General features: G+C 45.4%; 2 protein-coding genes across 5 annotated transcripts; one reads left to right on the top strand and one right to left on the bottom strand.

Moving 5' to 3' along the window:
* Positions 1 to 5,863: 5,863 nt before the first annotated feature.
* On the bottom strand, positions 5,864 to 29,432 carry ZNF774 (zinc finger protein 774). Of its 4 annotated transcripts, none has more exons than XR_010131072.1 (5): positions 29,164 to 29,432; positions 26,804 to 26,926; positions 22,625 to 22,731; positions 19,264 to 21,861; positions 5,864 to 6,458 (listed from the first exon to the last, which is right to left on the bottom strand). XR_010131072.1 is itself a non-coding variant. In XM_019010487.3 (4 exons), exons 2-4 carry the CDS (start codon positions 26,905 to 26,907, stop codon positions 20,621 to 20,623), a joined length of 1,452 nt encoding a protein of 483 aa, XP_018866032.2. In that variant the 5' UTR covers positions 26,908 to 26,926; positions 29,164 to 29,432; the 3' UTR covers positions 19,040 to 20,620. The 4 variants fall into 4 exon arrangements, 1 of the variants encoding a protein (XP_018866032.2); XR_010131073.1 differs by lacking the exon at positions 5,864 to 6,458 and adding an exon at positions 12,621 to 13,137; XR_010131074.1 differs by lacking the exon at positions 5,864 to 6,458 and having other exon boundaries at positions 19,040 to 19,359; positions 20,396 to 21,861.
* A 2,951-nt stretch (positions 29,433 to 32,383) lies between these two features.
* LOC101126737 (gamma-aminobutyric acid receptor-associated protein-like 3) lies at positions 32,384 to 32,857 on the top strand. Its single transcript, XM_063698745.1, has one exon. The coding sequence runs from the start codon at positions 32,384 to 32,386 to the stop codon at positions 32,855 to 32,857; it is 474 nt and encodes a 157-aa protein (XP_063554815.1).
* The last annotated feature ends 28,091 nt before the right edge of the window (positions 32,858 to 60,948 follow it).

The following is a 60,948-nucleotide window of genomic DNA, read 5'->3' as shown; positions in this document are numbered from 1 at the left end:
ATAATGAGGTAAATGGTCATTTTGGGAGTCAAAATAGGTTAATGACCACAAAGAATTTACAAGCCAGGAAGAGTCAAGCAATATTAACAGGATATCTTGAGATAAGCACCATAATAGAAGTTTCCCTTGCTTGGAATACCTTTTAGGCTATTATCTGCCTGGGAAACTCCTACTCAACTTCCCAGACCCAATTCAAATGTCACTACTCCCCAGGCAAAATTAATCACTTCCTCATTTATTGTATTTCCCAGTAGTACTTTAGAAACCAGGTATCTTCAAAAATAAGTCTTACTGTCTAGTAAGTACAACATTTTCAAGAAATAAGTCCCAATTTTTTTTATATTTAAATGCCTCTGAAATCAGGATAGGTCTTATAATCAGTGTTAAAAGAAACTAGCCAGCTACCAGGAGAAAAGTAGATGGAGAAGTAACATAATTGTTATTGTTTGTTTGTTATTGATATAGTTTGGATATTTGTCCCCATCCAAATCTCATGTTGAACTATAATCCCCAGTGTTGGAGATGGGGCCTGGTGGGAAGTGATTTGATCATGGGGGCGGTTTTCTCTTGAATGGTTTAGCACCATCCCCTTGGTGCTGTTCTTGTGATAGTGAGTGAGTTTTCATGAGATCTGGTCATTTAAAAGTGTGTGGCACTCTGTCTCTCACTCTTGATTTCACCATGTGATGCGCCTCCTCCCCATTCACCTTCCACCATGAATGGAAGCTTCCTGAGGCCTCCCCAGAAGCAGATGCCACTATGCTTCCTGTACAGTCTTCAGAACCGTGAGCCAATTAAATTTCTTTTCTTATAAATTACCCAGTCTCAGCCAGGCACAGTGGCTCACACCTATAATCCCAGCATTTTGGGAGGCAGAGGTGGGTGGATTACTTGAGGTCAGGAGTTCAAGACCAGCCTGATCAACACAATGAAACCCCATCTCTACTAAAAAAAGAAAAAAAAATAGCGAGGTGTGATGGTGTGTGCCTATAATCCCAGCTACTCGGGAGGCTGAGGCAGGAGGATCACTTGAACCCAGGAAGTGGAAGTTGCAGTGAGCCAAGATTGCACCACTGCACTCCAGCCTGGGTAACAGAGCAAGACTCTGTCTCAGAAAAAAGAAAAGGAATTACCCAGTCTCAGGTATTTCTTTCTAGCAATGCAAAAATGGACTAACACAGAAAATTGGTACCAAGGAGTAGGACACTGCCATAAAGATACCTGAAAATGTGGAACCGACTTTGCAACTGGGTAACAAGTATAGGTTGGAAGAGTTTGGAGGGCTCAGAAGAAGACAGGAAGGTGAGGGAAAGTTTGGAACTTCTTAGAGATTGGTTAAATGGTTTCAACCAAAATGCTGATAGTGATATGGACAATGAAGGCCAGGCTGACAAGGTCTCAGATGGAAATGAGAAACTTCTTGAGAACTAAAACAAAGGTCACATTTGTTGTGTCTTAGCAAAGAGCTTGGCTGTGTTCTGTCCACGCCCTAGCGATCTGTGGAACTTTTAACTAAAGAGTGATGATCTAAGTGTCTGACAGAAGAATTTTTGTTTTTTTTTTTGAGACTGAGTCTCGCTCTGTCACCCAGGCTGGAGTGCAGTGGCACATCTTGGCTCACTGCAGCCTCTGCCTCCCGGGTTCAAGCAATTCTCATGCCTCAGCCTCCTGAGTAGCTGGGATTACAGGCACCCACCACCATGCCCAGCTAATTTTTGTATTTTTAATAGAGATGAGATTTCACCATGTTGACCAGGCTGGTCTCGAACTCCTGACCTCAGGTGATCCGCCCACCTCAGCCTCCCAAAGTGCTGGGATTACAGGCGTAAGCCACCACTCCTGGCCAGCAGAAGAAATTTCTCAGCAGCAAAGCATTGAAGTTGTGGCATGGCTGCTTCTGACAGCCTAACTTAAATGTGGGAGCAAAGAAATGACTTAAAGTTGGAATTTATATTTAAACAGGAAGCACAGCATAAAAGTTTGAAAAATTTGCAGCCTGGCTATGTGGCAAAGAAAGAAAAAGCTTTTTCAGGAGAGGAATTCAAGCAGGCTGTGGAGCCACCACTTGCTAGACAAATTTGCTTGACTAAAAAGGACCCAAGAACTAATTCCAAAGACAATGGGAAAAAGACCTCAAAGGCATTTTAGAGACCTTCATGGCAGCCTCTCCCATTATATGCCCAGTGGCCTAGGAGGGAAGAATGGTTTCCTGGACCAAGCCCAGGGCCCTGCTGCCCTGCACAGCCTTGGGACACAGCTTCCCACATCCAGGCTGCTCCACCTCTACCCACAGCTCAAAGGGGCCCAAGTACAGCTTGGGCTGCAGTTCCAGATGGTGGAAGCCGAAAGCCTTGGTGGCTTCCATGTAGTGTTAAGCCTGCGGTGTACAGAGCACAAGACTTGAGGCTTGCCACCCTCCACCTTGATTTCAGAGGATGTATGGACAAGTCTGGGTGTCCAGGCAGAAGACTGCTGCAGGGGTGGAGCCCTCACAGAGAGCCTCTACTAGGTCAATGCCAAGGGGAATTGTAAGGTTGGCACACTGATATGGTTTGGCTGTGTCCCCACACAAATCTCACCTTGACTTGTAACAATCTCCACGTGTCAAGGGTGGGGCCAGGTGGATATAATTAAATCGTGGCAGTGGTTTCCCTCATACTATTCTAGTGGTAGTGAATAAGTTCCCTGAGATCTGATGGTTTTATAAATGGGAGTTGCACTGCACAAGCTCTCTTGTCTGTTGCCATATAAAATTTGACTTTGCCCCTCATTTGCCTTCTGCCATGGTTGTAAGCCCCACGCCAGGGTGGAACTGTGAGTCAATTAAACCCCTTTCCTTTATAAATTACTTAGTTTTGGGTATGTCTTTATTAGCAGTGTGAGAACAGATTAATACACATTCCCCACACAGAGTTCCCAATGGGCACACTGCCTAGTGGAGCTGTGAGAAGAAGGCCACCATCCTCCAGATCCAAGAATGGTAGATCCAACAGCAGCTTGCACCCTGTGCCTGGCAAAGCCACAGGCACTCAACTCGAGCCCATGAGAGCAGTCATGGGTGATGAATCCTGCAAAGCCACAGGGGCAGAGCTGCTCCATGCCTTGGGAGCCCACCCACTGCATCAGTATGCCCAGCATATGGGACATGGAGTCAAAGATTATGTTAGAGCTTTAAGATTTAATGACTGCCCTTCCAGCTTTCAAACTTGCATGGGGCCTGTAGCCCCTTTCTTGTTGGCTGATTTCTCCATTTTGAAATGGGAATGTTTATCCAATGCTTGTAGTATAACTGTCAGGCCTCACAGGATAGCTTTTCAGGAAATTGTAACCATGCTGAGTAGGCAGAATTCTGAGATGACTGCCCAAGATTCCCAATCTTTGGCTATTCAATCAAACACTAATCTAGGCACTATTTTGAAGGGATTTTGCAGATGCAATTAAGGCACTAAACAGTTGATCTTAAGATGGGGAAATTATCCTGGTCATCACATGAGCCATTTATAAGCAGAGAGATTCCTTTAGCTGGTAAAAGAAGTCAGAGACTCAAAGCATGGGATGGTTCAATGGGCCATTGCTGGTATTGAATATGGAGGGGTCCACGTGGAAAGGACTTGAGAGCAGCCTCGAGAAGCTAAGAGTGGCCCCTGACTGATAGTCAACAAGGAAACAGGGACCTCATACCTATAACTGCAAGGAACTTGATTCTACCTATAGCCTAAATGAGCTTGGAAGCAGATTCTCCTCACAGTCTCAAGATAAGTCCTTAATCTAGTGGATATTTTAATCTTGACCTTGTAAGACTCTGAGCAAAGAACCCAGTCAAGCTTGCCTGTACTTCAATAGAAAAGTAATACATACACTTAAGGAAACTTGAGTGTGTGGGGAGGGGGTTGGGGTGGCTTATAAGTAATGTTGCCAAACATGCTAATGGTAAAATTTTGTATAAAAAGGCCTATGAGCTAGCTGGACACCCTGCTTCTCTCTGATAGGACTAACTCCATATAGTTCATGAGTCTTTTGAGCAGATGTAGCCCGTAATAAATCAGATACTCCATTTGGTCTATGTAATTACTGATCTTCTTTGTTTCTCTATACTTTGAACACCTTGGGCAAAGAGATAGAACACCTTGTTCTAGAGATAGAACAAAGGGTCAGTAAATTTCAGAATACCATCAAGTGGCTGTCTGTCAAGTACCAGTTTTCATCTTTGTAAAACTTCAAGTGTTACCTATCACTGCTTAACTCCTTAACCAACTCATTTGAGAGAAACCTGTTTCATCTTGTCCTGAAGATATTCAGATATTCCGGATCTTGTGTTTAAGCACAGCTCCTGTCAGATATTCTAACTTCAGCCATTTCTTCAACTCTTGGTTTTTCAGATGGAGGAAAAGTTTTGAACTACCTGTTGGTAGTTGCAGCTATTTACCAACTGCTTACCATGTTCCAGAAAATGCTAGGTGCTTTATTTATATTGTGTCATTTAATCTTCACAATAACCCTATGAGGAAATATAATTATCCTCATTTTACAAATGAGAAAACAGGCACAAAGAGGTTAGATATTTTGCTTAAGGCTATAAGATTCAGAGTTAGGATCAAGCCTCCATCTCTCTGATTCTAAAATCTCTGTCAAATCATCATTCAACACTGTGTCCTAGTTTTGGACAGCGTATCAATGAGAAGGTGTTCATTCACTTCTTAAATATGCCTAATTGCCTCTGAAAACCTTTCAACAAACATTTGTGAACACCCATATCCTAGTCTAGGAACAATATATAAAAACAGAGACCCGGAAGTTGTGGGAGGAAGCCAGGAAGTCAGCCCAGAATGGAGTTGGGGCATTGGTTTCCGGGCTGGGGTTAGAATAGGCCACAAGGTTCTACTGCAGTCTCAAGGCCTAAGACAAAGGACAAATCTAAGGACTCATCAAGAGACAGAAATAGCTCATAGGAATCATGAGCTCATTGGAGAGTCAGACCAAAGTATGGGGAAAGAGCGGTAAACGAGGCATGGAACACCAGACCCCATCACAGGGTTAGAACCTGAGACAAGCCTGCATGGCAGGGTTCCCCACGGCAAACCGCTGAAACATCTACAGGGATGACAATGGGTTACTAGTAACAACAGCTAACTCATAATGAGTGCCCCTTAGGTCCAGTTGTAAGTATTTGATCTCATTTGACCTTCACAACAATCCTATGAGGTAGGAACTACTAGAATTTTCAATTTAAGGATAAGGAAACTGAAATCAGAAAGGTTAACAATGTTCCAAAAATTACACAACTAGTTAGTGACATACTCAGGATTCAAACTGCATTGGACCCAAAGCCCACATATGTGAATGCTATTCTCCACTAATGCACATGAGGACCTAGAGGGCTGAGTTGAAAGATTTGTGAGGCCACATCCACCAAAGAATGTGATGGACATAGACTTGACAAAGCACTCTCAAGAAGCTTTCAGACATCAAGACAGAGATCTAGGAGCACAGATAAGAGAACAGTTGATGGGTCGGGTGCAGTGGCTCAGGCCTGTAATCCTAACACTTTGGGAGGCTGAGGAGGGCAGATCATGAGGTGAAGAGATGGAGACAATCCTGGTTAACACGGTGAAAGCCGTCTCTATTAAAAATACACAAATTAGCCGCGCCAGGTAGCAGGTGCCTGTAGTCCCAGCTACTCGGGAGGCTGAGGCGGGAGAATGGCGTGAACCCAGGAGGCAGAGCTTGCAGTGAGCCGAGATCACGCCACTGCACTCCAGCCTGAGCAACAGAGTGAGACTCCGTCTCAAAAAAAAAAAAAAAAAGACTTTGCAGGGCAGACCTATGGAAAGGGTGAGAAAGGGCACAAGTTGCAGTAACAGTGTAAACAAAGCCAGAAAAATTGCAAAGGTGTGTGCGTGTGTGATCATGCCCTGATTCTTGTATAGTTAACTTCACCCCAGGCTTCTCAAACAGCACAGCCACATGATGTTTCAAAAAGTCCAAGTGGAACCTCTTCGGAAAGATGCCCCACCATTGGCAGAGGCTGTGATCTTTTTCCTCAGGTACCAGGGGTTGCTACATGGGGAATGGGTGGACACTGGGCTGTAAATACTGTGTCTGGAATTTATTCCTTTTGGTGGGTGCTTGGTCTCGCTGACTTCAAGAATGAAACCACGGACCTTCACGGTGAGCGTTACAGCTCTTAAAGATGGTGTGTCCGGAGTTTCTTCCTTCAGATGTTCAGATGTGTCCGGAGTTTCTTCCTTCCATTGGGTTCGTGGTCTCGCTGACTTCAGGAGTGAAGACGCAGAGCTTTGCAGTGAGACAGCTCTTAAAGGTGGCTCATCTGGAGTTGTTTGTTCCTCCCGGTGGGTTCGTGGTCTTGCTGACTTCAGGAATGCAGTCGCAGACCCTCGCATTGAGTGTTACAGCTCATAAAGGTAGTGCGGACCCAGAGTGAGCAGCAGCAAGATTTACTGTGAAGAGCGAAAGAACAAAGCTTCCACAGCATGGAAGGGCACCTGAGTGGGTTGCCTGCTGCTGGCTTCGCTGGCCAGCTTTTATTGCCTTATTTGGCCCCACCCACATCCTGCTGATTGGTCCATTTTACAGAGTGCTGATTGGTGTGTTTACAATTCTTTAGCTAGACACAGAGTGCTGATTGGTGCGTTTTTACAGTGTGCTGATTGGTGCATTTACAATACTTTAGCTAGACACAGAGTGCTGATTGGCGCGTTTTTAATCCTCTAGCTAGACAGAAAAGTTCTCCAAGTCCCCACCCAACCTAGAAGCCCAGCTGGCTTCACCTCTCAATACCTTCTTTCTTTATCATTCATTTTCTTTATGACTGATATTTGGGTGGTAGAAAGCTCACATCCTTTATGGAAAGTCACCTTCCTATAAGCTCCTCTGGAAGTAGAGTACAGAAAAATCTAACTAGGCCTCTCATGAGATTATAAGCAATGAGTGACATTTCTACTATAACTTATAATGCCAGTGCAGGGCAAGGTAGAAACTGCAAGACTTCCGTCACTATTCAGTTATGTAAAGACTAACACGTGGGCACAGTGGCTCACGCCTGTAATCCTAGCACTTTGGGAGGCCATGGCAGGAAGATTGCTTGAGCCCAGCAGTTGGATACCAGCCTGTGCAACATGGTGAGACCCCATCTCTACAAAAAATAAAAAAAATTAGCTGGGCGTAGTGATGCATGCCTGTGGCCCCAGCTACTGGGGAGGCTGAGGTGGGAGGATCACTTGAGCTGGGGAGGTCGAGGCTGCAGGGAGCTATGATTGCACCACTGCGTTCCAGCCTGGGAGACAGAGCAAGAACTTGTCTCAAAAAAAAAAAAAAAAAAAAAAAAGAGCTAGACAAGGTGGCTCACTCCTGTAATCTCAGCACTTTGAGAGGCCAAGGCAGGTGGAACCCCTCAGGTCAGGAGGTCCAGACCAGTCTAGGCAACATGGTGAAATTCCGTCTCTACTAAAAATACAAAAATTAGCCAGGCATGGTGGCATGCATCTGTAGTCCCAGCTATTTGGGAAGCTGAGGCAGGAGAATTGCTTGAACCCGGGAGGCGGAGCTTGCAGCGAGCCAAGATCACACCACTGCACTCCAGCCTGGGCAACAGAGCAAGACTCTGTCTCAAAAAAATAAAAAAAAAAATTAAAAAAAAAGACTAACACAGGAAGAAACGGGAGAGACATATAGCTATGGAGCAATGTTCCTCCCTAAGACTCCAGTCAGTTCATTGACACGTCCAGTTTGAATTTTTTTTATTTTAAAAAAAGAAAGGCCAGGTTCTACCACCTTCCTTAAAATACAGAAACAAGCTCTCTCAACCACAAGTATCAATCACATTATCCAGTTTCGTGGAATCACTGGCAATGCCCCCATGTATCAGAATGTCTTCTGCGGCTGAATTTACATGTGAAGGTTAATTAAACAAAGCTTTATTTCAGTATCATGGCTTGTATGCATTTACTCATTCATGTACCAACTGGCATAAGTGATACCTCCTCCAGGGAGCCTTCCTTGACTCTCAAGATAGCCCTTCTCTGGCTGACACATACTTCTTGTATTGAAACTATGTGTCTGGGCCGGGCATGGTGGCTCACACCTGTAATCCCAGCACTTTGGGAGGCCGAGGCAGGTGGATCAACTGAGGTCAGGAGTTTGAGACCAGCCTGGCCAACATGGCAAAAGCCCGTCTCTACTAAAAATACAAAAATTAGGTGGGTGTGGTGGCGCATGACTGTAATCCCAGCTACTGGGGAGTCAGAGGCAGGAGAATCGCTTGAACCCAGGAGATGGAGGTTGTGGTGAGCTGAGATCACCTCACTGCATTCCGGCCTGAAGGACAGAGTGAGACTCTGTCTCAAAAAAAAAAAAAGAAGAAAGAAAGAAACTGTGTGTCTGTATGTCTGTTTCCCACAACCACTCTGTGCTCCTCAAGAGAATTGTCATGTTTATACCTGTATCCCCAGCACCCTCAACTAGGCCTGGATATAAGAGGTAATGAGTGCTTACTGAATTAAATTGAATAAATTAGAGAGATACAATGTGGGGTTCAACGTGTGTCCATATATTCTGTTTGTAACATGCCTCTGACTCTGGAGAGGGAAGACAGGCTATGCTGGCACCTAGACTCAGGCTTAGGTACTAACATTTAGATGCTTCAGGTTTCCTTCAGTTGAGCCCAAGTCACCTGGATAAGGAAATTTATGTATTTTTAGTACATAAGTGACAGATTCAGGGCAAACTCAGTAATAAAAGCAAGCTTCTGGCTTCAAGATCCCAAGAGATTTTCTCTTAAAGAGTTTGGGCTGGACGTGGTGGCTCAAGCCTGTAATCCCAGCACTTTGTGAGGCCGAGGCAGGCGGATCACGAGGTCAGGAGTTCAAAACCAGCCTGGCCAACATGGTGAAACCCCACCTCTACTAAAAATACAAAAATTAAAAATTAGACCGGGTGTGGTGGCTCAGACCCGGCGCGGTGGCTCACGCCTGTAATCCCAGCACTTTGGGAGGCTGAGGCGGGCGGATCATCTGAGGTCAGGAGTTCGAGACCAGCCTGGCCAACATGGTGAAACCCCGTCTCTTCTAAAAATACAAAAATTAGCTGGGCATGGTGGCAGTTGCCTGTAATCCCAGCTACTCGGGAGGCTGAGGCAGGAGAATTGCCTGAATACAGGAGGCGGAGGTTGCAGTGAGCCAAGATCATGCCACTGCATACCAGCCTGGGCAACAGAGCAAGACTCCATCTCAAAAAAAAAAAAAGAATTTTATAGGCAACTAAAATGGGTGGGACCAACCTGCCATCCCAGCTACAGAGAGAAAAGCCAAACATTAGTGGACTGGGACCTTACTGTGGATGAAGAATCTAGTATCTGGGGCGGAAAGCAAGGTCCTCCCAGGATAAGAGCAAGAAAGGAAGGTTGATGCTAGAGCCCGTGGAAGGGTCTTAAATTCTACATTAAAGGAGATTCCACTTTCATCTGTAGACAATAGGAAATGATTTAAGATTTTATAAGCAGGGGAGGAGTAGGATTTGATTCAACAAAGATTTATGAAATGTTTACTTTTGTACTAGTATGAACAAGGGCATAAAGTTGAGTTAAACATAGTCACTGCCCTTTAGACAAGTACACAAGTGACTGTAATGCAAGATGAAATAAGAAGTGAGTGAAACCCAAGATGTAGAAAGAAAGGATTATAGAAGTCCAAAGGAAATCCTATCTGCTTGATAGAGGAGATCTGGAAATACTTTATGGAGAGGGAGGTGTTTTAATGGGGCCTTGAAGAATAGGTACTTTATAAACAAAATTCCCTGAAGAGGCAACATGAACAACAATAAACTTGTAAAAGTTGTGTAACTGCTGGGCATGGTGGCACATGCCTGTAATCCCGGCACTTTGGGAGGCCCAGGCAGGAGGATCACCTGAGGTCGGGAGTTCGAGACCAGTCTGCCCAACATGGCGAAACCCCATCTCAACTAAATACAAAAAATTAGCCAGGTATGGTGGCGCATGCCTGTAATCCTAGCTACTCGGGAGACTGAGGCAGGAGAATTGCTTGAACCCAGGAGGTGGAGGTTGAGGTGAGACAAGATCGTGCCACTGCATGCCAGCCTGGGAGACAGAGTGAGACTCTGTCTAAAAAAAAAAAAAAAAAGTTGGGTAACTTCCCCACTAATCAGGGAGATACTTTTTAACTTAATTTAATTTATTTATTTGAAACAGGATCTGGCTCTGTCATCCAGGCTGGAGTGCAGTGGCATGATCATAGCTCACTGCAGCCTTGACCTCCAGTGCTCAGGTGATCCTCCCACCTCAGCCTCCTGAGTAGCTGGAACTACAGACATCAGCCACCATGGCCAGATAATTTTTAATTTTTTTTTTTTAGAGATGGGGTCTCACTATGCTGTCCAGGCTGGTCTTGAACTCCTGAGCTCAAGAAATCCTCCTGCCTCAGCCTCCCAAAATGTTGGGATTACAGGTGTGACCTACTATGCCCAACTAAGATGCATATTAACACCACAATGATATATCATTTCATGCTCAAAAACATTTTATAAATAAAAATTTTACATATATAGATATGTATATATACATATATTTGCTTTTTTCTATATATATACATAGATACATATATGTATAATACATGTATATTTATATAATACATATGTTTCCAATTAACTGCTATACTGAAGTTTGTATTAGTAAATCCTTTGATTTTCATTAGTTTGTATGAGTATCATTATTGCTTAAGCAATATATTTAGTTTTGCCTGTTTTTTACCTTTATGGTATTTTTTTTTTCCCCCGAGATGGAGTCTCACTCTGTCGCCCAGGCTGGAGTGAGTGGCACAATCTTGGCTCACTGCAACCTCCACCTCCCAGGTTCAGGGGATTTTTCTGCTTCAGCCTCCTGAGTAGCTGGGACTACACGCATGAGCCACCACACCCGGCTAATTTTTGTATTTTTAGTAGAGACATGGTTTCACCATGTTGGCCAAGCTGATCTCAAACTCCTGACCTCGTGATCTGCCCACCTCGGCCTCCCAAAGTGCTGGGATTACAGGCGTGAGCCACCGCACCTTCCCTGATCTTTACTGTATTTTTGCTCTTACTAAATATATATGTATGTATATAGAGAGAGACAGGAAATAAAGCAAGTATATATAAAGGCATAGGAGTGAGAAATGCCAGACTCTTTTCCTAAGCTGTATAGTGCGTACGTGGTTGTTCTTTACACTAATTTTTGTATATTTTAATATTGATTTTTTTTAAAAAAGAGTAGATCATAGTTCAGCAGGAGGAATTGAAGCAAGAAGCTATTCTAGAGAGAAGAAGTTGTACTGGAGAGAGCAGGCTGTGTTCAGGAAACAAAGTGTCATCATTCTGCTTGGCAGAATAAAATACATTTTTTCTTTGTCATAAGAGCAGCAACTTGCATTTGTGCACTTTATAAAATACTTTCATGTGCTCCCACCAGTTAATTGTCAACTTGAAGAACAAGTATTCCATTTGATAGATGAGGAAACAGGCTCAGAAAGAATAAGCGATATATTTGTGAATATTTTTGGCAGAGAAAAAGCTTAAAAGGATATACAACAAACGGTAGTGGTTATCTCTGGGAAGTGGAATTTACTCTGTTTGCTTAATTGTATTTTCTGATATTTCTATAAATGAACCTGAAGTAAAAAATAATAAAGCAGAGAGGGGGAAGGAAGACAACAGGAAAACAATGATTTCCTCAAAATCAAATGTTCACGTTTTCAGATTCCCAATCCTGCTCTGAGTTACACTAATGAAAACAACAGAAGAAATACAAGAAAGATTCTAACACAGAAAAAAATGTTCAACCTCACTGGTAAGCAAAGAAATGCAAATTAAGACAATATGTAAGAATCATGTCTATTAAATTAGCAAAACTTTTTTAAAGATGAGGGTGTGATGAGACTAGTAGCCATTTACTGTTCGGAACACTGTAAATTGATACAATCACTTTAAAAATGATTCCACAGCGGCCAGGCGTGGTGGCTCACACCTGTAATCCTAGCCCTTTGGGAGGCCGAAGTGGGCGGATCACTTGTGGTCAGGAGTTTGAAACCAGCTTGGCCATCATGGTGAAACCCCATCTCTACTAAAAATACAAAAAATTAGCTGGGCATGGTGGTGCGCACCTGTAATCCCAGCTACTTGAGAGGCTGAGGCAGAAGAATTGCTTGAACCTGGGAGGCGGAGGTTGCAGTGAGCCGAGATCATGCCACTGCACTCCAGCTTGAGTGATAGAGCAAGACCTGTCTCAAAAAAAAAAAAAAAAAAAAAAAAAAGATTCTGCAGCAAGTAAGGGAGGTGTAAAATTGTTCTCACCCTGTGAAAATAATCTAAAATGTGGAAACTTTTTTTCTGGGGAACAACAAAATGTTCACATGAGCCTCTTTAATGCAGCAGGGCATCCCCCATTCAGACACCAGGTCCAAGACTGGCTGTTTATAGAAAGATGGCCTATACTCTTCTGGACATTTATCTGCTCTAATTTATATACATAAAGGAGCAGAGGGTGTTTTGGGGTTGGTTGGCGGGGCGGGGGGTTTGCTGAAGGAAATATAAGAAAAATGTGTGTGTGTGCGTGTGTGTGCATGTGTTTGACTGGGAATGAAGGAACTGATCTAGTGTCTGTTCAGGGCCCAGGCACTCAGATTACTCTTTTTCCCCATCAGTGTAACTCAATGAGATTTGAGTGAAAAAGATCAATCTCTGGAGAAGTGTTCTGTTTTCTTATTTGCTTTGTTTTATTTTTCTTGTGAAATACATTGTAAATGAAAAGCATATAAGTAATGCATATTAACAATTTAAATAATTATTTTACAAAGAAAACCTGTGTACTCGGCAGCCAACTTAAGAAACAGAAACTTTGATGGCACAGGTGGGTGGATTACTTAAGACCAGGAGTTCGAGACCAGCCTGGCCAACATGGTGAAACTCCATCTCTACTAAAATTACAAAAATTAGCTGGGTGTGGTGGTGCATGCTTGTAATCCCAGCTACTTGGGAGGCTGAGGCAGAAGAATCAGTTGAACCCAGGAGGCGGAGCTTGCAGTGATCTGAGATCCTGCCACTGCACTCCTGCCTTGGCAACAGAATGAGACACTGTCTCAAAACAAAACAAAAAAAGAAATAGAAACTTTGCATCTTTCTCTCCCATTCCAATTAATTACTATACTGAAGTTTGTATTAGTAAATCCTTTGATTTTCATTAGTTTGTGTATCCTTATTGCTTAAGCAATATATTGTTTAGTTTTGCCTCTTTTTTACCTTTACTGTATTTTTACTCTTACTAAATATATATTTCTATGTCTTGCTTTTTACACTCAATATTGTTTGAAGCTTGTCTGTGTTGATGCATGTAACTGTAGTCTGCCCATTTTCCTTGATGGATAGCATTCCGATATGTAAATTACCAACTTGCTCAGAGGTGCAGCCATTAAATCCTCATTTTGAGCAATCACCCCAAGTAAGACTGATGCAGGTGGACTTTTGCTCACACTTCGGGAATTACTGTCTTAGAGGACACAGTCCGAGCTCTTACCTCCCAGTTTCCCAAGTCTCTACATCAGCCTTTTAATTTTAGTAGAACTGTTTGTTTTCCTTTTCCAAAAATATTTTCTCATCATTCTTCACCTAGATAATTCTTATGCTTTAAGTCTCTCCATTAAGCTATAAACTCCTCCAAACATTATCATTATTATCATTGTTGTCACTGACATTTATGGAGCAGATACAGTGTACCAGGTAATTAGTACAAAGAGTTTTACATGGATCATCTCATTAATGCTCGTCCAAACCCATGAAGAAGGTGCTGGGATTAGCATCATTTTACAGATAAGGAAGTAAGGGTCAGAGAGATTAAGTAACTTGCCCAAAGTTAAACAGCTCTGGAATGTGGATCTCTTTAACTATCTTACTTGTCTTTGAACCTCTAGGATCTAGGGTAGGACTTTGGTGTGTGGAAGGCACTTGATTAATGTCTGTTGAGCTGCACTGAAAGGAAAAGCCAAGGAGACCAGATGGAAAACAATCCGTTTAGTTCAGATGATGGCAGTGGGGATGGAAAAGAGGAGCTGGAAATAAGACTTGGCATGCCAGACTATTACATAGCTGAATCTGGGGTGTGAGGTTAGGGCAGGGAATGAGGAAGGGACAAGGCATTTCCATTTTTTCACTTTGAGCACTTCTGTATTTTCTGGAAATGTTTACAACAAGCACGTGGTGCTTTTATAATTTTTTTTAAAGAAGAGAAAGTGTAGAGGCAGCAACTACGTGACTAGGCACCAGCAAAATATAGAAAAAAAAAAAGGACAAAAAGAAATCCAAGCTGACCAGGAGGCTTCTGGCAAGGCAATGTAGGAGAATGGGGAATTGAAGGCAGAAAGAGAAATGCCTGGGGGAATGCTTCTGGGGGAGATACTGACTGTAATTTGGAGAGTCTGCGTTTGGGAAGCAGCAGGTCATCCTGGGGAGGTCTCCACCAAGCAGCTCGACTTGTAGGTCTGAAATTCAGGAGAGAGGCTGAGCCAGACCCATGCTCTGAGAAATGATGGTTGAAGTCATAAGCTTAATGTGCAGAGCAAAAAAGAAAGAAGAAAGAAGACCTCAACCAAAGTGTTGACAGGGTCAGGCATATCTGAGTGGAAGAAGAAGAGGAGCCAGGCCGGGCGCAGTGGCTCATGCCTAGAATCCCAGCACTTTGGGAGGCCCAGGCAGGCAGATCACCTGAGGCAGGAGTTCAAGACCAGACTGGTGAAACCCCCATCTCTGCCAAAAGTAAAAAAATTAGCTGGGCCTGTAGTCCCAGCTACTCTGGAGGCTGAGGCACCAGAATCCCTTGAACCTGGGAGGTGGAGGTTGCAGTGAGCTGGTGAGCTGAGATCCTGCCACTGCACTCCAGCCTAGGCAACAAAGCAAGACTTTGTCTCAAAAACAAAACAAAACAAAACAAAACAAAACAAAACAAAAAAATCCAGAGGAGCCAAGGAAGGTACTTGAAGAGGAGCAGCCAGAAATGTAGGAGAATCATCTCACAACCTCATAGTCACCAATGGAAAAGATAATTTTTTTAAAAAGTCATATGGGCCTGGTGCAGTAGCTCACACCTGTAATCCCAGCACTTTGGGAGGCCAAGGTGGGAGAGTTGCTTGAGGTCAGGAGTTCAAGACCAGCCTGGGCAACATAGGGGAACCCTGTCTCTAGCAAAATTATTATTATTATTATTATTGGAGATTGAGTTTCGCTCTTGTCACCTAGGCTGGAGTGCAATGACACAATCTCAGCTCACTGCAACCTCCGCCTCCCAGGTTCAAGTGATTCTCCTGCCTCAGCCTCCCGAGTAGCTGGGATTACAGGCGCCCACCACCACGCCCGGCTAATTTTTGTACTTTTACTAGAGACGGGGTTTCACCATATTAGCCATGCTGGTCTCAAACTCCTGACCTCAGGTGATCCACTCGCCTTGGCCTCCCAAAGTGCTGGGATTACAAGCATGAGCCACCACACCTGGCCTCTACCAAAAATTTTAAAAGGCCGGGCTTGGTGGCGTGTGCCTGTAGTCCTAGCTGTTACTCAGGAGACAGGAGGATTGCTTGAGTCTGGGAGGTTGAGGCTGCAGTGAGCCATGATCGCACCACTGCACTCCAGCCTCAGCAAAAGAATGAGACCCCATCTCTAAAAAATAATAAACATACGTAAATGGCATCAAACAGTAAAGAGTTGTTGAATCAGAAGAAGACTAACAAGAGGCCTTCAGATGTGGAAATTAAGTCTTTTTTTTTTTTTTTAAGAGACAAGTTCTAGCTCTGTCACACAATCTGGAGTACGGTGGTATGATCACAGCTCACTGCAGCCTTGAACTCCTGGGCTCAGGCAATCCGCAATCCTCCCACCTCAGCCTCCCAAGTACTTGGGATGACAGGTGCACATCACCATGCCTGGCTAATTTGTTAAAACTATTTTTTGTAGAGACAGGGTCTGGCTATGTTGCCCAGGCTGGTCTTGAACCTCTGGGCTCAAGCAGTCCTCTGGCTTCGGCCTCCCAAAGTGCTGGCATTACAGGTGTGAGCCACCACACTCAGCCCTAAAAGACCTTTGAGGGTCCAGTTGTAGAAGCATGCTAGCGTAAGTGGCCCTATTAAAAAGGCCTAGGCATGATAACCCTGAGAATATCTACATGTGAGTGGAAGTTTGACAAAAGGGGAAGAGAAGGAAGCGATGATAGGTCTAGGAGGAATTATTTCGAGGTAAAAGAAGGGTTAGGGATCTTATCTTTTTGTTGTGGTGCCTGCCCTGGTGCTTGGTGATAACGACTCGCTGGAGACCTACTGTGTGCTGGGCAGTGTGCTAAGCCCTTTACATCATGGATTGTCTCAAAGCCTTTAGTTTTTTTCTCCGTAATATGACCTACACACAGCGGCCAAACTGACCTTCTCAAGTGTGGATCGCGCCTCTCCTCTCCTATAAAACCACTAGCTACACCCTTTTCTCCAGAGAGTAAGATCCAAACCCTTTAGTTTGGCAGCTAAGAACCTTCTTGGTGTGACCTTCACTCACCTGTCCAGTTTTGTCTCACTCTGCTGCTTTTCCAGCACAATGAGATCCTTGCCCATGAGCATGCACTCATTAATTCATCCAGTAAACACATATTGAGCACCTACCATGTGCCAGGCACTGTTCTAAGTGCCGTGGAAAGAATGGAAACAAGAGAAATGACTCCCACCTTTCGTGGAGTTTACCAAAAACAAATCAATTAATAAGAAATTACCAGACAGGTGTAAGGACTTTGATGAAAAAAGAGGATAATGTGATGGAGGGTGACTAATTTAGATGGGATAGTTAGGGAAAGTCTCCCTAAGGAGATAGGTTTAGGCTGAAACCTGGTTGACAAATAGGAGGCAACACAAAGGACTGGGCGAGGAACATTCTGGGCAGAGGGAACAGTTTGTACAAAGGGTCTAAAGAGCACACAACCTTGGCATGACCAAGGAGCAGAGAACTCAAGAGTGCTGAGGTGAGGCAAGGGAGAGGGAAGGGGACATCACAAGAGGATGGAGGGGGAGGGGACAAAACCACAAGGGCCTCTTAGGCCTGGGTAAGGATTTGGGTCTTCATTCTAAAAGCAATGGAAAACTGCTGAGAAGTGATGTGATTCAATTTAGGATTTTAAAAGTTCACTCTGGTTTCTGTGAGTGAAAACAGTTTTTTCAGAGCAAAAATCATATCAGGAAGATCAGTTTGGAGGCTGCTACAGGAATTCAGGTAAGAGACTGGTCATTTGGTACTGAAGGGTGGCAGTGAAGATGGACAGGTTTGACGGATAGGTTCGAGAGGAATCTGGGAGGTAAAATTAATGGGGCTTGGTGATGACCTCAATTTTGGAGTAAGAAAGAACGGATGTGTGGAGCATGTTCAAGCAGTGAATCATCTAGTCATGAGGTAGAAACAAAAGAAAACTATAGAAAGGGTTACCTCCACTCTCAGCAATAGCATTGAAATATTCCCTGCCCATGGCTGGTGGGGGAGTGGGGGGTGGGCAGGAAGACAGGGACGAGGGAGGGGGTTGGCAGGGCCACAAAGCAAATCTCACATTGCCCTTCGAGAGCTCACATTTTACCATAGCCAAACAACATGAAAATCAAAGTGATAGGTGGCCAGGTACGGTGGCTCTCGCCTGTAATCCCAGCACTTTGGGAGGCCAAGGCAGGTGGATCACCTGAGGTCAGGAGGTCAAGACCCGCCTGGCCAACATGGTGAAACCCCATCTCTACTTAACATATAAAATTAGCTGGGCATGGTGACATGCATCTGTAATCCCAGCTACTCCGGAGGCTGAGGCATGAGAATCGCTTGAACCTGGGAGGCAGCGGCTGCAGTGAGCCAAGATCATGCCATTGCACTCCAGCCTGGGCAACAGAGCAAGACTTCATCTCAAAAAAAAAAAACAAAAAAAACAAAACAAAAAAAACCTCACATCTTACAATAGCTGAACAACATGAAAAACAAACAAAATGATAGGTGGCCAGGCACGGTGGCTCACACCTGTAATCCCAGCACTTTGGGAGGCTGAGGCAGGCAGATCACCTGAGGTGAGGAGTTCGAGACTAGGTGTGATCTCAGCTCACTGCAGCCTCCATTTCCTGGGTTCAAGTGATTCTCCTGCCTCGGCCTCCCAAATAGGTGGGATTACAGGCACATGCCACCACACCTGGATAATTTTTGTATTTTTAGTATAGGTGGGGTTTTGCCATGTTGGCCAGGCTGGTCTCAAACTCCTGACCTCAGGTGGTCCACCTGCCTCGGCCTCCTAGAGTGCTGGGATTACAGGTGTGAGCCACTGCACCCGGCCTGAATCTGCATTTCTAAAAAGTTCCCAGATAATGCTGATGCTACTGGACTGGGCTCACAGTTTGAGAACCACTGCACTGGATTAACTAAAAAAAATTTTCTGGTCAATTATCTAATGATGCTTTCAAAAACTGAGGTAAGGTTATCAGCTGAGTTCTATCCTTCATGAGCCACAGCACTCAGATGGCATTCCATATAATGGAAGAGAATGAAAGAAAAGAAACCTTTAACCCACCACTTTGCTCTCTAAAAAGTGATAACTACCCAGCTCCCTCCTTAACCCCTTGCACTTGCGCTTACTCCTCCACTCCCATTCCACCAGGATCAAGGACCCCAGCACAGGATCTTGCAAAGCTCCCTACAACTTAGACTACACCCCTCCATCATTTCCAAATTCAGACTGGTTTAATGGATATAATATGGGTCCTCCAGTCCTGTAGCGTCTCACAGGCACTGTAACAAATCCCAGAGCTGGTCTGTTGTTGCAGAGGAGGACTGCAGGCTGGAAATCTAGTGACTTGCAGCCAAATCTGGCTCTTCTGTTAACTACGTGGCCCATGATGAGTCATGTCATTTAGCATTTTTACACCCTAATTTTTCAACAGTTTTTTTTTTTTAATCCCTCACTATGAGAGAAAAAGGAATACCTAAAGAAATATTAGCCAAAATTTTCTTGGAAAAAAGACGTTAGCAACAGAATTATAACATAGAGATATTACATTTATAGTTAACCAACAAAGTGTGTGTGTGTGTGTGTGTGTGTGTGTGTGTGTGTATTTTTAGATCCTCACAACAACCTTGTGAGGTAGGTAAAACTTGAGGCTGGGAGAAGATGAAAGTCTGGCCAAATTAAGCATCAGGGCCAGGACTCAAATACTTTACCTTCTCAATGAAGTCGGTGTTCTTTCCAACACACTGCCATCCCTCAATTTATTTCAATTGAATGTAGGACTGTACTAGTGCATAACCTGGATGGCCCTAAAAGGATCAGAGAATTATATTAACCTAAAACTAAATGGCCAATGACCCAGCAAATTAGAAAACAAGAGTCGCTTCCTTCAGCTAAATGCCAGGGAGGACCCCTGTAATATCATTTGACATTCTCAGCAATTTTGCTTCCACAATTTTATAGTCCTCTACCAGGTCCCTCTGGCTTGTTCATTGTAGGATATTTTCTCTGTGTCAGATGACAGCAAACCTCCGGTAGATACACTGCCATACACTGCCATTTCAAAGAGCTTCTGAAATTCTTTCAGCCTCCAAGTCACAAGACCGCAAACATCCTCTACGATAATTTGGCCTTGTCATGGCAGTGAGACCTCTGGTGACTAATGCCTGCACAGCACTGAACTGGGAGTGCATTTCCATTTTATTCAATTTGTGTATTCCAACCCCAAACCTTCTAGTTCCAATCTAATTTCTTTCACGTTCTGAGTTTGGGGTGGGGGGACTACACTAATAAATTTCTAATTGAGTAATGAGACTGATAAAAGCCACCAATCTTGTATTGAGTGTCTTTTAAGGGCCAGGTACTGCATTAAAGCCTTTATATAAGACCTCAAATATTAATCATTAATAATGATGGGACCATTTAGTTATTGAGCATCTATGTTGTGCCAGGCACTGTACTAGGTGGTGAACATATGATCTCTAGGCCACATTTTTCTCACTTCTCATTTAGTAACTAGGCATCAACTTTTTAATTTTTTTGGAGACAGAGTCTCTCTCTGTTGCCCAGGCTGGAGTGCAGTGGCATGATCTCAACTCACTGCAACCTGCACCTTCTGAGTTCAAATGATTCTTCTGCCTCGGCCTCCCGAGTAGCTGGGACTACAGGCACGTGCCACCATGCCCAGCTAATTTTTGCATTTTTAGTAGAGACGAGGTTTCACCATGTTCACCAGGCTGGTCTCAACTCCTGACCTCAAGTGATCCACCCGCCTTGGCCTCCCAAAAGTGCTGGGATTACAGGGGTGAGCCACCACGCCTGGCTGGCATCAACTATTAAACTCACATTTCCCTAAGAGTCGGTCACACACTGAAGGAATGCCTTTTGTATTCGGACCGTTATTTGGACCCTTTAAGTTTATCCTCTCTGTTATAACACAGACAAGAAAGAGGGAGAATAGATCAGGGCCCAAACTGAGCCACTGATGCCCAGGTTTTCTCTATTTGGGGTGCTTGAAGACAGTAGCAATGAAAATGTGCAAGGGAGCAGCACAACACCAAAGACTACTTTCTAAATCAAATGCGTGTTTTGATGGCATAAAAGATGCGCTTTCTGACGGAAGCTCTTGTTACATTTACTGCAGTGGAAAGGTTTTTCTCCTGTATGCGTTCTCTGGTGTGTGAGGAAATGGGAACGCTGATTGAAGGTCTTGCCACACTCAGGACATCGATAGGGCCTGTCTCCTAAGTGGATTCGCTGATGGGTAATAAAGTGGGAGCTCTGGTTGAAGCTCTTCCCACACTCTCCACATGTGTAGGGTCTTTCTCCGGTGTGGATTCGTTGGTGCTTAATGAGGGCGGAGCTGTCGGCGAATCCTTTCCCACAGTCTTCGCACTTAAAAGGTCTCTCACCTGTGTGTGTTCTTTGGTGCGTGACCAAATGCGAGCTCTGACTGAAGCTTTTGTGGCAGTCAGGACAACTGAAAGGCCTTTCTCCTGAATGAGTGCTCATGTGAGCTACAAAATGAGAACTATCTCTGAAGCCCTTCCCGCACTCCGGGCATTTGAAGGGCCGTTCTCCCGTGTGGGTTCGTTGGTGCTTAATCAAATCCGAGCTCTGGCTAAAACTCTCCCCACAGTCATTACACCTGTAAGGCTTCACCCCTGTGTGGGTCCTCTGGTGAGTGATGAAATTTGAGCTTCGACTGAAGCTTTTGTGACATTCCAGGCACGCGTAGGGCTTCTCGCCTGTGTGGGTTCTTTGGTGCATTATGAGGTGTGGCTTCCGCCCAAAAGTCTTTCCACACTCTGGACACTCATAGGGTCTCTCCCCTGTGTGGGTTCTCTGATGTTTGATGAGTGTGGAGCTGTCGCTGAATTTTTTCTCACACCCCTTGCATTGGTAGGGCTTCTCTCCTGTGTGTGTTCTGCGATGGGTGACAAGGTCTGAGCTCTGTTTGAAGCCTTTCCCACACTCAATACATGTATAGGGCCTCTCGCCAGTGTGGGTTCTTAGGTGTCTTATGAGATAGGAACTCTGGTTAAAGCTTTTCCCGCATTCTGCACACATAGGCTTCTCTCCTACATATCCATCCAGGAGCTTGTTTAAATCCCTCTCCTGTGAAAAGGACTCCAGCTGGCCCTCTCCTGGAAGGGTTCCATGTTGCCCTTCTAATTCTAGGCCTTGCTCCCAGTTTCCTTCCCAACTAAGAGTATGAGAAAGATCTTTATTGGTCCTTTCTGAGGATGTTCCACATTGTTCTGCTGTTTCAGAACTGTCCTGATTGAGCTTTGCCACCTGATGCTCACAGTCTGAAAAATTAATGTAAGTAACAGAGAATAAAGTTATCAGTTATCAGGAAGGAATATCAGAAAGCAGTGAAAAAGATTAAAATCCCTGTTTCTGCAGCAGACTGCACTTAATTCAACCGCTCTGTTTTCACTTTGTGAAAAGTTTACTGAGGTTCATTGAGCTGTCAGAACACGTGAATTCCTAAACTTTTTAAATTTTAAGATGGCCAGATGAATCTTGATATCCTTCAAGCGGAGACCACATATTGTCAATATTGTGCGGTTTCTTTAGAAGATATTATAGGTTTAGGCCAGGCGTGGTGGCTCACACCTATAATCCCAGCACTTCGGGAAGCCGAGGCAGGCAGATCACTTGAGGTTAGGAGTTCGAGACCAGCCTGGCCAACGTGGTGAAACTCCATCCCTACTAAAAATACGAAAATTAGCTGGGCGTGGTGGCGGGTGCCTATAGTCCCAGCTATTTGGGAGGCTGAGGCAGGACAATCACTTGAACCCGGGAGGCGGAGGTTGCAGTGAGCAAAGATTGTGTCACTGCACTCCAGACTGGGAGACAGAGGGAGACTCCATCTCAAAAAAAAAGTAGGTTAGACAAAAGTGAAATGCTTAATCAAAATGAAGACTTTATTTAGTCAACTACTGACCATTGAGTCAAATTTAAATGTCTGCTAGTAAGAACAAAATTCTAGGGCAGTATTCCAAATTCTTCATCTAAACAAGGCTGAAATGCTAGATTTCCTTCCACTGGGGAGCAATCACATCTCACCTGTGTGGCTTTCCCTCAGGATCTTCCTCGCCTCAAAGTTTTGGAGTGGTAGGACCCATGGCTCTTCTTTCTGCTCCAGCTGGGAGATTACACTAGGCCTGGAAATTCTACACAGGAATGTAAATATAGGATGTGAGTCTGAGCCAATCACACAAGGCCTGACCAAAATCCAAGCCCTACTCCCTGCCTAGGTATGGAAGAACACCTGGGGAGCTCTAACGTGTATTTGGTGTCATTAAAAAAGTGCAGCCATGGTACAGTGATAAAACATGGTGATTTCCCCAAAATGTTAAGAAAAAAAAGCCCTTTTCCTCCCATAAAGAAAAAAAACCAGACTCAGGTGACAGAAACTCTGAAGTAAATACAATAACCATTTCTGAAGGTACAAGGCTAAAGCTAAATATGGAGAGGGTTTTATCAGAAACCAAGCCTCCATGACCTCCCCCTTAGAAACAATGAAGGAAGTTAACTATAATGTTGGGCTTTAAAATTTCCCAGAATGGCAGCAGTCAAAAAAGCCATGAGAAAAAGACAAACACTTGTTAAGTAGCCTGTAAATATACGAAAAATGTTTAGCCTCACTATAATCAAAGAAATTCCATTATAACAATGATACACTGAGGCAATATAGTGTAGAGGTAATGAGTGCAAACTCAAGAGTCACACTGCCTGGGTCTGAGTCATCAGCCTGCCTCTTACAAGCTGTGTGGCCTTAAGAAAGTTACTTAAACTCTGTGTCTCAATGTCTTCATCAATAAAATAGGGATAAGAGGCCAGGCGCAGTGGCTCACACCTATAATCCCAGAACTTTGGGAGGCCGAGGCAGGTGGATTACGAGGTCAGGAGTTTGAGACCAGCCTGGCCAACATAGTGAAACCCCGTCTCTACTAAAAATTAGCCAGGCATGGTGGCACAGGCCTGTAGTCCCAGTTACTCAGGAGGCTGAGGCAGGAGAATCACTTGAACCCGGGAGGCAGAGGTTATGGTGAATCGAGGTCACACCACTGCACTCCAGCCTGGACGACAGAGAGAGACTCCATCGCAAGAAAAAAAAAAAAAAAAAAAAAAAATTGGGATAAGAATAAGATCCATTGGTCAGGTGCAGTAGCTCACACCTGTAATCCCAGCACTTTGGGAGGCCAAGGCAGTTGGATCACTTGTGAGGCCAGGAGTTTAAGACCAGCCTGGCCAACATGGAGAAATCCTGTCTCTACTAAAAATACAAAAATTAGCCACGTGTGGTGGTGCACACCTGTAATCCCAGCTACTTGGGAGGCTGAGGCATGGGAATTGCTTGAGCCTGGGAGGCGGACGTTGCAGTGAGCTGAGATTGCACCACTGCACTCCAGCCTGGGCAACACATTGAGACTCCATCTCCAAAAAAACTTCAATAAATGTTAACTATTATTGCTATTTTTCCCAGACTCTTTGTGTTTTGTGTGTGTGTTTATTTGTTTTTGAGACAGGCTCTTGCTCTGTCACCCAGGCTGGAGAGCGCTGGTACAATCACAGTTAACTGCATCCTCGAGCTCCTGGCTCAAGCGATTCTCTCACCTCAGCCTCCCAACTAGCTGGGACCACAGGCACAAGCCCCTACACCTGGTTAATGTAACTTTTTATAGAGACAGGGTCTCATTATGTTGCCCAGGCTGGTCTGGAACTCCAGAGCTCAAGTGGTCCTCCCGCCTCAGCCTCCCAAAATGCTGAGATTATAGACATGAGCTGCCACACCCAGGCCCAGACTCTTTAAATTATAATACCCACTGTGAAAGGTAGAATATAAAGAAATGCGCACTTTCATATAATGTTTGCGGGAATAAATCAATTGATTCAATCTTCTTGGAAGGCATTTTGCAAAGTATTAAATACCTTAGAAATGTATCTGTTCTTTGACCCACCAATTCTAATTCTGAGAATTCTAAGAAAATGATAAAATTATACTTCAATAAAAAATACTTTTAAAAAAACAAGCTAAAAGATGTTTATCACAACCTGGTGAAAGTTGAGAAATGACCTAAATGTCCCACAACAAAGGAATAATTATATAGCTCATTGCAGCCTCGAACTCCTGTGCTCAAGGGATCCTCCTGCCTCAGCCTCCTAAGTAGCTCAGGCAATTGCTATTTTTATAGGTTAAAAAAAGGTCAGATATATGGTTCAATCTAATGTTTGACTTCATCAACAAAATAATATTGTATTCCATAAAACAAAATACTAGGTGGTTATTTTAAGTGATATAAAGAAAGATATTTATTGTCAAAATATACTCACAATACAACATGGAAGAAAGAATGTACAGCTGAATATACAGCATAATCCCAATATTATTCTTTTGTGCTTCTTTTAAAATTGTATATATGCTTAGAAAAATGCTGGTAGGATAGTAACTCTTCAGTGGTGGGATTAGGGATGATGTTTATTTTCATTTTGCTTGACTTTTTATTTAATGAGTATACATTACTTGTATAATAGATGAAGTAGGCCAGGCGCAGTGGCTCACACCTCTAATCTCAGCACTTCGGGAGGCCAAGGCCAGTGGATCACTTGAGGTCAGGAGTTCAAGACCAGCCTGGCCAACATGGTGAAACCTCGACTCCACTAAAAATACAAAAATTAGAGCTGGGCCCACTCCTATAATCCCAGCATTTTGGGAGGCCGAAGTGGGCGGATCACTTGAGGTCAGTAGTTTGAGACCAGCCTGACCACATGGAGATAACCTATCTCTACTAAAAATACAAAAAATTATCCAGGAATCACTTGAACCTAGGAGGCAGAGGTTGCAGTGAGCCGAGATCATGCCATGGCACTCCAGCCTGGGCGACACAGCGAGACTCTAACACAAAAAAAAAAAAGAAAGAAGTAAAGCAGGAGGAAGGGTAGCCATGATATTTGAGAAAGAGCATTGGAGGTGTTTTTGGTTTGTTTTTTTTTTTTTTTTTTTTGAGATGGAGTCTTGCTCTGTCACCCAGGATGGAGTGCAGTGGCGCGATCTTGGCTCACTGCAAGCTCCACCTCCCAGTTCACACTGTTCTGCCTCAGCCTCCCGAGTAGCTGGGACTACAGGTGCCCACCACCATGCCTGGCTAATTTTTTATATTTTTAGTGAGACGGGGTTTCACCATGTTAGCCAGGATGGTCTTGATCTCCTGACCTTGTGATCTGCCTGCCTTGGCCTCCCAAAGTGCTGGGATTACAGGCATGAGCCACCGCGCCCAGCCTTGTTTTTTTTTTTTTTTTGAGACAGAGTCTTGCTCTATTGCCCAGGCTGGAGTGCAATGGCATGGTCTCAGCTCACTGCAACCTCCACCTCCCAGGTTCAAGCAATTTTCCTGCCTCAACCTCCAGAGTAGCTGGGATTACAGGCGCCCGCTATCACACCCAGCTAATTTTTGTATTTTTAGTAGAGACAGGGTTTCATCATGTTGGCCAGGCTGGTCTCGAACTCCTGACCTTATGATCCGCCCACCTCGGCCTACCAAAGTGCTGGGATTCCAGGCGTGAGCCACTGCACCCAGCCTGTTTTTAAGTGACAGAAAAAATTACCTCCTTTTCCACAAAGACCTCAGAAGTCTCAGAAGTTAAGTGGCAGAGGTGAGAGTCCAACCCAGGCTGGAAAAGGGGGATAGTAATACGTAAGTCAAAAAGTTATGATGAGATATTAAAAAGACAATAAATAGCAAAGATATTTGCAAACCATAAAATGCATAAGGAAGTAATTGTTTTTCTCCCAAGGAGGCAACAATTAATCTTACAGAGGTCTGGAGCTCTACCATGCCAACATACCAGAGACTCCTCAGACCTGGGCCCTCTCCAAATATCTAAGTCTCAAATTAAAGGAGAGCAGTGGTCAGGCATGGTGGCGCCCATAATCCCAGCACTTTGGAAGGCGGAGGCCAGTGGATTGCTTGAGCTCAGGAGTTTGAGACCAGCCTGGCCAACATAGCAAAATCCTGTCTCTACTAAAAACACAAAAAATTAGCTAGGCATGGTGGCACATGCCTGTGATCCCAGCTACTCAGGAGGTTGAGGTGGGAGAATCGCTTGAGCGCTTGAGCCCAGGAGGCACAGATTGCAGTGAATCGAGATCGCGCCACTGCACTCCAGCCTGGATGACAGAGCGAGACCCCATCTCAAAAAAACAAGATAAATAAATAAAATAAAGGAGAGTAGCATTCTTACCCTTTGAGAGCCCATTCTTCTAACTGTGCTGGGTGGCATTCCTGAAGAGGATTCTCTAAGCAGTGTCCAGGTAACCCACTCTTCCCTGAAGTCCCCAGCCACATTATCAAGGGTCATCAGTTCCTAAAGCAAGAGACCTCAATGTGCATCAGTAGCTCCCTAGATATTCTCCCCATTGTCTGAAAGCCAAAAAATGGCCACCAGTGTACACAAACAACCCCCCACACCTGACCAGAATGGTCCTGAGGTAAATTCTGTCAACCACAGAGGGGTGCTTTTCTAAGTCTGTTTTTACATACATCTTCTCCTGGCCAACTTTCCCATTACTAAGAGAGGCCTAGGCCTCCTAAACACATCGACAGAACCCAGTCTTTTAGACACATTGACTTTTTGAGGAACAAATTGTCCACGATGAACAAGGTAAACAAAGGAGAGAGTTGGCAGGTATAATTTGATTTCTGGAAAGCTTTTGATTCTCCCCAACTTCACTTTCCTCAGCAAGCAAGGAAATTGTGGCCTTAACTATACTCATATTAGTTATGGGAACAGCTAACTTCTTGGCTTGCAGATTTGGGGTCAACCTCAAGGGACAGATTATACAGAACCCCAAAGGGAACTGTGTTGGATACCATTCTATTTCAAGATCTTAATGGAGTCAGAAATAAGACTGAAAAAGACATTTTTTTTTAAAAAAAGAAGACATGGATAGGTTGTAAAAATAAGTGAAAGTGGGAATAAGCACAAAACACAACTCTTAGGGGCTGAAACCAATCATTAATATATTAATAAATTGACAGCAACATCATGAAAAACATTACTTTTTGGAGGATAGTCAGAGTGAATTACTGGATGGATCAGTCATTTATTCAACAATTAATATGTTGCCAGGCATAGGAGTCACATAGAAATTAAGATAATGTTTTTTCCCTTAAAAAGTTTCCAATAAACCAGCCTCAGCAACATATTGAGACCTCTTTCTCTACAAAGAACTTTTAAAAATCAGCCAGGCATGGTGGCATGCACCTGTGGTCCCAGCTACTCAGGAGGCTGAAGTGGGAGGATCACTTCAGCCCAGGAGTTCCAGGCTGCAGTGAGCTATGATGGCGCCACTGCACTCCAGCCTAGCAACAGAGTGAGCCCCTGTCTCTCCCTTAAAAAAAAAAAAAAAAAATGCAGCCAGCATGACCACCCACTACAAAGAATATTGCATTTCAAGGGAGGAAGGACCAGACTGGGGTGAAGAAGTTTTACTCTTTCACATCTTTTGTCCCACTACAAATCACCTATTTACTACTGGAACACACACACACACACACACACACACACTTTTGGGGGAAATATTTTTGTATTTACAGACATTATTCTTGGTCGTTTATAAAGTATTGAGTTTTTAAGGATCTAAAAACCATCTCTCTGGTTTAAAACTTTAACGAACAACAATAATGTAATTAGAAAGTAAAAATTGTAATAAGAGTTTTCAGTATTGGCCAGGCGCTGTGGCTCATGACTGTAATCCCAGCACTCTGGGAAGACGAGACGGGCGGATCACCTGGGGTCAGGAGTTCGAGATCAGCCTGGCCAACATGGTGAAACCCTGTCTCTACTAAGAATACAAAATTAGCCGGGTGTGGTGGCACACGCCTGTAATCCCAACTACTTGGGAGGCTGAGGCAGGAGAATCGCCTGAACCCGGGAGGTGGAGACTGCAGTGAAAGGACATAGCGCCATTGCATTCCAGCCTGGGCAACAAGAGCGAAATTCCGTCTAAAAAAAAAAAAGAAAGAAAAAGAAAAAAAAAGAGTTTTGAGTATAATTTTTATTTCTACATTCATTACAAAACACCGCTGCAGGGCCCACTTGCTGGAGACAGCGCCACTGAGGAGGGGAGACGTCTTAGCCACGGTTATAGAAACCCTGTTTCCCAGCCCGTCCCTTTCCCCATGCACAGGTGACCTCAAAGGCCCCACAGCGCTGAGGGGCTGTGACTAAGTGCCATTGTGAGAAGCTCCAGTGCGTTCACCGGGTTTATTAATAGGAACATGACTGCACGCGTGGGACCGAACCCCGTTCTTTTTCTCGGTGCTCGCGCCCTAACCGGGGTGCGGCGGTCAGAGGGTCATAGATCAGCTGAAAGCCTGGGACCACCATCGAGAAGCAAGAAAACTGATTAAGAGAATGACTTATCCCGCCGACGGTATAGAGACCACAGCTACCTCTCCCACACCCCAGCAAGACCCGGGGGCTCCCAAAGGCCAGCGCGGGAACCCCGCTGAGGAAACGTCTGGGTGGCGGGCAAGCCCCCTCCACGCCCCTCAGCAGCGCGCCGCTGCCGCCGCGGTCTCCCTCCTTGAATCACTCACCGCCCCAGGGCCCAGCCGGGGATGGAGCAGGAAGTGAGTCCTCCACCGCCGAGCCGCACCCGGCCCGCAACCCCGAGGCGGTGCCTCCCAGAACCCGACCGGGATTCGTGACAGGGCTGTGGGGACACAGGTGGGACTCCGGCTTCGACAGCCAGCGGCCGGAAAGTACCGCCCCCGTCCTCTTGCTATTGGCTTCTCAGTTTCCATGGCTAGAATTTTTCTCTGTCCATAGGCTGATAGAGCTGTCAATTATCGCCTAGCCTTCTGGGAAACGTAGTCCCGAGCAAGACCTCAAAGGACTCGGAGCGATGGATGTCCAGTTCCAAGCGTTGGAAAGTGCTAAACCCAATTCCCCAGCTACCGGTCCCCCGGAACCGCCTGTTTGGAGCCGAGGGATCTAAATGCTGTATCCTCACTGTGGCATCTGCAGATGTGAATCTCCTGGCCTCACCCACCTACCGCGGAGCAGCCTGGTGCCCACCGTGAGGTCTCCCGCGCTCTGGCACTTCACCCCTCCCCAGCGCAGAGCAGCTCAGCCCTCGGGCCTTTGCGGCCTCTCTTCTGCCCAGTCTTCCACCTCATCCCCGGCGGCCGGAGCCTGCAGGGTGTTTGCGGAGGCCAGGTCCCAGACCAACTCAAACTGGACATTAGAAAGGCCCAGCAGAAGCCCTTAGTAGAAAACAGACATTCCGCATCCTTCCCTTGGCATCAAACTCCCAGGCACATCCCCTTTCCGTCTGGTTGATAGCCAGAGGAGGCGGGCGAGGGCATCAAGTATTCTGGGAAATGTGATATCGGGCTTCAAACTGGGGAGGCTCCTGGGTCTCATGTGAGAGCCAGTGATCACTTTGGGTCGGCCCCTAGCTAAAAAACAATAAAGTCTTTCCCTAAAGTGAAGAAAATGTGCCTGTCTACTCCGTTTGTTGATTCAGTGCAATTTAGAAAAAGAAAAGAACATTTTGTGATGTACTATAAAACGCTTAGAATTACCAGCCGTAGAGTTTTTTTGTTTTTTTTTTTTTTTTTTTTAGACGGAGTCTCACTCTGTCGCCCAGGCTAGAGTGCAGTGGCACGATCTCGGCTCACTGCAAGCGCTGCCTCCCGGGTTCACACCATTCTCCTGCCTTAGCCTCTCGAGTAGCTGGGACTACAGGCACCCGCCACCACGCCCGGCTAATTTTTTGTATTTTTAGTAGAGACGGGGTTTCACCATGTTAGCCAGGATGGTCTCCATCTCCTGACCTCGTGATCCGCCCGCCTCGGCTTCCTAAAGTGCTGGGATTACAGGCGTGAGCCACCGAGCCCGGCCCGAATTAATGTTGAAGATCCCTTTGATGCTAATTCCACCATTCCTTCAACAAAAATAGGGTGCATTTTCCAGTGGATATTTATTGGGAACATTCTATTCTCAAGATCGTTCTCGGGGCAGGGCGTGGTGGCTCACGCCTGTAATCCCAGCACTTTGGGAGGCTGAGGCGGGAGGATCACGAGGTCAGGAGATCGAGACCATCCTGGCTAACATGGTGAAACCCCGTCTCTACTAAATATAGAAAAAATTAGCCGGGCGTGGTGGCGGGCGCCTGTAGTCCCAGCTACTCGGGAGGCTGAGGCAGGAGAATGATGTGAACCCGGGAGGTGGAGCTTGCAGTGAGCCGAGATCGCGCCACTGGACTCCATCCTGAGCGACAGAGCAAGACTCTGTCTCAAAAAAGAAAAAAAGAAAGAAAGGAAAAAAAAGATCGTTCTGGGAACCGTGGTTACTCGGGAATCATACATAACCATTACCTTCATGAAGTTCACAGACCAAAAGGGGAAATAAACCATAAAAGTTATCAAAATCCTAAGTAATTTTTTTTCATATAGCCAGTGGCATCTTAGTTATTTTGCTACACAATTATAGTCATCTGCAAGATAACTACATTCATTTTTGGAAACTCTGTCGACTATCAACAAATGTCTGGTTAGCAGAGGTAGTTAGACGTAGTTAGATTTAGTTAGATGAAATTGAGGAAAATGGAAATCTCAGAGGAGCTCAGTAACAAAGTAACACCCAGGAAACCTAGGGATTGCCAGGCCTCCTGTAACTGGAACAGAGTTCAGGACCTGGAGAACTGAAGGCATCTTCAGACCCCTCGGTAAGTCTTTCTAGCATTTTGCCATTAAGGAGATCATGAAGATTATTCTTCAGTCTGGGACTGGAGTGGGGAGATGAATGAAGAGTCACAGAATCTGGCTGGTAGCTATCCCCTGCCGCTTTCTCCAGCTTCTGTTCCTTCTGCCTTACCTTGTTCTCTCGGCGGTTTGTTCACAATGATCAGGTGTGTGGGGAGTAGGGGAAAGGAAGCTTGGTCTCACGACAAGAGCAGTCAGTACAGGAAACCAATCATGTACCCGCAATGGCCATGTGAAGAGAGGATCATGACCTGTTGAGGGGTTGGGTGCTAAAGGGCGTGGCCGAGAGGAGGCGTAGAGGAGCCAGGAAAAACTGTGAAAGGACTTCAAGGAGCATGAAAAGACAGAAAGACTTCAGCTGGTGCTATAACTGAATTTATTTTATTTATTTATTTATTTTGAGACAGAATCTTGCCCTGTCGCCCAGGCTGCAGTGCAATGGCACCATCACAGCTCACTGCAACCTCTGCCTCCTGGCTTCAAGTGATTCTCCTGCCTCAGCCTCCCAAGTAGCTAGGATTACAGGCGTGCACCACCACGCCCAGCTAATTTTTTGTATCTTTAGTAGAGACGGGGGTTTCACCATGTTGGCCAGGCTGGTCTCGAACTCCTGACCTCAGGTGATCCACCCGCCTTGGCCTCCCATAGTGCTGGAACTACAGGCGTGAGCCATCGCGCCCTGCCAGAACTGATTTTTTTAAAGAGAGAGTCTATCATTATCTATTGCTGTGTAACAAATTACCCCAAAATTTATTGGTTTAAAAAACCAAATATTTGGTTTTTGTGCTCGCAGCTGTTTGGAAAAGCCGCCGGTATTTCTCCACCTGGCTCTCCTCTACCTCCAGGCAGGCGCACCCGAGGTCCCCCTCCCACCCTACCTTCCGCCCTCCCGCACACTTGGACCAAGCGCTGTTGACCCGGAAGCGGACATTTCTGCAGCTATTCTAAGCACACGTCGGCGGAGGGAGCGGGACGCGGCCAGCGGTCAGCGGCGAAGGAGGCAGGCCCTGCGCGGGGCGCGGGGATCACGGAAGCCCTGTGATTCACCATGAAGTTCCAGTACAAGGAGGTCCATCCCTTTGAGTATAGGAAAAAGGAAGGAGAAAAGATCCGGAAGAAATATCCGGGCAGGGTCCCCTTGATTGTAGAGAAGGCTCCAAAAGCAAGGGTGCCTGATCTGGACAAGAGGAAGTACCTAGTGCCCTCCGACCTTACCGATGGCCAGTTCTACTTTTTAATCCGGAAGAGAATCCACCTGAGACCTGAGGACGCCTTATTCTTCTTTGTCAACAACACTATCCCTCCCACTAGTGCTACCATGGGCCAACTATATGAGGACAGTCATGAGGAAGATGATTTTCTGTATGTGGCCTACAGTAATGAGAGGGAAATGAGTGTTTGGAAGCCCAGCAGATGGAAGCACCTGGACTTAGGGGTAGGGGAGGGGTGTGTGTGTGACTTGGGGAAAGAGAGGGCACGAGGAGGGTGGAGGGCTTCTCCACCGCGAGGAGACAGAAGGTGAAGACATATAGAAACTTTACACCGCACACACTGTCAACACATTTTCACATGCTCAACTGATATTTTTTGTTGCTTCCTTGGCCCAGGGAGAAAGCATGTCAGGACAGAGCTGTTGGATTGGCTTTGATAGAGGAATGGGGATGATGTAATTTTATGGCATTCCTGAGATTTAATTTTTGTGCAGTTTCATAGAAGGGTTGCTCAGGAGGTGGACAAGTTGGGGTCAGAGATGATGGCAGTCCAGCAGCAACTCCCTGTGCTCCCTTCTCTTTGGGCAGAGATTCTGTTTTTGACAGTTGCACAAGACAGGTAGGGAAAGGGGACTTGTGGTAGTGGGCCATACCTGGGGACGAAAAGAGACCCACTGTAATTGATGCATCGTGGCCCCCGATCTTCCGTGTCCCACACTTCTTTTCTCCCATCCCAGTTGTAATCTCACTCACAAACATCACAGTGCCACCCCAGTGGCGGCAGTAGACACCAACCCAGGAATTTAGACAGGGATCTCTTATCTTTGGAAAATAGGGGTTAGGCATGAGGGTGGTTATGATTAAGAAAATAATTTTGTTATTAAATAGCATTAAACTGGAATTGACAGAGTGAGTTGAGCATCTGTCTAACCTGTTCTTTCTCTCTGGTGCTCCTCATCTCACCCCTACCTTGGTATTTAATAAGCTTCAGGCATTTCCAATTGCAGACTAAAACCACTTCTACCATCTCCTCTAGTATTTTCCATGTATCAGGACAGAGATGTCTTATGTAGGGAAGGGGCAGGTATGAAGTAAGGTAGATTATCTATACCTCTCACTCATTCAGGATTCTCGCTCCCATGCTGCTGTCCCTTCAGTCTCACACTCACAGGAATGCTATGTGATGGCCAGCTGCTTCCCTCCTTGGTTATCCACTGCAGCTGCTAGTTAGAAAGGTTTGCAGGGATGACTTTTAGTAAATCATGGGGATTTTATTGATTTATTATCACTTATAGGATTTTGTGGGGTGGGAGTGGGGAGCAGGAATTGCACTCAGACATGACATTTCAATTCATCTCTGCAAATGAAAAGGGTTCTTCCTCTTGGGGGAAATCTGTGTGTCAGTTCTGTCAGCTGCAAGTTCTTGTGTAATGAAGTTAATGCTGTCAGGCCAAGTGAAGGGAAAAGAAAGAGAGATCAGACTGTTACTGTGTCTATGTAGAAAGGAAAGACATAAGAGACTCCATTTTGAAAAAGACCTGTACTTTAAACAATTGCTTTGCTGAGATGTTGTTAATTTGTAGCTTTGCCCCAGCCACTTTGACCCAACCACTTTGACCCAACTTGGAGCTCACAAAAACATGTGTTGTATAAAATCAAGGTTTAAGTGATCCAGGGCTGTGCAGGACGTGCCTTGTTAACAACATGTTTACAAGCAGTATACTTTGGTGAAAGTCATTGCCATTCTCTAGTCTCAATAAGCCATGGGCACAATGTACTGTGGAAAGCCGCAGGGACCTCTGCCCTTGAAAGCGGGGTATTGTCCAAGGTTTCTCCCCATGTGATAGTCTTAAATATGGCCTCGTGGGATGAGAAAGACCTGACTGTCCCCCAGCCCGACACCCGTAAAGGGTCTGTACTGAGGTGGATTAATAAAAGAGGAAAGCCTCTTGCAGTTGAGATAGAGGAAGGCCACTGTCTCCTGCCTGCCCCTGGGAACTGAATGTCTCAGTATAAAACCCGATTGTACATTTGTTCAATTCTGAGATAGGAGAAAAACCGCCCTATGGTGGGAGGCGAGATATGTTTGCAGTAATGCTGCCTTGTTATTCTTTACTCCGCTGAGATGTTTGGGTGGAGAGAAACATAAATCTGGCTTACGTGCATGTCCAGTCATAGTACACTCCCTTGAACTTAATTATGACATAGATTCCTTTGCTCACATGTTTTTTGCTGACCTTCTCCTTATTATCACCCTGCTCTCCTACTACATTCCTTTTTGCTGAAATAATGAAAATAATAATCAATAAAAACTGAGGGAACTCAGAGGCCGGTGCCAGTGCAGGTCCTTGGTGTGCTGAGTGCCGGTGCCCTGGGCCCACTGTTGTTTCTCTGTACTTTGTCTCTGTGTCTTATTTGTTTTCTCAGTCTCTTGTCCCACCCGACTAGAAATACCCACAGGTGTGAAGGGGCAGGCCACCCCTTCACCAAGGAAATAAAATAATTGCTTACCTTAAAAAACAAAACAAAACATTTGCCAGGTGCAGTGGCTTATGCCTGTAATCCCAGCACTTTGGGAAGCTGAGGCAGGAGGATTGCTTGAGCCCAGGAGTTCAAGACCAGCCTGGGCAACATGGCAAGGCCTCGTCTCTACTAAAAATAAAAAAAACAGCTGGGTTTGGTGATGCGTACGTGTAGTCTCAGCTACCTGGGAAGCTGAGGTAAGAGGATCACTTGAGCCTGGGGAGATTGAGGCTGCAGTGAGCCAGGATGGCACCACTGCACTCTGGCCTGGAAGACAGAGTGAAACCCTGTCTCAAAAAAAATTATTTTATTTCTGTTGATTAGGAATCTGGAACAGCCTAGGTGAGTATCTCTAATTGAAGGTCTCTCACAAGGTTGCAGTCGAGACACTGGCTAGGACTACAGTTATCTGTAGGATTGACTGGGGCTGGACGATCAGCTTGCTCCCAAGCTCCGTCATGTGACTGTTTCCTCACATGTAGCTTCTCCTCACAACGTGTCAGCTGGCTTCCCCAGGGTGACTGATTGAGAGAAAGAAGCAGAAGCTGCAATCTAACCTTGGAAGTGATAGACCATCATTTCTGCCATACTCCTTTGGTCACACAGACCAACCCTGGTACAGTGTGGGAGGGGACTACACAAAGGTATGAATACTTGGAGGCAAGGATCACAGTGAGTGTATTAGTCTGGGTTCTCCAGAGAGAAAGAACCAATAGGATATATAGATATAGAGAACCAGGGAAGCCAGTAGTGTGAGTCAGTTTAAGTTCAAAGGCCCAAGAACTTGAGGGGCCGCTGGTGCAAGTCCTGAAGTCTGAAGGCTGAAGAACCTGGAGTTCTGATGTCTAACATCAAGAGAAGGGTGTCCCAGCTCAGAAGAGAGAGAGAGAAAATTCGCCTTTCCTCTGCCCTTTTGCACTATCTGGGCCCTCAGCTGAGTGGATGCTACCATCCACCCTGGGTGAGGGCAGATATTCCTTATCAGTCTACTGATTTAAATGCCAGTCTGTTCCAAACACACTTACAGACATAACTATAAACCTTTCTCAGCTATCTGGGTATTCCTTAATCTAGTCAAGTTGACACCTAAAACTTTTTTTTTAGAGACAGGGTCTCACTCTCTTACCCAGGCTTCCATGCAGTGGTGTGATCATAGTTCATTGCAGCCTCAAACTCCCAGGTTCAAGTGATCCTCCCACCTCAGCCTCCCAAGCAGCTAGGACTACAGGCATGTGCTACTGCACTTGGCTAATTTTAAAATTTTTTGTAGAGAGGGGGTCTTGCTATGTTGCTGAGGCTGGTCTTGAACTCCTGGGCTCAAGTGAGCCCCCTGCCTCAGTCTCCCAAAGTGCTGGGATTACAGGCTTGAACCACCACACCCAGCTGACACCTAAAATTAAGCATCATAGTGGGCCACCTTGGAGGCTGACTACCACAGGGACTACAGAGGACTTTAGGATATTGTCCTTGTGATGTACTCCATCATGCTCCTATGACAGCTCTTTAAGGAAACTTACAGTAAAGATCTCTATGTATGGGGAACTGGGGAGACGATCCCATTACTCAAACTAGGAGCCTTAGAGACTTCTGCAACCCTTCATGCTACATAGGATCAAAGTCTTGGGTACTACCTCTTACCTTCTTGCTACTCAATTCAGCTATGACTGCCAGTTCTACTCTGTTGCAACCACAGAATGTTGGCTCCAGGATGCTCTATGGGTCAGTTTTCTTCAACACTTCAAAAAAGAAGTAGGCTACAAGTTCCTTTATTTCAGCTTCCCCTCAACCTCTCTGGGTTTCCTATTATTACCCTTCCCTACCTTTCCCATTGATGTTAATTTCCCTGGCCTACCTTTAATCATGGAAGGCTGTCAAGAAGTGTATTTATTAGGAACTGCACTTGTCCATATGCAAGAGAACCCTGACTACTGTGGTTTATCCAAATCAGGGATTATTTTTCTCATGTATCAAGAAGTCTAAAAAGGCTGGTTGCAGTGGCTCACACCTGTAATCCCAGCAATCTGGGAGGCCGAAGTGGGTGGGTCACTTGAGGCCAGGAGATTGAGACCAACCTGGCCAACATGGCAAAACACTGTCTCTACTAAAAATACAAAAAAGTTAGCTGGCCATATTGGTGCATGCCTGTAATCCAAGCTACTCAGGAGGCTGAGGCACAAGAATCGCTTGAGCCTGGGAGTTAGAGATTGCAGTGAGCCAAGATTGTACCACTGCACTCCAGTCTGGATGACAGAGAGAGACTCTGTCTCAAAAAAAAAAAAAAAAAAAGTCTAGAGATTGGTAATACTTGGCTAGTAAAGTAACTCCAGGATGCTGTCAAGGACCTGGGTGTTCTCTGTCTTCCTGCTCTGTCAACCTTGATGGGTGGCTCTTGTCCTCATGGTCACTTCCAGTCATCATGGCTGTATTCCGGAATAGAATATTGCTCTGCCATTAAATGTTATTATCACTGAAATTATGTCATGAACATAGACAAATGAAAGATGTAACAAAGTGTGTGGCAAAACACATGTGAAATACGATTCCATTTGCATCTGGTGAATATCTGTCACTTGTCTACCAGCACACTATCCTTCTAGGGGAAACAGCAACTGATTTTTCTTTACAGAAGAGCACCCCATGCATAGTTCAGATGGGAGCTGCCATCTGCTTACCTGATCCCTCCTCTCCATCACAGGGTCTGGTTTGGAGGTGAGCACTCAACCCAAACTGAGACTACCGCAGAACTGTGCTATCTTGCCCAAGATGATTTGTCAAGAAGAGCACAGATGACTCATGCTGAGCCTATCAGGGACCTTTCCTGGGACTTTGTAAGCTGGAACCAAAGGAAAAGGACCTGTTGCTTTCCGGAAGTAAAGATGGGAAGACGTGAGTCTGTAGGCCATGGCAGCCATATTTCCTGCCAGCTGAACCGCATTCCGAGAGAATGAGACGAAGGCAGAGAGAGGGAAGCAGAGGGCAGAAGCTGGAAAACTTTTTAGAGCATTTTGAGTCCTGGGTCACTAAGGCCAGAAATAACTCTGAATTTTCCTTATGTTTGTTTTATGAGTCAATAAATATTCCCTTCTTGCCTAAGATAGTTTGAATGGTAAAGTCCAGGCACTTGTAATTCAAACATTTCCCACTAATGCACCATCATTTCTGTTTCATGCATATGTACACACATATACACATATATGTACATAAATACAGTACAGAAATACATTTTTCTTATCTGTATTTTAAATCTTCCTTAAAGAACACATTAATTTTTAGAATTACCCATTTAAAATTATTCATTGTAACGAGTCCAGATAATTCACCCGAAAGTGAATAAAATTAGAAACAAAATGAGCAGTTTTCATCTTTGCTAATAATAACAAAGTAGCAAAATTATCTCAAACCCTTTGAAGCTGAACCACTTCCAGGATAATTAACCAATTCAACTCCTTGGTGGAAATTCACAACAAAGTACTTAATGCCTAGGTCTAAGTGATTTAAAAGGCTGAGGCAGGGATTATCACCAATTGGTTTGATAATGGACAGTTATCTTAAGAGCTCCCTCTTTACAGATAACAGGGGTCAGCATGCCCACATTTGCAGGAGGGAGGCCTGAGTAGATTTCTGGAGGGACTCCCCATCTATGCCTGCCAAGATCTGGGAACCAACTTCGTTTCCTGTTTCTGCAACCCCACATCCTTTATAAAAAGACTGTTCTGTGTGCTGTGAACCGTATGAGGAAGCCTTTGTGACCTTCATACACTAATTTTTGCAAGACAGAAATTCTCTATTTAAAGATGCATGTTGAAGGCTCATGCCTGTAATCCCAGCACTTTGGGAGGCCGAGGCAGTTGGATCATTTGAGATCAGAAGTTTGAGACCCGCCTGACCAACATGGTGAAACCCCGTCTCCACTAAAATACAAAAATTAGGACAGGTGCGGTGGCTCACGCTTGTAATCCCAGCACTTTGGGAGAACAAGGCAGGGCAATCACGAGCTGAGGAATTGAGACCAGCATGGCCAACACAGTGAAACCCTGTCTCTACTAAAAATACAAAAATTAGCCAGGCGTGGTGGCGGGTGCCTGTAATCCCAGCTACTCAGGAGGCTGAGGCAAGAGAATCGCTTGAACCTGGGAGGCAGAGGTTGCAGTGAACCAAGACCACGTCACTGCACTCCAGCCTGGGCGACAGAGCTAGACTTCATCTCAAAACAAAACAAAACAAAACAAAACAAAATTAGCCCAGCGTGGTGGTGGGCTCTCATAATCCCAGGTACTCGGGAGGTTGAGGCAGGAGAATTGCTGGAACCAAGGAGGTGGAGGTTGCAGTGAGCCAGGATAGCGCCACTGCACTCCAGCTTGGGCGACAGAGTGAGACTCCCTCTCAAAAAATAAAAAATAGCCGGACGCGGTGGCTCACGCCTGTAATCCCAGCACTCTGGGAGGCTGAGGCGGGTGGGTCACGAGGTCAGGAGATTGAGACCATCCTGGCTAACATGGTGAAACCCCATCTCTACTAAAAATACAAAAAAAAATTAGCCGGACGTGGTGACAAGCGCCTGTAGTCCCAGCTACTTGGGAGGCTGAGGCAGGAGATTGGCGTGAACCTGGGAGGTGGAGCTTGCGGTGAGCTGGGATCACACCACTACACTCCAGCCTGGACGACAGAGTGAGACTCCGTCTCAAAAAATAAATAAGTAAATAAATAAAACACATTGCTAAACCCTACCTTCCTCCTAAGTAGGAGGAATTTAAAAAATAAAAATAAAAAAATAAAGATGCATGTTGAAATAACATATTCCATCACCATGGAGAGTTTCTCATTTCCTCTAACAAAACACTTTTCTTTATTTTTATGATTATATAATATACATTCTTTTTTTAAAGAAAATTAGAAATATACATAAAGAGAAAATTCCTACCATCCAGTACAAAAACACTATTAATATTTTGTTATGTAACGGCCGGGTGCAGTGGCTCACCCCTGTAATCCCAGCACTTTGGGAGGCTGAGGTGGGCAGATCATTTGAGGTAAGAAGTTCAAGACCAGCCTGGCCAACATGGTGAAATCCCATTTCTACTAAAAATACAAAAACTCCAGCCTGGCCAACATGGTGAAACCCCATTTCTACTAAAAATACAAAAAACTTAGCCAAGTGTGATGGTGGGCGCCTGTAATCCCAGCTACTCAGGAGGCCGAGGCTGGAGAATCACTTGAACCCGGGAGGCGGAGGTTGCAGTGGCCGAGATCGTGCCATTGCACTCCAGCCTGGGAGACAGAGTGAGACTCTGTTTCAAGAAAATAAATAAATAAATAAATAGCTCTCCCTCTCCCTCTCTTTCCACGGTCTCCCTCTGATGCCGAGCCGAAGCTGGACGGTACTGCTGCCATCTCAGCTCACTGCAACCTCCCTGCCTGATTCTCCTGCCTCAGCCTGCCGAGTGCCTGCGATTGCAGGCGCGCGCCGCCACGCCTGACTGGTTTTCGTATTTTTTGGTGGAGACGAGGTTTCGCTGTGTCGGCCGGGCTGGTCTCCAGCTCCTAACCGCGAGTGATCGGCCAGCCTCGGCCTCCCGAGGTGCCGGGATTGCAGACGGAGTCTCGTTCACTCGGTGCTCAATGGTGCCCAGGCTGGAGTGCAGTGGCGTGATCTCGGCCCGCTACAACCACCTCCCAGCCGCCTGCCTTGGCCTCCCAAAATGCCGAGATTGCAGCCTCTGCCCGGCCGCCCCCCCCGTCTGGGAAGTGAGGAGCGTCTCCGCCTGGCCGCCCATCGTCTGGGATGTGAGGAGCCCCTCTGCCTGGCTGCCCAGTCTGGAAAGTGAGGAGCCTCTCTGCCCGGCCGCCATCCCATCTAGGAAGTGAGGAGCGCCTCTTCCCAGCCGCCATCACATCTGGGAAGTGAGGAGCTTCTCTGCCCGGCCGCCCATAGTCTGAGATGTGGGGAGCACCTCTGCCCTGCCGCCCCGTCCGGGATGTGAGGAGCGTCTCTGCCCGGCCGCCCCGTCTGAGAAGTGAGGAGACCCTCTGCCTGGCAACCGCCCCGTCTGAGAAGTGAGGAGCCCCTCTGCCCAGCAGCCACCCCGTCTGGGAAGTGAGGAGCGTCTCCCCCCGGCAGCCACCTCGTCCGGGAGGGAGGTGGGGGGTCAGCCCCCCGCCCGGCCAGTCGCCCTGTCCGGGAGGGAGGTGGGGGGATCAGCCCCCCGCCCGGCCAGCCGCCCCGTCCGGGAGGTGAGGGGCGCCTCTGCCCGGCCGCCCCTACTGGGAAGTGAGGAGCCCCTCTGCCCGGCCACCACCCCATCTGGGAGGTGTACCCAACAGCTCACTGAGAACGAGCCATGAAGGCAATGGCGGTTTTGTGGAATAGAAAGGGGGGAAAGGTGGGGAAAAGATTGAGAAATCGGATGGTTGCCGTGTCTGTGTAGAAAGAGGTAGACATGGGAGACTTTTCACTTTGTTCTGTACTAAGAAAAATTCTTCTGCCTTGGGATGCTGTTGATCTGTGACCTTACCCCCAACCCTGTGCTCTCTGAAACATGTGCTGTATCCACTCAGGGTTGAATGGATTAAGGGCGGTGCAAGATGTGCTTTGTTAAACAGATGCTTGAAGGCAGCATGGTCGTTAAGAGTCATCACCACTCCCTAATCTCAAGTACCCAGGGACACAAACACTGCGGAAGGCCGCAGGGTCCTCTGCCTAGGAAAACCAGAGACCTTTGTTCACTTGTTTATCTGCTGACCTTCCCTCCACTATTGTCCTGTGACCCTGCCAAATCCCCCTCTGCGAGAAACACCCAAGAATGATCAATAAAAAATAAAAATAATAAATAAATAAATAAATAAATAAATAAAAATACAAAAATTAGCCTAGTGTGGTGGCACACACCTGTAATCCCAGCTACTCGGGAGGCTGAGGCAAGAGAATTGCTTGAACCTGGCAGATGGAGGTTTGCAGTGAGCTGGGATCTTGCCACTGCATTCCAGCCTAGGTGACAGAGTGAGACTCCATCTCAAGAAAAAAAAGATTGTTACATATCTTTCAAGTCTGTGCAATAGAAAATTTTCTCTGAGCAGAAGCTAGAGTTCAGACATCTCTGGAGAGAGGGAGAGACTCCTTCCTTTCTTTCCCTACTCCATTTGGATCCTCTATGTGTGTTGACATCTGGTGTTTTTTTTCTTTTTAAACTGATCACGGCTCGTTGCAGCCTTCAACTCCCGAGCTCAAGCGATCCTCCTGCCTCAGCCTCCCATGGCACAGGAATTACAGGCATGAACCTGTAATGTAAACCCTTTTATGTTTAAAGAGAGGGGAGATTTTTGGTACAGAGGTGCCTAGGGAGGCAGAGAGGAGGACACTTTGGTGAACAGTCTGGTGTCAGCTGGTTTCTTCTGCCAGCCCATAACAGCAACTGAGAACAGAGGAGTGAGACCTTGGTCCCAGGTGACACCATGTCCTAATCAGTTGCTGACTGTGGTTCCCCATGGTAGCGCCACGCCCCTAAGCAGGGCTGCTGCAGTGCAGGCAGCCAGGAGGTGGAGGAGGCTGCAGGTGGAGGCTGCAGGGGATGTACTTAATGTGCGAAATAGTGCCACCTGTAGAGATTCCCAAACGAAAAGGGAAGGATTTTCCGAATGAGAGTGAGAAAGAACACTGAGGCCATGTAGTTAAGGAGATGGTGTTTCTCAAATTGCTTCTCAAACACCTGGGGAGCTTGCATTTAAAAAAAAAAAAAAAAAAACTTTTAAACGCCTTTTATTACTTTCATCATTTTTACTTTTAATGACGTTAGCAGCAGCATTGTATTTTCAGGAAACCTTGTACATTACACTTACATAGGTGATCCAAAATAAATCCACAGTATTTTTTTAGTGGTCAGGGAACATTAAATATCATATGGCAATTTTTTGGAATATGATGACTTTCACAGCATTTTCTTTTCCTCCTTTGTGGGAAGGAAAGAAAGCAATATGCTATTTTTAAAAGTTTGCAGGCAATATGCTAAGTTGGTTTTGTTTTTTAATTTTTTTGAGAAAAAATTCACAAGATAAAATTCACATTTTTGAAGTGTACAGTTCAGTGTGTTATTTATTATTATTATTTTTTGAGGTGGAGTCTCACTCCGTCGCCCAGGCTAGAGTGCAATGGCACAATCTTGGCTCACTGCAACCTCTGCTGCCCGGGTTCAAGCGATTCTCCTGCCTCAGCCTCCGGAGTAGCTGGGATTACAGGCAGGTGCCACGATGCCCGGCTAATTTTTGTATTTTTGGTAGGAACAGAGTCTCACCATGTTGGCCAGGCTGGTCTCGAACTCATGACCTCAAGTGATCCACCTGCCTCGGCCTCCCAAAGTGCTGGGATTACAAGTGTAAGCCACCATGCCCAGCCCAGTGTCTTTAAATTTATTCCTAATGTTGTGCAATCATCACCAGCATCTAATTCCACAACACTTCCATCACCCCAAAAGGAAACTCTGTACCCATTATCAGTGCCTCCCAATTACCCCCTTCTCCCAGCCCCTGGCAAACACTACTCTACTTTCTGTCTCTACAGTTTTGCCTATTCTGGACATTTTACACAAATGAAATCACACAACATGTGGCCTTTTGTGTCTGGCTTCTTTCAAGGTTTCTCCATGTTGTAGCATGTACAGTTTCAACCTCCAGGGCTCAAGTGATCCTCCCACCTCAACCTCCCAAGTAGGTGGGACTCCAGAGGCATACGCCACCACACCTGGCTAATTTTCGCATTTTTTTAGTAGAGCTGAGGCCTCACCATGTTACCCAGACTGGTCTCAAACTTCTGGGGTCAGGCGATCCTCCTGCCTCCATCTCTGGAGTAGCTGGGACCACAAGGATGAGCCACTACACCCAGCTGAATGTACCATTTTTGTTCATCCATTCGTCAGTTAATGTGGGAGCTTGCATTTTTAAATCCATATTCCGATTCAGCCGGTCTAGGATGGGGCTTGAGATTGTGCATTTCTAGTAACTTCCCAGGTGTTGCTTGAGATACTGCTGGTTCAAGGACAACACCTTGAGTAGTGAAGATTTAGACACCAAAGTCTACATTTTAGAGCACAGTGATTTAAGATATCAATGTAGACATGAACCTGGAACATACTGGTTAAACACACTCATACATATACACACTTTTTTTTTCAAACAAGCAATAATGAACTCATGCTGTTGATATTATTTAGTAACTTGCTTCTGTAACTTAACCATATTTATGAACATAATGATTCATGCAAACAAATCCACAAAAGCATCATGACCCATCAGATCGAAATACAACCAACTGATTCCCAGCCTGGGCTCTGCTGAAACATTCCATTACACTTCCTTTATCAAGACTAATGAGGTATTGATTTTTAGCATTGAGTTCTGACCTAACCAAAGCCATTGCTCATCATGAACACATGAATGAACTTTTGTTTCACAGCCTGGGCTTGACGTTAGCAAACATTTCAACACCAATATCTATAAGCAACAAATAGTCATATTAATGGTAATTGTAATGAATGCTTGTTATAGACAATGGGAATGCAACGTCCCTGGCTTATGAATTTGCCAATTGCTCTTCCTCATTGTGGGTCTTTCTCATAGAAGATGGGCAGTGCCTCTTTTGTGAGAACATTTCTGGGCCAAGGATATCAAGAGACACGTTGGTACACATCAGCCTAAATACATTACCTTATATCATCTAGAAGGCCACTTATGTACCACCAAGAAAGGGAACAAAACTGCCAATTAACCTCTGACATTCTGTCAATTGTGAGATAAATCGTGATTTCAATGATGTTAAAAGGTAATAAAATGGCTGGGCATGGTGGCTCACGCCTGTAATCCCAGCACTTTGGGAGGCCGAGATGGGCGGATCACCTGAGGTCAAGAGTTCGAAACCAGCCTGGCTAACATGGTGAAACCCTGCCTCTACTAAAAATACAAAAATTAGCCGGGCATAGTGGCGGGCGCTTGTAATCCCAGCTACTCAGGAGGCTGAGGTGGGAGAATCACTTGAACCAGGCAGGCAGAGGTTGCAGTGAGATGAGATCACATGACTGTACTCCAGGCTCGCCGACAGAGCGAGACTCCAACTCAAAAAAAAAGGTAATAAAATGTACATCTCAGAATGAGTGCAGTGTGCAATGTGCCAGTGTTCCCACCTGTACCAGACTGGTTTTTTTGTTGTTTTCTGTTTTATTTATTTATTTATTATTTATTTTGAGACAGGGTCTTGCCCTGTCACCCAGGCTGAAGTGCAAAGGCATGATTATAGCTCACTGCAGCCTCAATGTTTGGGGCTCAAATGATCCTCCCACCTCAGCCCCTAGAGTGGCTGGGGCTACAGATATGCACCACCACACCCAGCTAATTTTTAAGAAATTTTTTTATAAAGACAGGGGTCTCTCTATGTTGCCCAGACTGGTCTCGAACTCCTGGGCTCAAGTGATCCTCCTGCCTCGGCTTCTCAAAGTGCTGGGATTATGGGCATGAGCCATCAAACCTGGCCCCGTACCAGATTCACTTTACATGCCGTTACAAATCCTGCACTTGCCTTGCTTTCTGGCCAGAACTCTAACAATGACTTGCTCTGTGGTGGCTACTCCAGGTTCCTCATGTCACGTGAGGGTGTGACACCACAGCACCTGGCCTTGCACCAGCATCTCTGCTCCTATCCTCCTGCCATGTGGGTTTCCTGTTGCTATTGATATGAGAGACCCCGTGGACCATCTCAAATCCCATGGATGCGCAGTGGCTTACCCTCCAGGTTGATGCTTGGCCATAGAGGCTGACACTGCTGTCTTGGGTTCTGGCTTTCTCCATGGCTGCTGGAGGAGTCGGGCGGCTCAACTCATAAGCTAAAAGGAGTTGACACCCTGAGGGGCAAACTTCGACCAATAGGAGATGGCAGCCTATAGATAAACATATTCCCTTTCTTACCCCCTCCCCACCTGGGCCTCTTCCTGTGACTGCACAGAGTGTGCAGAGATGCAGTGGCTTACTCTGGCTTCTCAGAGACTTGCTTCCCCTATGCGAGCTCAGTTGCTTCTTCTAAGAGTGAGGAAGCAGTTGTGCTTGCCTAAGTTGTGGTCAGCACCATCATGCATGCTCTTATGTTGACTCGTCCTCGTTGTTTGACTTGTTCCCCTTTTCCCTTCACTCATGCCTCCCTGGGATTCTATACTCTCATAAAGCTTTGCCTCAGGCTCTGTTTTCTAAGGAACCCAGGCTAAGACACCAACTCAACTGACACATTTTGTGGGAATGCGGTCATGTGCCAATGTAAACAGGGAAAAGAGAAAGGGTATGAAAAGAGAGGAGAGGTAGAAGAAGCATTCTGGAATTTTCCAAGATGTCAGTATCAGGACTTAATAATTTTTTACTCACAAAAGGCAGTTGATATAGAAGATCTCTTTATGCTCAGATGTAACAGCTACTATTTGCCTTTAGAAGGAAGTAGATCCAACATCTGACTTCTTAGAGATTAATTATAATAATAACAATGAATGGTGATAATAGCTCCTTTGACCTAGCATTTCCACTTCTAAGAATTTATCCTAGAGATACTTATGAATGTACACAAAGTTGTATATACAAGATAATATTACATTGTTTGTCATAATGTTTGTAGTAACAAAAGAGTGGAACAGCCAGACATGGTGGCACACATCTGTAGCCCCAGCTATTCAGAAGGCTGAGATGGAAGAGTCCCTTGAGCCCAGGAGTTCAAGGCTATAGTACACTATGATGTCACCTGTGAATAGCCACTGCACTCCAGCCTGAGTAACATAGTGAGGCCCCCATCTCTTAAAATAATAATAATAATAATAAATAGAAACAACCTAAATGTCAATCAGTAGGAGACAGTCTAAATGAATTATGATTCCAAGGCCATGAAACAGTATGTAGCCATTAAAAATAATGAGGTTGGCTGGGTGCGGTGGCTCACGCCTGTAACCCCAGCACTTTGGGAGGCCAAGATGGGTAGATCGCCTGAGGTCAGGAGTTCAAGACCAGCCTGGCCAACATGATGAAACCCAGTTTCTACTAAAATTACAAAAAATTAGCTGGGTGTGGTGTTGGGTGCCTGTAATCCCAGCTATTCAGGAGGCCAAGGCAGGAGAATCACTTGAACCTGGGAGGTGGAGGTTGCAGTGAGCCAAAATCGTGCCACTGCACTCTAGCCTGGGCAATGAGAGCAAAACTCCATCTCAAAAAAAAAAAAAAAAGAAAAAGAAAAAAAAAGATCTGTATATACCTTTCTATAATTCACAGACTATCTGGAAGGATACGTAAGAAACTGCTAAGTAGTTACTCTGGAGAAGGGAACTGGGGACCTGTGGCCTGAGCGACAGAGGTGGGAGTGAGTCTTACTTTTCACTGTTTTGCTTCCAATTTTGAAATTTTATTTTATTGTATTTTATTTTTTGAGATGAAGTCTCATTCCTGACGTGCAGGCTGGAGTGCAGTAGCACAATCTCGGCTCACTGCAACCTCCACCTCCCGGGTTCAAGCAATTCTCCTTCCTCAGCCTCCTGAGTTAGCTGGGATTACAGGTGTGCACCACCATGCCCAGCTAATTTTTGTATTTTTAGTAGAGCCGGGGTTTCGCCATGTTGGCCAGGCTGGTCTCGAACTTCTGACCTCAGGTGATCCGCCCGCCTTGGCCTCCCAAAGTGCTAGGATTACAGGTGTGAGCCACCATGCCTGGCCTGAAATTTTACTTTTATTTTTAATTTTTGTGGGTTCATAGTAGGTTTATATATTTATGGGGTACCTGAGATGTTTTGATACAGGCATGCAATGCGTAATAATCACATCATGGAAAATGGGGTATTCATCCCCTCAAAAGCCGTTGTGTTACAGACAATCCAATTATATACTCTTTTAGTTATTTATTATTATTTTCTAAAACTGAGACAGGCTCTCACTATGTTGACCAGGCTGGTCTCAAACTCCTGGGCTCAAGTGATACTCCTGCCTCGGCCTCCCAAAGTGCTGGGATTACAGGCGTGAGCCACTGCACCCAGCCCTCTTTTAGTTATTTTTAAATGTACCATTAAATTATTATTGATTGTAGACAATTTTTTAGCCATATATATTATTACTGTAAACCAAAAATAAAATTCTAAGGCCCCCATCAACCATGTACTTTCTTGGGTAGGGCTCTTTTAAAATTTAACCTGAGGCTGGGCGCGGTGGCTCCTGCCTGAATCCCAGGACTTTGGGAGCCCAAGGCAGGTGGATCACCTGAGGCCAGAAGTTCGAGACCAGCCTGGCCAACATGGTGAAACCCCGTGTCTACTAAAAATACAAAAAATTAGCCAGGCGTTCTGGTGGGTGCCTGTAGTCCCAGCTACTCAGGAGACTAAGGCAGGATAGTCACTTGAACCTGGGAGGTGGAGCCTGCAGTGAGCTGAGATTGTGCCATTGCACTGCAGCCCAGGTGACAAAGCAAGACTTCATCTAAAAAAAAAAAAAAAAAAAAAAAAATTTAACCTGAGAAACTGGTTCAGCCATGAAGGGAAGTGGGGTTCAGACATGCGTCATTATACCTTGCTGGCATTGACATCAACACAGACATGAAGTCTGATAAGAAACATTTTACAACGTATTCTCTCTGAAGGCTTCCTCTGCAAATAAGAACTTTGGTCTCTGCAATCCTTTCCGGTCTCCAGAAAGGAAATCCAGGCCTTTTTTTTCTACTGATCCCAGATCTTTAGATAAACTCAACCAATTGTCAACCAGATAATTTTTAAACCCACCTATAACCTGGAACCCATGCCCCGCTTCCAGTTGTCCCACCTTTCTGAACCGAACCAATGTATTTCTTAAATGTATTTGATTGAAGTCTCACGTCTCCCTAAAATGTATAAAACCAAGCTGCACCTTGACCACCTTGGGTACATGTTCTCAGGACCTCCTGAGGGCTCTGTCATGGGCCATGGTCACTTATATTTGGCTCAGAATAAGTTTCTTCAAATATGTTACAGAGTTTGACTGTTTTCGTAGACATTACCTAATTGCCTAATTTCTACTGAGTGCTCACGGGTGCTTATCTTACTCTGTGATGTGGGAACTATTATTATTCTCATTTTGCAAGGAGAAAACTGAGGTATAAGAAGTAAAGTGACTTGCTCAGGGTCACACAGCTTCAGCGGCTGAGCCAGGATTCATAACTAGATCCAGCTCCAAAATCTAAGGGGACCAACTCATCATGGTTTGCATGAGACTTTCCTGGTTTTTGCAATGAAAGTCTCACATGCTGGGAAATCTTTAAAAACTGTCCCAATTTTAAAATTGAAAGGCTGCGTCCTTTCAATTTTACATGAAAGGCTGTATCCTTTCAATTTTACAACCTCTTTCAGTCCTAGGCAAACTGGGATGGTTAGTTATCCTACTGAAGTCCCATATCTCTGCCACTTTGCTCTGCTACCTCCCTTATGAACAAATGTGTTCTATCCGATTCAGCATTCACAAGTGCCTGTAAACATGGAACTTGTATAATAGCTGCATCTGTGGATTCCTTTTGAGGCCCCTCCCCAGGCTGCATCCTCCATCTCTCAGAAACGCCCTTTCCTGCTGGAGAGGGTCCCTGGGACCGGTTTGCACCAACCATAGGATCCCACTTTCCTCTCGTCCAATGGTTGGATGGGGAGAGGACATTTGATCTAGATCATAAACTCAGTGGCCACAGTCAGATTCTCTTTCCCAGGAATATGGACGTGGGATTTCAGAGACTCCTACCCAAGTGTGCAGGACTTTTGAGGTCATGGCAACCGTGTGATTGAGGGTGCCATAGGGCCATGTGTAATGAACTAGGAAGTGGGCATACCAAGCAGAAGAATAAACTGCAGAAACAAACAGCAGAAAGCTGACAGGAGAAGACAAGAAGACTGGCTCTGAGGCCACGTGGCTTCCACCCTTGGGGTTCTTGTTCCTTGTGCGCCTGGTTTCAATTCATGCCCTGGATGCTACAAAACCACCCTATACCTTCCCACCAAATCCCTCTTTTGTTCTGGTGCTATTCTGAGTGAGTTTCCATTCTTTGAAAATCAGCATTCCCCAAATAAGGAAAACATTACTATGAATTTTTTTAAAAAGCAATTTTGAAATATAAACTTTGCGTTTTGAAGGCTTGCAATCCAAAGCAGAGAATTCTAATATTGCCCAACCTAGAGGGCCACAGGACTAATAATGTTTGGTATTCTAATTAAGGGGGCACTTTTCTTCTTTTTAAAGTACATAGGTAGGCTGGGCGCGGTGGCTCATGCCTGTAATTCCAGTACTTCGGGAGTCTGAGGCAGGTGGATCACCTGAGGTCAGGAGTTCAAGACCAGAGTGGCCAACATGGTGAAACCCCAGCTCTACTAAAAATAAAAATAAAAAAAATTAGCTGGGCATCATGGTGTGCTCCTGTAATCCCAGCTACTTGGGAGGCAGAGGCAGGAGAATCACTTGAACCTGGGAGGCAGAGGTTGCAGTGAGTCGAGATTGTGCCACTGTACTCCAGCCTGGGCAACAGAGCGAGATTCCATCTCAAAAAAAAAAAAAAAGTTAAAGAAAGAAAGTACATAGGTAATAGGTAACTACATTTTCATGTTCAAGGTCACAAACAATACAGAAAAGATAAAGACCTATTCCATACCTTCAGCAACCTCGTTCTTTCTCCTCTACCCCAAGGTACACATTATTACTGGCTTCATGGGGTGCAGATCATTTTTTGTACCTTTCTATTCATATGTGTATTTTTCTCATAAATTCTACCACACACTGCAGGCCCCAGTCTGCCAGTATGTAGTCCAAATGTAGCCCATAATGGGTTTTGGATTTTTATTTATTCTTATTTAATTTTATTTTTAGAGATGAGGATTCACTCTGTCACCCAGGCTGGAGTGCAGTGGTGCAATCATAGCTCACTGCAGCCTCCAACTCCCAAGCCTTCGCCTCAACCACCATCGTATATAGTCCCAGCTATGGCAGCCACCAAGCCTGGCTCCATAATGTTTTTTGTTTTTTTTTTTTTTGACTCACATAGTATTTTCTTTCTTTCTTTCTTTTTTTGAGATGAAGTTTTGCTCTTGTTGCCCAGGCTGGAGTGCAATGGCGTGATCTCGGCTCACTGCAACCTCTGCCTCCCGGGTTCAAGTGATTCTCCTGCCTCAGCCTCCTGAGTAGCTGGGATTACAGGCATGTGCCACCACACCCAACTAATTTTGTATTTTTAGTAGAGACAGAGTTTCTCCATGTTGGTCAGGCTGGTCTCAAACTCCCAACCTCAGGTGATCCGCCCACCTCAGCCCCCCAAAGTGCTGGGATTACAGGCGTGAGCCACCACGCCCGGCAGTATTTTCTTCTTATATTCTGAATTAGTAGCCAGCTTTTAAAATTGGGATATTTCACGGGAGTCTTGAAAATCTGGAAAATAAGGCATCGCTGGGCTTGCCCTGCTGCCTGGGAAGGATTGACTGACACTGAGTAGTGGGCTGCCCTTGGTAGAAGAGTGAGATCCCCTCCTCTCCAGCCCCCACCATTCCCAGGTGTCTTACACTGGCCCACCTTACCATTTTATGTTGCCTGCCTGGCTTTTATAAGTGTTTGCTTTTTTTTTTTTTTTTTTTTAACCTTTGTACATGTTGTTCAATGACTTTCTCTCTCTCTTTTTGTAGAGACGAGGTCTCTTTATGTTGCCCATGCTGGTCTCAAACTCCTGGGCTCAAACGATCCTCCCATAGCCTCTCGAGTAGCTGATACCACAGGCACATGCCATCATGACCAGCTTCTTTTTTATTATTTTATTTTATTTTTGAGACAGGTTCTTGCTTTGTCACCCAGGCTAAAGTGCAGTGGCATGATCCTGGCTCATCGAGACCCCTCCACCTCCTGGGGTCAAGTGATCCTCCCACTTCAGCCTCATGAGTAACTGGGACTACAGGTGTAGGCCACCACACCCGGCTAATTTTTGTATTTTTTTGTAGAGATGGGTTTTTGCTGTGTTGCCCAGGTTGGTCTCGAACTCCTGGCCTCAAGCGATCTGCCCATCTTGGCCTCCCAAAGTGCTGGGATTATAGATGTGAGCCACCACGCCCAGCCTCAGCTTCTTTTTTTGATTGAAAACATATCACAGGCATCCTTCTATGCAAATACATACTGATCTACTGTATTCTTTTTTTTTTTTTTTTTTTGAGACGAAGTTTCGCTCTTTTTGCCCAGGCTGGAGTGCAATGGTGTGATCTCAGCTTACTGCAACATCTGCCTCCCAGGTTCAAGCAATTCTCCTGCCTCAGCCTCCCAAGTAGCTGGGATTACAGGCACACACCACCACATCCAGCTAATTTTGTATTTTCAGCAGAGATGAGGTTTCACCATGTTGGCCAGGCTGTTCTCGAACTCCTGATCTCAGGTGATCCGCCTGCCTCGGCCTCCCAAAGTGCTGGGATTACAGGCTTGAGCCACCACACCCAGCCCATTGTATTATTTTTAATATATGGTCTATCCTCATTATTTGCGGATTCCATATTTGTGAATTTGCCTACTCATTGCATTTATTTGTAACCCCAAAATCAATATTCATATAGCTTTGGGGATCATTTGTAGACATGTGCAAAGCAGTGAAAAATCTGAGTTGCTTGACGCACACATTCCTAAATGAGGCTGGACAGGGCAACACTGTCTTCTTGCTTCATCTGTCATACAAGTGTTCTTCCTGTGGTCCATTTGGTACCACTTTTTTTTGGAATTTTTATGCTTTTTGCTGTTGATTTTTCTATTTATATTTATATTTTTTATTTTTTTGAAACGGAGTCTTGCTCTGTCACCCAGGCTGGAGTACAGTGGTGAGGTTTTGGCTCACTGCAACCTCCGTCTCCTGGGTTCAAGTGACTCTCCTGCCTCAGCCTCCCAAGTAGCTGGGACTACAGGTGTGTGACACCACGCCCAGCTAATTCTTGTATTTTTAGTAGAGATGGGGTACACCATGTTGGCCAGGCTGGTCTTGAACTCCCGACCTCAAATGATCCACCCACCTCAGCCTCCCGAAGTGCTGGGATTAGAGGCGTGAGCCACAGCGCCCAGCGGATTTTGCTTTTTAAATGCAAAAGTGCTGAAGTGTAGTGCAGTGCTGAAGTGTTATCTAGTGTTTATATGATCAAGAAGGCTGTGATGGGATGTGCCTGGCAGACATGGTTAGATAAACTTCGTTCAGACATGAGTCATAGTGCTGTGAGTTCCTCAATGAATCAACAACACGACATACCTAGAAAAAGGAAGAGGACATTGGCCAACCTATATCTGAGGCTGCTCCAGAAAGTGCTAAATAGAGTAATGTCTGTAGTGTATGATGAAGCTGTGGAAAAGATACAAAAGTGGCCAAATTTGTGGATTCAGGAGATGATGACCAATAAAAAGAGAAAAAAGGGCATTAGACAGCTGTTGTGAGGCTGAAAAGCCAAAGAAATTTACAGTCACATTGGGTCAGGAAAATGTTAAACTGGCTTAGCTAGTATTGCTGCCTCAAATGTTTCCAAATGTGTTATAACATTAAAAGTGTTATTTTTATAGGCAAGTTCTACAGATCCGGAGGCTGCAGAATAATTTTAAACATACAAGCTAAAGGCCGGGCATGGTGGCTGACACCTGTAATCTTAGCACTTTGGGAGGCTGAGGTGGGTGGATTGCTTGAGTCCAGGAGTTCATAGACTAGCCTGGGCAACATAGGGAGACCCTGTCTCTACTAATAAAAATTAGCTGGGCATGGTTTCTTGAACCTGTAGTCTCAGCTACTCAGGAGGCTGAGGTGGGAGGACCGTTTGAGCCCAGGAGGTCAAGACTACTGTGAGCTGTGATTGAGTCACTGCGCTCCAGCCTGGGCAACAAAGAGAGACCCTGTCTCAAAAAAAAAAAAAAGTTATACAAGGCCAGGCATGGTGGCTGACACCTGTAATCCCAACACTCTGGGAGGCCCAAGCAAGCAGATCACTACTTGAAGTCAGGAGTTCAAGACCAGCCTGCCCAACATGGTAAAACCCCGCTTCTACCAAAAAAATACAAAAATTAACTGGGCGTGGCAGTACATGTCTGTAGTCCCAGCTATTCAGGAGGCTGAGGTGGGAGAATTGCTTGAACGTGAGAGGTGGAGGTTGCAGTGAGCTGAGATTGTGCCACTGCACTCTAGCCTGGGCGACAGAGTGAGACCCTGTCTCAAAAAAAAAAAAAAAAAAAAAAAGCTATACAAGCTAAGTGTAATATGGGAAAAGGGTAAGGGTTAGGTAGGAAAGCAGTTTTTCAACTCTGATAAGACTGGCTTGTTTTAATGAGAACACATGGACACAGGAAGGGGAACATCACACTCTGGGGACTGTTGTGGGGTGGGGGGGAGGGGGGAGGGATAGCATTAGGAGATATACCTAATGCTAAATGACAAGTTAATGGGTGCAGCACACCAGCATGGCACATGTATACATATGTAACTAACCTGCACATTGTGCACATGTACCCTAAAACTTAAAGTGTAATAACAATTAAAAAAAAAAAAAAGACTGGCTTGTTTTACAAGGACATTGGCAAATTAACCTATATAATGCAAATAGCCTCCAAACCCCAGGCTTTAAATCTTTGAAGGACTATGCAATCAATCATTTGTAAGAAAGATACACTGAATAATGTATTTCAAACAGAAGCACACATGATTGATTAATGAAAATATTGTGACCAGAGGCTTACAGGAACCAACCCTGTATTTCCTCTAGGAGCAATGGTTCCATATTTGTGAGTTCAGTGTTTGTAGTGTGATATTAGAGAACAACTCCCTCAGATAATAAGCATCAACTGTACTTAAAGTTAAACAATATGACTCTACCATAATCAGTTTAACCACTCATTGTTGATCAATATTTAGGTTGATTCAAACCTTTTTACATTACAGCCAGTGTGTGCATGTCTCTATATACACCTATGCAAATATTTCTCTAGGATAGATACCCAAAAGTACAAAGTTGATTCAAAGAATGTACTATTTAAAGTATTGATAGATATTGCTAAACCACATTCTCAAAGGCTCCTTCAATTTATGCTTCTACTAACAGTTTATGAAAGTGCCTCTTTTTCTGCATCTTTATCAAACTGGATATTACCAATTTTTTTACTTATTATATTTTATTTCCTTTTGAGACAGGGTCTTGCTGTATTGCCCAGACTGGTCATGAACTCCTGGGTTCAAGTGATTCCTCCCATCTCAGCCTCCTAAGTAGCAAGGACTACAGGTGCGCACCACCACACCCAGCTAATTGTTAACTTTTTGTAGAGATGAGGTCTGGATGTGTTGCCCAGGCTGCTCATGAACTCCTGGGCTCCAGTAATCCTCGTGCCTCAGCCTCCAATGATTTTTTTTTTTAATTTTTTATAAAATTTTGGCAAAATACACAAAACATAAAATTTACCAGCTTAACTGTTTGGAAGTACACAGTTCAGTGACATTAAGTACATTCATAATGTTGCACGACCATCACCACCACACATCTGCAGAACTCTTTTCATCTTGTAAAACTGAAACTCTATACCCATTAAGCAATAACTCCCCACTTTCCCCTGTCCCCAGCCCCCGGCAATTATCGTCATATTTTCTGTCTCTATAATGTTTTTATTTTTTATTCTTTTGAAACAGGGTCTCGCTCTGTTGCTCAGGCTGGAATACAATGGTGTGGTCATAGCTCACTGCAGCCTCGACCTCCCAGGTTCAAGTTATCCTCCCACCTCAGTTTCTGGAATAGCTGGGATTACAAGCATGTGCCACCGTGCCTGACTAATTTATTTTATTTTATTCTATTTTATTTTATTTTTGGAGAGAGAGGGTCCCACTATGTTGCTCAGGCTAGCGTCAAACTGCTGGGCTCAAGCAATCCTCCCACCTCAGCCTCCCAAAGTGCTGGGATTACAGGTGTGAGCCACTATGCCTGGCCTCTAAGATTTTAACTACTCTAAGTGCCTCATATAAGCTGACTTGTACAGTATTTGTGTTTGTCTGACTGGCTTATTTCACTTATAATGTTCTCAGGTTTCACCTGTCTCAAAAGATAAAATAAAATAATATTGATTGAGACTTAATTTGTAGCCTGACCTACCAACACCTGCCTCACACACAGCACGCCCATCTAGATTTCAATTGTAGTTGCTATGCATATGGTGGCTCAGTTCAGCTGGGCTCAATTCCTGGTGCTGATTGTAATGCTACTTTGGGAAGCTGAGGAAGGGGGATTGCTTGAACCCAGGAGTTCAAGGCTGTAGTGAGCCATGATTGTGCCACTGCACTCCAGCCTGGGTGACAGAGCAAGACCTTGTTTCAAAAAAAAAAAAGGAAGAAATGATTACAACTATCGATTAGTCATTAGTGCCATGCCTTAGCTGAGAACTTCTTCTCTGGGCCATTCTGCAGCCCTCTGGAATGGCTCTGGGACCTGGCTACCAGGCTGCCCTTATCCCAGTGTCTTGCCCTCATCCTCAGTGGCTTCAGCATACTTATTTATTATTTTTTTTGGCGGGGGGATGGAGTTTCGCTATTGTCACCCAGGCTGGAGTCCAATGGCACGATCTCAGCTTGCTGCAACCTCCGCGTCCCGGGTTCAAGTGATTCTCCTGCCTCAGCCTCCTGAGTAGTTGGGATTACAGGTGCCCGCCACCACACCCAGCTAATTTTTTGTATTTTTAGTAGAGATGGGGTTTCACCACGTTGGCCAGGCTGGTCTCGAACTCCTGACCTCAAGTGATCCACCTGCCTTGGCCTCCTGAAGTGCTGGGATTACAGGTGTGAGCCACCGTGCCCGGCCTCATCCTTATTTATTACAGCACCACCACCTGTGCTCATGGTCCCTTTACCTCCTCTGCTCCAGTAACCTCGAAAGGCCGGCCACATCACAGAGCTGCTTCCATTTCAGCCTCTCAACTCCATCTCTCCTTTTCCCTTAGAATAACTGGGGCTGCCCATTATCCTTGCCACAGCCTCCTCTGCTTCCTTGCTTATTGTTCCTTTTCTACCTCCTCCCTCAGTCTGGACTCCACGGTTGGCTCTTCAACCATGTTCTTGCTAGTGGCTTACAGTTCCTGTTCTCCAACTTTCTAATCTACCTACTGTGTCATTCCCCAAGCAGGGGATTCCCTGCCATCTACTTCTGCAACTCTCAGGCTGGCAGAAGTGGCCTCCATGCTGCCCAGTCAGAAGGGCCCGTTTGGCCAACACAGCTGCCGCCCCAGTTCCATCCTTCATTCTCTTTTCTTCCAGTTGTCCAGGCCTTGCCATCTGACTGGCCTGGAGAGTAGGGAAGAGATGGGGAAAACAAAAGAGGGGTGCAAACATCTGGAGCTCAGTGCCCTGGTCTGCTCAGCCTGGGGGAGATTCTCCTCCCTCCTCTTCCTCCCCTGCTCTGTTCCTTCACCTTCTTCCTCCTTGAGGACTCCCTGATTCCCTTATATATCCATGAAAACTTTTACATCACTAAATAAATTGCCTTTTTTTTTGAAATGAAGTCTCTCTCTGTTGCCCAGGCTGAAGGGCAGTGGCATGATCTCGGCTCACTGCAACCTCCGCCTCCCGGGTTCAAGTGATTCTCCCACCTCAACCTCCCGAGTAGCTGGGATTACAGGCGTGTGCTACCATGCCTGGTTGACTTTTTTTTTTTTTTTTTTGTATTTTTAGTAGAGACAGGGTTTTACCATGTTGGCCAGTCTGGTCTCAAACTCTTGACCTCAAGAGATCTGCCCACCTGGGCCTCCCAAAGTGCTGGGATTACAGGTGTGAGCCACCACGCCCCACTGAAATTGCTTAATTTCACAAACATTTTGAGAGTCAACTGGGAACTGTCAACCTAGAAGGAAGCTGAAGCAAAATTAATAAAAGTAGAGAATTTATCTGGGGCTGGGCATAGTGGTACACTCCTGTAATCGAGGATTCTGGGAGGCTGAGTTGGGAGGATTGCTTGCCAGGAGTTTGAGAACAGCCTGGGCAGCACAGTGAGACCCCATCTGTACAAAAAATTTAAAAATTAGCCAGGCATGGTGGCTCCTGTCTGTAGTCCCAGCTACTCAGGAGGCTGAAGCAGGAGGATTGCTTGAGCCCAGGAGTTCGAGGTTATGGTGAGCTAAGATCCTGCCACTGCACTCCAGTCTGGGCGACAAGAGCAAGACCTTTTCTCTAAAAAAAAAAAAAAAAAACAATAGTAAGACAGAGGGTCTATTTGGGCCAAGCTAGATATTGCAAACTGGGAGCACAGAGTCAAGTTACCCTCAGTATACATCCTGATTAGCAGCAGTTGTGAGGCAGGAGGCAGGCCTGTACTCCAGACCAGATTGAAGACTAGCTGAAACAGGGAAGAGGGGAAAGCACCTCTCCATAACACATGCCCACCAGTGCCATGTCAGTTTACCAGTGCCCTGGCAACACCCAGAAGTTACTGCCCCTTTCCATGGCAACAACCTGGGAGTTATACCCTTTTCCTAGAAATTTCTGAAAAACCCATCCCTTAATTTGCATGTAATTAAAAGTGGGTATAAATATGACTGTGGAACTTCCCCTTAGCTGCTACTCTCCACACACTGACTATGGGGTAGCTCTTCCTGCAGGAGCAGTTACAGAGCAGTAACACTGCTGCCTCAATAAAACTGGTTTTGGTGGCGGGGCGTGGTGGCTCACACCTGTAATCCCAGCACTTTGGGAGGCCAAGGTGGGTGAATCACCTGAGGTCAGGAGTTCAAGACAAGCCTGACCAACATGGTGAAAATACAAAATACAAAAATTACTAAATTATTATTATTACTAAAAATAATAGCCTCCCAAGTAGCTGGGATTACAGGCATGCACCACCACCCCCTGCTAATTTTGTCTTTTTGGTAGAGATGGGGGTTTCACCATGTTGTCACCTTGGTCTCGAACTCCTGACCTCAAGTGGTCCACCTCACCTTTGCCTCCCAGAGTGCTAGGATTATAGGCGTGAGCCACTGCGCACAGTCAAGAAACCTCTTTTCTACAAATAAATAAATAAATAATTAGCCAGGTGTTGTGGTGCCCATCTGTAGTCCCAGCTACTCAGAAGGCTGAGGTGGGAGGATCGCTTGAGCCCAGGAGGTCAAGGCTGCACTGGGCTGTGATCATGCCACTGCCCTCCAGCCTGGGAAACAAAGCAGGACCCTTTCTTAAAAAAAAAAAAAAAAAGGACTTGCATTAGTCAGATAAAAATTATTATTTTTTTCATAACTTTTTATTTTAGAAATGAGTGGAAAAAGTGCTCGCCCTTCAGGAACTCCCCAGTAGCTCACTGCCTCCAATAGTTTTAGGGTCTTGAGAAGGGGCTAAAGTGAGGTGGAAAAAACCACAAATAGACTATAGTGCATGGACCCTACGTTGTTTTATCGGAAATTTGGAAATGTACATGAATATATTTCTTTCTTGTTTTTTTGAGACAGAGTCTCGCCCTGTTGCCCAGGCTGGAGCGCAATGGCACGATCTCGGCTCACTGCACCCTCTGCCCCCCCGGGTTCAAATGATTCTCCTGCCTCAGCCTCCCGAGTAGCTGGAATTACAGGCGCCCACCACCACGCCCAATTAATTTTTGTATTTTTAGTAGGAAGGGGTTTCACCATGTTGGCCAGGCTGGTCTCGAACTCCTGACCTCGTGATCTGCCTGCCTTGCCCTCCCGAAGTGCTGGGATTACAAAAGTGAGCCACTGCGCCCAGCCCATTCCTTTACTTTCTTAATAAACTTGGTTTCACTTTATGGACTCACCCTGAATTCTTTCTTGAGCGAGATCCAAGAACCCTCTCTTGGGGTCTGGACTGGGACCCCTTTCCGGTAACAGTCAACTTGAGGGTTGGTAAGAATTTACTGACAACAGTACAGGTTTTATTACTATAGAAAGAAGGAACGTTGCAGAAAAGTGCAGTGGGGTACGTCAGCAAGAGCACTGAGCCACTGCGGTGGTCTTTTCCTTAGGGATATTTATGGACCTAAAGCAGGAGCTGAAGGGTAACTTGCATGATAAATGGTTACATTTTTAGACATTTTGGTGCCTTGATGTTAGCAAGGGTTGAACAATGAGTTTCGGCATGCATGCATTCTGGGGATGTACAGAAATCCTAGTTACTCATACATTTTAAGTTGAAAAGAGGCCTGGAACCAAGTGTCTTTAGATAATAGGGAAGTCTAATTACTTCTAAATTCCTCAGATAAGGAGTTTTTGTCTCTGGAGCCTGCTGGATGGTCACCAGGGGATTTTGCTCGCTTTATTTATTTATTGACAGTGTCTTGTTCTGTTGCCCAGGCTGGAGTGCAGTGGCCTGATCATAGCTCACTGCAGCCTCTACCTCCTGGGCTCAAGCAATCCTGCCGCCCCAGCCTCCCAAGTAGCTGAGACTACAGGTGCAGAACACCAAGCCTGGCTACTTTTTAAATTTTTTTGTAGAGACAGGGTCCCCGTATGTTGCTCAGGTGGGTGTCGAACTCCTGGGCTCAAGTTATCCACTCACTTCAGCCTCCCAAAGTCCTTTACTTTCTTCTTTTTTTTTTTTTTTGAGATGGAGTCTCACTTTGTCACCCAGGCTGGAGTGCAGTGGCACAATCTCAGCTCACTGCAACCTCTGCCTCCCGGGTTCAGGCGATTCTCCTGCCTCAGCCTCCCAAGGAGTTGGGACTACAGGTGCGTGCCACCATGCCCGGCTAATTTTTGTATTTTCTAGAAATGGGGTTTTGCCATGTTAACAGGCCAGGCTGGTCTTGAATTCCTGATCTCAGGTGATCCACCCGCCTCAGCCTCCCAAAGTGCTGGGATTACAGGCGTGAGCCACTAAGCCCATCAGTCCTTTACTTTCTTATTAAATGTGCTTTCTCTTCAT

The sequence above is a fragment of the Gorilla gorilla genome, chromosome 16 (genome assembly GCF_029281585.2).
Source record: "Gorilla gorilla gorilla isolate KB3781 chromosome 16, NHGRI_mGorGor1-v2.1_pri, whole genome shotgun sequence".
Classification (NCBI taxonomy): Eukaryota; Metazoa; Chordata; class Mammalia; order Primates; family Hominidae; genus Gorilla; species Gorilla gorilla.
This window is presented reverse-complemented; position numbering and strand designations above follow the sequence as displayed.

Coding starts and splice junctions, on each gene's coding strand:
- ZNF774 (XM_019010487.3), bottom strand. CDS start 26,907: ATGTGGCTGGGGACTTCAGGGAAGAGTGGGTTACCTGGACACTGCTTA. Junction 22,732..26,803: donor GAAGAATGGGCTCTCAAAGG/GTAAGAATGCTA, acceptor ATTCCTGTGTAG/AATTTCCAGGCCTAGTGTAA. Junction 21,862..22,624: donor CCTGAGGGAAAGCCACACAG/GTGAGATGTGAT, acceptor TTAATTTTTCAG/ACTGTGAGCATCAGGTGGCA.
- LOC101126737 (XM_063698745.1), top strand. CDS start 32,384: ATGAAGTTCCAGTACAAGGAGGTCCATCCCTTTGAGTATAGGAAAAAG.